This window comes from Petromyzon marinus, unplaced genomic scaffold (genome assembly GCF_048934315.1).
Source record: "Petromyzon marinus isolate PM22_M1 ecotype Great Lakes invasive population unplaced genomic scaffold, UKy_Petmar_22M1.pri1.0 PM_Scaffold_47, whole genome shotgun sequence".
NCBI lineage: Eukaryota > Metazoa > Chordata > Hyperoartia > Petromyzontiformes > Petromyzontidae > Petromyzon > Petromyzon marinus.
The window spans coordinates 504483-576079 of NW_027423468.1; the positions used below are offsets into that span (position 1 = coordinate 504483).

At 51.4% G+C, this 71597-nt stretch overlaps 2 protein-coding genes across 3 annotated transcripts; both read right to left on the minus strand.

Moving 5' to 3' along the window:
• Positions 1-32396: 32396 nt before the first annotated feature.
• On the minus strand, positions 32397-41417 carry LOC142923380 (uncharacterized). Of its 2 annotated transcripts, none has more exons than XM_076064464.1 (3): positions 38032-41417; positions 34755-34957; positions 32397-33992 (listed from the first exon to the last, which is right to left on the minus strand). In XM_076064464.1, exons 1-3 carry the CDS (start codon positions 38098-38100, stop codon positions 33272-33274), a joined length of 993 nt encoding a protein of 330 aa, XP_075920579.1. In that variant the 5' UTR covers positions 38101-41417; the 3' UTR covers positions 32397-33271. The 2 variants fall into 2 exon arrangements, with proteins under 2 accessions (XP_075920579.1, XP_075920580.1); XM_076064465.1 differs by having other exon boundaries at positions 34755-35457.
• Positions 41418-43293: 1876 nt separating this feature from the next.
• Positions 43294-57264, minus strand: LOC142923375 (uncharacterized). The gene is made up of 4 exons (XM_076064462.1): positions 57070-57264; positions 53641-54713; positions 50017-50112; positions 43294-48730 (listed from the first exon to the last, which is right to left on the minus strand). The coding sequence occupies exons 1-4, from the start codon at positions 57262-57264 to the stop codon at positions 48238-48240; spliced, it is 1857 nt and encodes a 618-aa protein (XP_075920577.1). The 3' UTR covers positions 43294-48237.
• Between the last annotated feature and the right edge of the window lie 14333 nt (positions 57265-71597).

The following is a 71597-nucleotide window of genomic DNA, read 5'->3' on the forward strand; positions in this document are numbered from 1 at the left end:
GGTCCACCTCCTCCACCACCAGTTCCACCTCAACCTCCTCCACCTCCCACCTCCTCGCAGGAACCCAGACCCAACAGGTGCTATGGGTTGCCACGCTACGTGCAGGAGGAGGAGCTCATCACTTGAATGTGACGAGCAGTGAGCTCACCACTTGAATGTGACGAGCAGTGAGCTTATCACTTGAATGTGAGATGCAGTGCGCTCATCACTTGAGTGTGACATGCAGTGAGCTCATCACTTGAATGTGACATGCAGGGAGCTCATCACATGAATGAATGGGACATGCAGTGAGCTCATCACTTGAATGTGACACGCAGTGAGCTTAACACTTGAATGTAACATGTAGTGCACTGACCACTTGAATGTGACATGCAGTGCGCTCATCATTTGAATGTGACATGCATTGAGTTCGCCACTTGAATGTGACATGCAGTGAGCTCACCACTTGAACGTGACGTGCAGTGAGCTCAACACTTGAATGTGACATGTAGTGCACTGACCACTTGAACGTCATGCAGTGCGCTCATCACTTGAATGTGACATGCAGTGAACTCACCACTTCAACGTGACATGCAGTGCGCTCGTTACGTGAATAAGACATGCAGTGAGCTCGCCACTTGAATGTGACATGCAGTGAGCTCATCACTTGGACGTGACATGCAGTGTACTCATCACTTGAAAGTGACATGAATTGAGCTCATCACTTGACATGCCATTTTCTACATCACACGACTATACTGACTATATATGATGGGGTATAGTCGTGTGATGTAGAAAAAAGTTTAGTTGGAGGCATATTTGTGACGTAAAATTGTAATGTATAATGACTTTTTTGTTAGTAGTAGGGTAGTTGCAGTTGCTTAGCGTCAATATACTAAATTCCTCTGCTGATATGTAACCTCAGATTATTGGAGAGTATATTGAGTATATTGATTATATTGATGTAGTTTATATTTTAGTTTTTTTATCAGTTTATTACATGGTAGTCATTATTTAGTGTAGTGTATACCCAGTTACTTAATGTTAACAGTTCAGATTATTGGAGAGTATATTGAGTACATTTATTATATTGATGTAGTTTATATTTATTTTTTTCACATCGGTTTATTGCATGGTAGTAGGGTATGTGTAGTTCTTTAGAAACTCCCTTTTTTATTTTCCACATAATGCACTAGCTTGATACGCGGTGGTTTGGGCTGTTGCAGTTCTTTATTATTAAAATTTTATCTCCCTTTATTATTGCCAATCCTACATGATACACTAACATAATATGACTTTGAGACCCCCCACCTGCCTACACATTCCACAAGGAGTGACTAATCCCATATCTGCATTTGTCATAAACATGCTAAATTCCTCTATTATGTAAACTTCTTTATCAAGACGCTCTCCTCCTCCCACCCAATTTAAAATAGGCTGCCAAGCTTAGCAGTGTTCGTTAGGACGCTGTCTTTCCGACAGCTCTGTTTCTTCACCTGCGGACGGCTGCTTGCGTTGTGGCCTAAACGTGAGAATTTTATTATATTATGTTAGATTTTTATTATTTTATTATTTCCCTTCTACGTGACTTTACTGAAAGAACCAATAATATGGTGCATACCTACTTTTGGTGGGACCTGCTTTCCCTAGAGCAGTGCATACTGACTGTGGTAATACATGCTATCACTACAGCATTGCATGCTGACTGGTGGTATCCTGCTATGACTACAGCATTGCATACTAACTGTGGTGGTATCCTGCTACGACTACAGCATTGCATGCTGACTGTGGTGGTATCCTGCTATGACTACAGCATTGCATGTTGAGTGGTGGTATCCTGCTATGACTACAGCATTGTATGCTGACTGTGGTGGTATCCAGCTATGACTACAGCATTGCATACTGACTGCGGTGGTATCCTGCTATGACTTCAGCATTGCATACTGACTGCGGTGGTATCCTGCTATGACTACAGCATTGCATGCTGCGGTTGTATCCTGCTATTACTACAGCATTGTATGCTGACTGTGGTTGTATCCTGCTATGACTATAGCAGTGCATGCTCACTGTGGTGGTATCCTGCTATGACTACAGCATTGCATGCTGACTGTGGTGGTATCCTGCTATGACTACAGCATTGCATGCTGACTGTGGTGGTATCCTGCTATGACTACAGCATTTCATACTGACTGCAGTGGTATCCTGCTTTGACTTCAGCATTGCATACTGACTGCGGTGGTATCCTGCTATGACTACAGCATTGCATGCTGACTCTGTTTGTATCCTGCTATGACTACAGCATTACATGCTGACTGTGGTGGTATCCTGCTATGACTACAGCATTGCATGCTGACTGTGGTGGTATCCTTCTATGACTACAGCATTGCATGCTGACTGTGGTGGTATCCTGCTATGACTACAGCATTGCATACTGACTGCAGTGGTATCCTGCTATGACTTCAGCATTGCATACTGACTGCGGTGGTATCCTGCTATGACTACAGCATTGCATGCTGACTGTGGTTGTATCCTGCTATGACTACAGCATTGCATGCTGACTGTGGTGGTATCCTGCTATGACTACAGCATTGCATGCTGACTGTGGTGGTATCCTGCTATGACTACAGCATTGTATGCTGACTGTGGTGGTATCCTGCTATGACTACAGAATTGCATACTGACTGCAGTGGTATCCTGCTATGACTTCAGCATTGCATACTGACTGCAGTGGTATCCTGCTATGACTACAGCATTGCATGCTGACTGTGGTTTTATCCTGCTATGACTACAGCATTGCATGCTGACTGTGGTTGTATCCTGCTATGACTATAGCAGTGCATGCTCACTGTGGTGTTATCCTGCTATGACTACAGCATTGCATGCTGACTGTGATCGTATCCTGCTATGACTACAGCATTGCATACTGACTGCGGTGGTATCCTGCTATGACTACAGCATTGCATGCTGACTGTGGTTGTATCCTGCTATGACTACAGCATTGCATGCTGACTGTGGTGGTATCCTGCTATGACTATAGCAGTGCATGCTGACTATGGTGGTATCCTGCTATGACTACAGCATTGCATACTGACTGTGGTGGTATTCTGCTATGACTACAGCATTGCATACTGACTGTGGTGGTTTCCGGCTATGACTACAGCATTGCATGCTGACTGGCGGTATCCTGCTATGACTACAGCATTGTGATGCTGACTGTGGTGGTATCCTGCTATGACTACAGCATTGCTTGCTGACTGTGGTGGTATCCTGCTATGACTACAGCATTGCATGCTGACTGTGGTTGTTTCCTGCTATGACTCAAGCATTGCATGCTGACTGGGTGGTGTCCTCCTATGACTACAGCATTGTATGCTGACTGTGGTGGTATCCTGCTATGACTACAGCATTACATGCTGACTGTGGTGGTATCCTGCTATGACTACAGCATTGCATGCTGACTGTGGTGGTATCCTGCTATGACTACAGCATTGCATACTGACTGCGGTGGTCTCGTGCTATGACTTCAGCATTGCATACTGACTGCGGTGGTCTCGTGCTATGACTTCAGCATTGCATACTGACTGCGGTGGTATCCTGCTATGAATACAGCATTGCATGCTGACTGCAGTTGTATCCTGCTATGACTTCAGCATTGCATGCTGACTGTGGTTGTATCCTGCTATGACTATAGCAGTGCTTGCTGACTATGGTGATATCCTGCTATGACTACAGCATTGCATACTGACTGTGGTGGTATCCTGCTATGATTACAGCATTGCATCCTCACTGTGGTGGTATCCTGCTATGACTACAGCATTGCATGCTGACTGATGGTGTCCTGCTATGACTACAGCATTGCATACTGACTGCGGTGGTCTCCTGCTATGACTTCAGCATTGCATGCTGACTGGTGGTTTCCTGCTATGACTACAGTATTGCATGCTGACGATGGTGGTATCCTGCTATGATTACAGCAGTGCATACTGACTGTGGTACCTGCTATGATTACAGCAGTGGAAACTGCTGTTGTGGTACCTGCTATGATTACAGCAGTGCATATTGTCGTGGTACCTGCTTTGATTACAGCAGTGCATACTGACTGTGGTGGGACCTGCTATGATGACAGCATTGCATGCTGACTGTGGTGGTATCCGGCTATGACTACAGCATTGCATGCTGACTGTGGTTGTATCCTGCTATGACTACAGCATTGCATGCTGACTGTGGTCGTATCGTGCTATGACTACAGCATTGCTTGCTGACTGGTGGTATCCTGCTATGACTACAGCATTGCATGCTGACTGTGGTGGTATCCTGCTATGACTACAGCATTGCATGCTGACTGTGGTTGTATCCTGCTATGACTATAGCAGTGCATGCTCACTGTGGTGGTATCCTGCTATGACTACAGCATTGCATGCTGACTGTGGTGATATCCTGCTATGACTACAGCATTGCATGCTGACTGTGGTGGTATCCTGCTATGACTACAGCATTTCATACTAACTGCAGTGGTATCCTGCTTTGACTTCAGCATTGCATACTGACTGCGGTGGTATCCTGCTATGACTACAGCATTGCATGCTGACTGTGGTGGTATGCTTCTATGACTACAGCATTGCATGCTGACTGTGGTGGTATCCTGCTATGACTACAGCATTGCATACTGACTGCAGTGGTATCCTGCTATGACTTCAGCATTGCATACTGACTGCGGTGGTATCCTGCTATGACTACAGCATTGCATGCTGACTCTGGTTATATCCTGCTATGACTACAGCATTGAATGCTGACTGTGGTGGTATCCTGCTATGACTACAGCATTGCATGCTGACTGTGGTGGTATCCTGCTATGACTACTGCATTGTATGCTGACTGTGGTGGTATCCTGCTATGACTACAGCATTGCATACTGACTGCAGTGGTATCCTGCTATGACTTCAGCATTGCATACTGACTGCAGTGGTATCCTGCTATGACTACAGCATTGCATGCTGACTGTGGTTTTATCCTGCTATGACTACAGCATTGCATGCTGACTGTGGTTGTATCCTGCTATGACTATAGCAGTGCATGCTCACTGTGGTGTTATCCTGCTATGACTACAGCATTGCATGCTGACTGTGGTGGTATCCTGCTATGACTACAGCATTGCATACTGACTGCGGTGGTATCCTGCTATGACTACAGCATTGCATGCTGACTGTGGTTGTATCCTGCTATGACTACAGCATTGCATGCTGACTATGGTGGTATCCTGCTATGACTATAGCAGTGCATGCTGACTATGGTGGTATCCTGCTATGACTACAGCATTGCATACTGACTGTGGTGGTATTCTGCTATGACTACAGCATTGCATACTGACTGTGGTGGTGTCCGGCTATGACTACAGCATTGCATGCTGACTGGCGGTATCCTGCTATGACTACAGCATTGTGATGCTGACTGTGGTGGTATCCTGCTATGACTACAGCATTGCATGCTGACTGTGGTGGTATCCTGCTATGACTACAGCATTGCATGCTGACTGTGGTCGTTTCCTGCTATGACTCAAGCATTGCATGCTGACTGGGGTGGTATCCTCCTATGACTACAGCATTGTATGCTGACTGTGGTGGTATCCTGCTATGACTACAGCATTACATGCTGACTGTGGTGGTATCCTGCTATGACTACAGCATTGCATGCTGACTGTGGTGGTATCCTGCTATGACTACAGCATTCCATACTGACTGCGGTGGTCTCGTGCTATGACTTCAGCATTACATACTGACTGCGGTGGTCTCGTGCTATGACTTCAGCATTGCATACTGACTGCGGTGGTATCCTGCTATGACTACAGCATTGCATGCTGACTGCAGTTGTATCCTGCTATGACTTCAGCATTGCATGCTGACTGTGGTTGTATCCTGCTATGACTATAGCAGTGCATGCTGACTATGGTGATATCCTGCTATGACTACAGCATTGCATACTGACTGTGGTGGTATCCTGCTATGATTACAGCATTGCATCCTCACTGTGGTGGTATCCTGCTATGACTACAGCATTGCATGCTGACTGATGGTGTCCTGCTATGACTACAGCATTGCATACTGACTGCGGTGGTCTCCTGCTATGACTTCAGCATTGCATGCTGACTGGTGGTTTCCTGCTATGACTACAGTATTGCATGCTGACGATGGTGGTATCTTGCTATGATTACAGCAGTGCATACTGACTGGTGGTACCTGCTATGATTACAGCAGTGGAAACTGCTGTTGTGGTACCTGCTATGATTACAGCAGTGCATATTGTCGTGGTACCTGCTATGATTACAGCAGTGCATACTGACTGTGGTGGGACCTGCTATGATGACAGCATTGCATACTGCCTGTGGTGGTATCCGGCTATGACTACAGCATTGCATGCTGACTGGTTGTATCCTGCTATGACTACAGCATTGCATGCTGACTGTGGTGGTATCGTGCTATGACTACAGCATTGCTTGCTGACTGGTGGTATCCTGCTATGACTACAGCATTGCATGCTGACTGTGGTGGTATCCTGCTATGACTACAGCATTGCATGCTGACTGTGGTGGTATCCTGATATGACTACAGCATTGCATGCTGACTGTGGTGGTATCCTGCTATGACTACAGCATTGCATACTGACTGCAGTGGTATCCTGCTATGACTACAGCATTGCATACTGACTGCAGTGGTATCCTGCTATGACTTCAGCATTGCATACTGACTGCGGTGGTATCCAGCTATGACTACAGCATTGCATGCTGACTGTGGTTGTATCCTGCTATGACTACAGCATTGCATGCTGACTGTGGTTGTATCCTGCTATGACTTTAGCAGTGCATGCTGACTATGGTGGTATCCTGCTATGACTACAGCATTGCATACTGACTGTGGTGGTATTCTGCTATGACTACAGCATTGCATACTGACTGTGGTGGTATCCGGCTATGACTACAGCATTGCATGCTCTGCTATGACTACAGCATTGTGATGCTGACTGTGGTGGTAGGGGTATAGTGCTGGCTGCTGGCAGCAAACGGTAACTGCGGTGCACGGCAGTACTCGCGTCAGCAGGCCACAGTATATATATCAGAGGAGAACATCTATGGGGAAAGGTCATAGAGTGGGCCTATCGGGAAGTCCTGGGAACCCACTAGTAGGTTCCAGAAGTGGGGCTTGGTCAGGGCGGAGTGGAGCATAAGAGTGGGCCCTGAGCGGGAGCTCAGGGCTGTTGCTGGAAGTGGAATCCCCGTCATGGTTGTTCAAGACCATTGTCATCGCTATCTCGTCGTCATTACCATGTCCTCGTTGTCGTCTCCGTCTTCACCATCCTGGGGTGCGGACATTATTTCCCCCTCTATCAGCCCATGGGGTGCTTCCATTTTATGGGAGTCTGCGATTTTGCATTGATTTCCGCAAGCAGAACACATTTTCTGTGGCGGACGCGTATCCACTCCTTTGGATGGATGAATCCTTGGATGCCTTGTTGTGTACACGGTTCTTTTTAACCCTCGATTTGTTGTCCGGATTTTGGCACTTGCCCTTGGATGAAGAATCCAGGCCTAAAACCATGTTCCAAACACCCCAAGGATTGTTCCAAGTTAATTGCCTCCCTATGGGGCTGCATTCGGCTTCTGCCACATTCCAGCAGCTTATGGAAATGGTCTTGGCAGGTCTTCAATGGGACTTGTGCCTCATTTCCCTGGACGATGGCATTGTATTCGGGGGCACAATTCAGGAGCATATTCTTGGTTCTTTTGGTAAAATCACGTAGATAGAAAAATATAAATAAGAAAATTTTAATACAAATTTTAAAAAAATAATAAAAATAATGGTGAATTAAATATTATGAAAGCAAAAAAACACAATAAAAATAAAAAATAAAAATTGTAAAATAAAATTATAAATAAATTAAAAATAACAAATACAAAAAACCTAAGACGTTTCGATCGCAATACAAGTGGTCTTCATCAGGCGGAGAGAAAAGAGACGGCAAGCCTCCAAATGTATAATGGTTCCAAAGTGAGTGGGCGGGGGACGAGAGCTGCGCAAGCAACACGCTAATGCAGGAGCTTGTGCAGCGCAAACAGCATGGGCGGGGCAGCCAGTCAGCCAGCGGTAATGTAGGAGCAGACAATGGGGGCGAGGAAGGGGGCAGAGATAGGGGGAGAGGAGGGTGGAGGGGGGGGGTCAGAAATAGGGGGGGAGAGGGGGGTAGAGATGGGGGGGGCATTTCATCTCGCTCCACACATCCACACTACTGACGGTAAATGTTGACAAGAAAACACAAGTCATGACCCAAAGTGGTTGATGACATCTTTCCAATGATTGCTGGGTTTAAAACCGTCGTCTCGGTTGAAATTGTGACTGTGTCTGTATATATGGATGGCTTCGTGAACGAATCTTTGTTGATAGTCAGTCGGCTTGGAAAGTACCATTGTCTTAGAGAAATCAATTTCATGTGAGCCAGCTGCATTAAAGTAATGATCAGCCACGACAGAAGTATTGGTCCTGTCGTGTTTGAGATCTGCCTTATGTTCAAGAACACGGTCAGAGACATGTTGCTTAGTTTCACCAATGTAACTGCTGCCACAAATACAGCTTAGTTTGTAGACGCCGGGATATTGCATGTCAGGAATTTTGTCCTTCACAGATGGGATCAGGTCACAAATGTTATGCACTGTGTTAAATCGAACCTGGATCTTGTGTTTGTTCATTATTTTGGAAATATTTTTGGTTACCCCTGCTATGTATGGCAAGGTGATGGTTTTGATTGGATCCTCAGATGGCTCCTTCATGGTTGGGGTGATGGCTTTGTGGATAGTGTAGTCAGAATATCCATTCGCCTTGAGAGCTTGATGTACGTGCTTGAGTTTACTGGTCAGGTGTTCATGGTCGGAGATACATTGAGCTCTATGGTGTAGCGTTTTGATGAGGGCATTTTTCTGGGATGGATGGTGGTGGGAATCAGGTTTAATTTCGTGTAGACAGAGTGGCTCATTGAGCCATCTGGTCTCATGCCATCCTTTTCTATCTCCATAGTGAATTTGTTTGCTGGGTGTATGGAATTGATGTGATTGAGGAATTATTTCAGAGCTGGTCGGCCATGTGGCCAGATAACAAACGTGTCATCCACGTACGTCTTCCACAAAGACGGGCGTAGAGTGGATGCCTGGATGGCGTCCGTCTAAAATTTTTCCATTAAAATGTTGGCCACAACCGGAGATGAGGGAGAACCCATTGGGGTGCCTTCAGTTTGTTTGTAGAATGGTACATTCCAAGTGAAAACTGTATTGGTGAGGCAGTGTCTCACCAGGGCTGTTACATCAGCATTCAGTCCTTGTTGGACCAAATTTTCAATTATTGCAATGGTATTGGGCACAGGAACTTTGGTGAACAAAGAAACTACATTGAAACTAACGAGCAAATCACCTGGGGACAGTGAATCCAGGTGAGCTGAGTTAAGAATAGAAGAGGTGGTCTTGCCAGTGAATGGCTGCAAGGTCTCCGACAGATATCGGGCCAGTTTGTAGGTGCGTGAGTCAATGGTGGAGACGATGAGACGAAGGGGTATACCTTCTTCATGGATTTTTAGTAAGCCATATTTTAATTTGTAATTAACATTTTATTTTACAATTTTAACTTTTTATTTTTATTGGTTTTTTTGCTTTTATTATTATTATTTTTTAATTTGATTTCTTTTTGTTTCTATATACGTGATTTTACCGAAAGAACCAAGAATATGAATTCCTGCAGTCACGAACGTTTTAAGTCAAAGTTTCAGGAGCATTTATAAGCATCTGCGGTTCGTGTTTGTCTCAGAGTCCGTAAAACTTTGCTAATGCTGAAGCGTGACTTCTATTGGCCCGGTATGATGGATCATGTATACTACATGGTGAAATGTTGTACTGACTGCACACGCCACAAGCCACTATTACAACTATCACGGTGTCTCAAATTAACGAGCTAGTCAAATTAGATATTCTCGGGCCATTCCCACTACTCAGAGGGGAAAAAATTTCTCCTGGTCGGGGTGGAATATCTTTCCCGGTGGCCGTTGGCATGACCTCTGCCAGACCAGTCGGCCACATCCATTGCGGACAAATTTCTGCACGTCTACGTAATGGATAAGGGAGCTCCTGAACAACTTATTAAATATCAGGGGTGGAATTTTTCTTCTAAATTGTTATGGGAGGTGTGTGACTCGCTGGGTACAAGAAAAATTAGAACTTCGCTCTACCATCCTCAGACGGATGGGATGGTGGAACGCTTGCACAGGACTCTTATGTCCATGTTGTGCCAAAGAGTTAATGAGGTGCAGTTGGACTGGAATTTGCATATCCCCGGTGTCCTGGCTGCATATAGATTGGCACCTCATGCTTTAACAGGATTCTCCCCGTTTAATATCATGTACAGGAGGGAGAGTGATCCCCCCATGGAAGCACAGTTGGGCATGGACTTGGGTAAAAAGAGGGCCGTCATGCCCATGCCCATGCAGGTCATGCTTAGGCGTTTGAAGGAGGCGCAGGAGGTGTCTCAGGAAAATTCGGCCAAACGGCAGCATGCAAATGAGAAGCTCGTGGGGCAACGGGAGTCCGGGGCCCCATGACCAACTGGGGACAAGGCGTCGATGCATTGTCCCCAGGTGTCCCTGGGTATGTCCCCTAAATTATACTGGCCATTGCAGGTCCCTGTTGAGGTGATCAAGGTCAAGAGGCCGCAGTTTGTATATATACAGGTCGGTCGCCGTCGCTATTTTGTGCACCCGTCACGGTTAAAACCCTATGTTCCACCCTATTAGATAGTTAATCTCCATCTCAAGAGCGGCGGGCGTCTGATGTGTCCGACGAATCGGGGCGACTGAGCCCAGAAGCTGAAGTCCAGAGATCCCCCGGCAGCGCTTCCGTGTGAAGGACCGTGCATGGAAGCCCAGTTGCCATCTTCTTCTCCCAGGGAGGAGCCGCACCCTTTAGGCCATTTGTGATGTTCCGGTGGTTCCCAGCGCGCAAGTTCCTGCTCGTGGTGGGGGACTGGCGTCGAGGACTCGCTCCAAGAGTGCTTCGTTTGCACTGAACAGCTCCCTTCCCATCATGACAATTGTGTTCCGACGTCGTCCGGCTGGTGGCCACCACCGCAAGCCAGACTGCAGCTTCCGCTTGATCTGGGATCCACCCCAATGCTCGTGACTGCGGCGTGCCTGCGGACGTCATGGATTGTTGCACTTCTCTCACGGTTCTGGTGAAATAATTACGGGGTCTTGTTGCTGATGTCCGCTAACCCCTGTTAAAGTAATTGTGTTAGCTGAGACAGCTGTTTTTTTTCATGGGGGAGGGGTGATGTAGGGGTATAGCTCTGGCTGCTGGTGGCCACCCGCGTGCGCGGGCGAAACAACCACTGGTTCCCGCGTAGGCGCGGCGGTGGAAGGCGACCCATCCGCCTGCAGCCCCTGCGCTGCGGATCCTCTGGCTGGTGCAGCCAGCCCAATTTGGATGACCAGCTGTGCAGCAGAGGAGAACAGTTGTCAGAGGCACCCGGTGAGTTCGCGTGATCCCTCGTCGGCCGCTGCCTCAGGACACATGGCCGGGTTCCCGGATTCCGGGGCTGTTAAGGGGATAACGTTTCTGTTATCATCGTCCTCTGAGGACACTACAGGTGGGTTCTTCCACGTCGCTGCTTTCAATATCAATATTTTTTTTCTTTCCGTTTCTAGCACCAAATGTAGTGACTCAACTCGGAGACAGTAAGACTTTGAGGCACTTATTTTATTTCAAAAGGACCTTCAGGATAACACACACCTGACGTGGGTGAACACTATTATTATTAAGTCTGTCTATTGTCAGCAACCACTACTCAGTTAGAACTTTTGGTAGGCTGTCTGACTAGCAGCGCCCCATGATGGTGAAGATGGAGACGACGACGAGGAGATGGTGATGACGACGAGATGTACTTGAGAAGCACGATGGGGATCCCACTTCCAGCAACAGCCCCGAGGTCCACCACAGGGGCCCCTCTTATACTCTCAGCGTGGTCTTGCTCCGACCCGGGTATGCCCCCTATCTGGAACCAACTAGCGAGTTCCCGGGGCTTCCCGATGGGCCCATTCTGTGACCTTTCCCCGAGATGTCTCCCTCTCGTGTATATCATGGCTTGCTGACTTGAGTACTGCCATACACCGCAGTTACCCTTTTTTGCCAGCATCCAGCGCTATGCCACTACACTTGTATAGCCTCTCTTCTCTCCCATTCCTATTGCATGCATGTGTGTTGAACTTCTTTCGCACCCTACATAGCCAACCTTGTTAATCGGAGTTGCGGGGAAAGGACAACAACACAAGCAGTCGTCCTAAGGCAGAAAAAATATAATCCAGCAGTGAAACTGTTGAACCAGCGAGAGAGCAGTTACAACAAGGTTATATATGTGGCGATGGGCAAGCAGACACCCGCTTGCTTGCCCATCGCCACATATATAACCTTGTTGTAACTGCTCTCTCGCTGGTTCAGCAGTTCCACTGCTGGATTATATTTTTTCCTCCTGAGGACGACCGCTTGTGTTGCGATCGAAAAGTCGTGATTCATTTTATTTTATACCTACGTGACTTTACCAAAAGAACCAAAGAGTATGGATTCCTGCAGTCACGAAAACTTCAAATCAAGATTTAAGGACAACAAATTAAACACGAAAAACTCTTCGAAAGAAACGAGTTGTAATTAAGCTGATGTAAAAGTGCAAAGCTCCAGTGGTTTCCTCATATCGGAAGGAAGAGCATTCCAGACGGCCGCAGAAGCGCATTTGAAAGCGCATGATGCGGTGACAGTTTTTGTTCGATGGCTAGCCAAAAGCCGCTGGGAAGATGACCGGAGTTCGTATAATGGTGTATGGTCATATTTTTTGGGTCCTTCGGTAAAGTCACATAGAACAATTTTTTTTTTTACAAAAAACTACGACGTTTCGATTGCAACACAAGCAATTGTCATTAGGAGGAAAAATGGAGGGGGAAAGCTGCTGAGGCAGGCTGTTTTAAAGGTTTGAAATGGGTGTAGCCAAAGGGTCATAAACGAAGTGGGCGAGGCTAGTGATGTTAATGTGAGAAATTTGCATGTTAATGTAAGATCGAAGGAGGACTTGTACGACGAGGGCGTGGAGGTGGCTATTGTAATGTGAGAGATTAGCATGTTAATGTAGGCGTCATCAGGATGAAATAAGAGGAGGGAAGGCTGCTGAGGCAGACTGTTTTAAAGGGTTGAAATGGATGTAGCCCAAGGGTCATAAAGAAGTGGGCGGGGCTTGTGATGTTAAAGTGAGAAATTTGCATGTTATTGTAAGATCGGAGGGCGACTTCCACGCCAAGGGTGCAGAGGTGGCTATTGTAATGTGAGAGATTAGCATGTCAATGTAAGATCGCAGAGCCGCCGCCACGACGAGGACGCGAGCGACGGTGTCTGTGTTAGTGTGAGACATTTAACCTGTTAAAGTAAAATCAGAGAGTCGAAAATAACAACTTACATCGGAAGGTAGGATGGAAACATCACGGCCAGTTATGACATAAACTGGTTAATAACGTCCTTCCAATGATTAGTCAGTCTGTACCCATCTTCTCGGTTGAAATTGTGTCTGTGTCTATATATAGTGGTACCTCGGTATACGACCGCTTTGGAATACGTCGAAATTGGTATACATCGTGTTTTTACGAGAAAAAAATGTCTTGGGATACGACGTCTTGCTTGGGATACGACGCGCTTGCTAGAACTTGTATGGGTCGGGATGAGTCACCGCGTACAGTACCCGCGTATGCCCCGTTCACGACTGAAACAAAGCGAGAGGGGCGGCATGGCGTGGGGGAGAGGGGAGAGAGGCGGGGGACGTGGGGGAGAGGAGCAGGGGGAGAGGGGCGGGCGTTGGGGAGAGGGGCGTGGGGGGCTGCCCCCATGGAGGGTGAAGCCCCGGGTCGAGGCGCGCGCGCGCGTGCGTGGTTGAGGCATGCCACGTGACCAGCGCAGCTGGCAGCAAGGCGGTCACGTTGCTTCTGTATGCATTTTAGTAATTAGTGTCTAAATTATTTTATACAACCTCATTAATGTATGATATGCTAAATAAAATATCATTTGTTATACTCTGGAACAGATGATTTCCTTTCCCTTCATTTATTATGGGAAAAAATTGTTTGGTATACGTCATTTTCGGTATAAGTCCTACCTTCTGGAACGAATTAACGACGTATACCGAGGTACCACTTTACCTGGATGGCTTCATGAACGAATCGTTCACAATCTGGGTGATCTAGCAGCAGAGGGTTTTAAGGAAAACCGCTTGGTTGGTTCGATTAAAGATGTCGAATCAGTGATGATATATTTTTTTTTTAACGAGGCGGTTGGTGGGATCTCTATTGATTTTTGTATAGCTACCATCATTAAGTAGGTCCTGAATTTTGTTCTTGTATGTGGTTTTGTCCATGATGTCTGTGGGATTGCCCTTGTCAGCTGAGAGAATGACGATGTGCTCTATCTTTTTGAATTGAGAAAGCTCAAAGTGCTCATCCTTACCGATGTTTCTAGTAGGTGACTTAGCGTTTTTAAGGATTGCAGCGATTTCCGATCTTGCCACGTCTGCAGTAATATGTCCCAAACCCTTAAGGTCTCCTTAGACCTGGGCAATGATATCATCAACTGGGATGTGTTTAGGGGTGACTGCAAAATTCAACCCTTTGGCTAGAACCGATTTTAGGCTGTCGGAAATTGGACTGTTACTCTGATTGATAACAATCGTGTCAACCTCTAACTTTGTTGTAGCTGATGTTTTCACGGAAAAATTTGTGACAGATGCCATCCAGGCATGCACTTTATGTCCGTCCTTGTGAAAGAGGTACGCAGATGACACGTTCGTCATCTGGCCATGTGACCGACCAGCTCTGAACCAGTTCCTCAACCAATTCCATACACCCAGCCATCAAATTCACCATGGAGGTGGAAAAGGATGGCAAGTTACCATTCTTGGATGTTTTAATCGAAAAGAGACCAGATGGCTCAATGGGACACTGTCTACAGGAAAGCCACCCATATGGATGCCTACCTAAAACCTGACTCCCACCACCATCCATCCCAGAAGAATTCCCTCATCAAAACTCTACACCATAGAGCTCGATCTATTTCCGACCATCATCTCCTAGCCAGTGAACTGGAACACGTACACCAAGCTCTCAAAATGAATGGATATTCAGACTACACAATCCTTAAAGCTATCACCCTAACCGCTGAGAAAGAACCATCTGAGGACCCAATCAATACCGTCACCTTGCCATACATAGCAGGGGTCACCAAAAATATTTCCAAAATCATTCATAATCTGCGAAGGATGTGATCTCTGACATGCAATACCCCGGCGTCTACAAACTAAGCTGTGTCTGTGGCAGTAGTTACATTGGGGAAACTAAGCGACATGTCTCGGACCGTGTTCAGGAACATAAGGCAGATCTGAAACATGGTAGGACCAATACCTCGGCTGTGGCTGATCACTGTTTAAATGCGATGAGCTCGCACGAAATTGATTTATCCAAAACGAAAGTACTTTGCAAACCCACCGGCTATCACCAAAGATTCGTTCATGAAGCCATCCAGATATATAGACACCGACACAATTTCAACTGAGAAAATGGGTACAAACTGAGCAATCATTGGAAGGACGTTATTAACCAGTTCAAGTCATAACTGGCTGTGATGTTTCCATCCTACCTTCCGATGTTAGTTGTTATTTTCGACTTTCTGATTTTACATTAATAGGTTAAATGTCTCACACTACCACAGCCACCATCGCTCACGTCCTCGACATCGCGGCGGCTTTGCAATCTTACATTAACATGCTAATCTCCCACATTACAATAGCCACCTCTGTGCCCTCGGCGTGGAAGTCGCCCTCCCATCTTACATTAACATGCAAATTTCTCACTTTAACATCACTAGCCCCGCCCACTTTGTTTGTGACCCTTGGGCTACACCCATTTCAAACCTATAAAAAGTCTGCCTCAGCAGCTTTCCCCCTCCTTTTTCCTCCTGATGACGATTGCTTATGTTGCGATCGAAACGTCATAGTTTTTTGTTTTATAATTTTGTTCTGCGTGACTTTACCAAAAGATACTCTTTGGTTCTTTCGGTAAAGTAACGTAGGTATAAAAATAGAAAATAAAAAAATATATCACGACGTTTCGATTGCAACACAATCGGTCATTCTCAGACAGAAAAAAAAATCCAGCAATGGAACTGAAGAACCAGCGGGCCATACCTACGTGACTTTTACCGAAATAACCAAAAAGTATGGATTCCTGCAGTCACGAAAGCTTTAAGCCATGGTTTATGCTCCTTAATAAATGAAGACACCAAAACGTCTAGACCGCTTACGACATATGGTGCCTCATCAGCAGCATCGGGCTCCCTTGAATCAGTGTTGGTGAACTGCCGATATTACACGGACTCTCGTCTTGAAATGGGGGATGAGTTGAGAAAATCTAGAAATCCCCGTGGAGGACAAATAGAGCGGACTTTGAACGTTGGAATGTAAGCTCGTGGATTATTGCATTGCGCGGGTGCATGGGGGTATTGCGGGGACAGTGGCTTCCACACAGAACTTCGATGTGGGGTCTATCTCCGTTAGATTATTGGGCAAGTTGTAACACAGGGGCGCGTTGAATATGGAAGACTACATACTCTAATCTCTGCTAACAGATTATATCCTCATGTTTGCGTCAGGATAAACAATTCATACATTACAGCCTACGGTGCTACACATTTCAGGTAGCGGTAGTGCTATGGTTAACGTGCTGTGATACAAACCCGGCAATCCAGGTTCGATTCCCGTTCACGGTCAACACCTGCGATGGTTATCTGAACCGGTCCCGGGCCTCCCCTTGGTCGACTTAGCCTTAAATGAGTACCTAGTGCGGTTTGTAGTAAGCTTCGCCACTGAGGAGACAAAGGTGGCTGGGAATGGTGCTGTTAAGGCTTCAGCGGGGATCTTTGTCTTTGTTTGCTACACAGCATAGGTCGGCCTCTGTAGAGGAGGCAGAGGAGCAGGCTCTTGAAGGACGCTACTGGGCAGTGCCAGGGTAGGTGCACTGTGAGTCTATTGGGCAGTTGGAGGCCGTCACCCTCCAACAACAGCAGAGGTTGGAGGAGCATCGCTCAGAACTAGCATCATCTGGCGGCAGCAAGCATTGTGTATAAATTCACCTGTTTTGGTCTTAAGGAAAATCGTGCAAAATATAGAAAAGGTAAGAAAGTCACAAAACATAAATACATAACCAAACAAATTATGAAGTCCAAATTTGCAACACTGAATGCATTCTTGGGGCAAGGCAGCAAAACAAAAAACAATAGTCCCAGATTTCGATTTAAAGCTTTCGTGACTGCAATGATTCATCTTCTTTGGTTCTTTCGGTAAAGTCACGTAGAATGAGAATAAAATAATAAATTGATAAAATAAAATGATGCAATAATATTCTCATCAGAAGGCCGATTGTGTTGTGGCCGAAACGTCGTGAGAATATTATTGTGTTATTTTATTTTATCAATTTATTATTTAATTCTCATTCTACGTGACTTTACCGAAAGAACCAAAAAAGAATAGTCCCAGACTTCACCAAAACAACAACAACACACTGCACATGAACATTGAACTATCGATGCATGAGGGGCAAGGATCAAGGATACAAATCACATCTGCAATTTCTTTTGTGTCCAGCAACTCCGATTATAACGTTTGGCTCCGTACTATGCAAAATTAGTTAAATGTACAACAGTTATAGTCTGCAACGTCAAAGGCTTGGTCACTATTCATATTTTTGTTTGAGGAAGAGTTAAATGGAAATTTGATGGACGTCTTATGTTTCTTGGGTTAATGAATTACCTAAGTGCAACGCAGATTTGCCAATACGGGTTTTATGAATGACCAGGGCCCACTTTAGATGTCTTCTTGCATCAAGGCGATGTGAGACTTGATTGTAAGATGTTTAAGTCGAGGGAACACCTAGCCTGGCATGCAATCGGTGTGTTTGGTAGCTGCACGACTATCTGATGAGCGCTCGGGTTGGAAAACGCGTGGCGCATCGTGCCAATGCGCGACGTTTCGCCTGCCCAGTTCCTCAGGAAGCTCGTTCGCTCCAGGCACGTGGGGCGCAACATTCATGCGGTACAACAAATAAAAGATCCCCCGCGTAGGCTTAACAGACCGTTGGGGCAAGTGCTGTTACGGAGCACCGCCTATGAAGGCCAGCACGGCACGTGGGGTTGGGTGGCCAGCACCACCCCCGGCCGCCTTTGTCTCTCCCGAGTGGCGATGTTTACACATCGCACCAGGTACTCATTTGAGGCTGAGTCGACCTAGAAGAGGCCCAGGACCGGTTCACATAATCGAACTCGGGTCGCCAGGATCTTAGCGCAAAATACACTATTTTCAAATGAATATGCGTTTTTGTCCATGTTAATTTATGGCCATATGTATGCCTATATATTGATAAATATTAATAATGTTGTTCATTTACAGAGATGCAGAGTTAAATTGAGACTATATGGATGAATAAAACAAGATACAGAGAAGTCAGCAAAGTGACATTCTATCAGCAATGCCATCCATTCAGAGCATCGGCTCGATAACCGATGTGCCACCGCTCCCCACACGCGGTACAACGCACACCTGTGAACATTGATCGGAGAATTCGTAGCCTCTTTGTAGATGCCATTCCGGATAAAGCCCTCTCTCCATGAGTGTTACTGTGTTCTTTACTTTACCATGGTTCGGTAAAGGGGTCGGTGCCTCAGGGACCGGCCGTTCAAGTACTCACCACTGACGTTAGCGTTGCGCTCTCTTGCCCGTCACTAAGCGAGCATTGGATCCAGCAGCGGATTGACGAGATTGCCGGTGCGCCTCTCATTGCTGCCTCGGGTGTAACTGCTGCTGCATTCCCCATCCCAGTAAAAAGTCATTATCTTTGTTCAATCTATAACTATAGACTTAAAAGTTACAATGTAAATTCTAAATTTAAAGCTTTCGTGACTGCGAGGATCCATACTCTTTGGTTCTATTGGGTAAAGTCACGTAGGTGAAAATAAAATAACAAAAAATCACGACGTTTCGGCCACGACACAAGCGGCCTTCATCAGGTGAAGGGACGAGACTGTCTGGAGGACAGCGCTGGAGTGGAAGAAGCCACGCTTAGATCACGACCTTTAAGCTGTGTGAGAAGAAAAAGACCACGCGCCTTGACAAAGGAATTAGCATATAATTTAGCATTGAAATGGCTCATTGAAATAGCTAAGTTAAAGTATACACATCCGCAGAGGTACCCCTTGACAAAGGAATTAGCGTTGGAGTGGAAGAAGCCACGCTTAGATCACGACCTTTAAGCTGTGTGAGAAGAAAAAGGCCAAGTGCCTTGACAAAGGAATTGGCATATAATTTAGCATTGAAATGGCTCATTGAAATAGCTAAGTTAAAGTATACACATCCGCAGAGGTACCCCTTGACAAAGGAATTAGCATCGAATTTAGCATTGAAATGGCTGAGTGATTAGCTTGTAACTGGTCACAGAAATAGCTACGTTAAAGTTAGAGCATATACGTTCACCGAGGCACCTAGTACTCATCAAACAGGAGAATTTAGCGAAACACAACCACGCTCAGACATCGGACCTGTGTGCGAGCAAACAAGGTGTTCTGACAAAGAAATTAGCATAAAAATTAGCATTTGATTGTCGGATTTTAGGAAAGAGGTGGTGTATGTGCCGGTGGACTCGCAGTTGGAGGGGGGAGTTTACCTATTGATGGTGTGAAAAGGGTGAATTTATAAGAGCTGCGAAAGTTTGGGGTACCACTACTTGAAAAATATACTGTACCATTGAAATTAGTTTAATGTTTAGTTCGATTTAGAACATCTTTCCAATGGTTGCTTAATTTGAAACCATCCTCTCGGTTGAAATTGTGTCTGTGTTTGTAGATCTGAATTGCTTCATGAACAAATCTCTGATAAAAGCCCGTGGGTTTGCAAAGAACCTTGGTATCGGAGAAAATTATATCGTGATCCCCCACAGCGTTGTAACATTGATCAGCCACGGCAGGAGAATTCGTTTTGCCGTGTTTCAAATCTGATTTGTGCTCGCGAATTTGGTCAGAGACATGTCGCTTTGTCTCACCGATGTAGCAATCACCGCAGGTACAACTCAATTTGTAAACCCCGGGGTACTGTAAATCAGGAATGACATCCTTCACGGATGGGATCAGATCACGAATTTTGTGTACTGTATTGAACCGGACCTGGATCTTGTGTTTGTTTAGAATTTTGGAAATCTTTTTAGTAACGCCTGCTATATATGGAAGTGTGATGGTTTTGACCGGAATATCAAGTGGTTGTTTCTGTATGGAGGGAGAGACAGCTTGGCGGATGGTACGGTCAGAGTAACCATTCCTTTTGAGGGCCAGGTGTACATGTTTTAATTCACTGGTCAGGTGGTGTTGGTCCGAAATGCAATGAGCCCTATGGTATAAAGTTTTGATGAGAGAATTCTTTTGGGCTGGGTGGTGGTGGGAATCAGGTTTCAAGTAGGAATCTGTGTGGGTGGGTTTCCTGTAAACAGAATGCCCCAATGAGCCATCAGGTCTACTCTCAAACAGAACATCTAAGAATGGTAGCTTGCCATCTTTCTTCACTTCCATGGTGAATTTGATGGCGGGATGTCTGGAATTGTTGTGGTGTAGGAAAAGGTTCAGAGCTTGGAGGCCATGTGGCCAAATGACGAAAGTGTCATCCACATATCTCTTCCACAGGGAAGGTCTGAGGGTGGAAGTCTGGATAGCGTCTGATTCAAATTTCTCCATGAAAATATTGGCTATCACTGGTGATAAGGGGGATCCCATGGGGGTACCCTCATTTTGTTTGTAGAAGGAGCCCTTCCAAATAAAGTAGGTATTGTTGAGGCAGTGCCTAACCAGTGCAGGTGTGTCGGGGTCTAGTCCATGTTGGACCAAATTTTCAATTATTTCAATATATTTTCATGGAGAAATTTGAATCAGACGCTATCCAGACTTCCACCCTCAGACCTTCCCTGTGAAAGAGATATGTGGATGACACTTTCGTCATTTGGCCACATGGCCTCCCAGCTCTGAATCTTTTCCTACACCACATCAGTTCCAGACATCCTGCCATCAAATTCACCATGGAAGTGGAGAAAGATGGCAAGCTACCATTCTTAGATGTTCTGTTTGAGAGGAGATCTGATGGCTCATTGGGGCATTATGTCTACAGGAAACCCACCCACACAGATTCATACTTGAAACCTGATTCCCACCACCACCCAGCCCAAAATAATTCTCTCATCAAAACTTTATACCATAGGGCTCATTGCATTTCGGACCAACACCACCTGACCAGTGAATTAAAACATATACACCTGGCCCTCAAAAAGAATGGTTACTCTGACCGTACCATCCGCCAAGCTGTTTCTCCCTCCATACAGAAACAACCACTTGATACTCCGGTGAAAACCATCACACTTCCATATATAGCAGGCGTTACTAAAAATATTTCCAAAATTCTAAACAAACACAAGATCCAGGTCCGGTTCAATACAGTACACAACATTCGTGATCTGATCCCATCCGTGAAGGATGTCATTCCTGATTTACAGTACACCGGGGTTTACAAATTGAGTTGTACCTGCGGTGATTGCTACATCGGTGAGACAAAGCGACATGTCTCTCACCGAATTCGCGAGCACAAATCATATTTGAAACACGGCAAAAGAATTATTCTGCCGTGGCTGATCACTGTTACAACGCTGTGGGGGATCACCATATAATTTTCTCCGATACCAAGGTTCTTTGCAAACCCACGGGCTTTTATCAGAGATTTGTTCATGAAGCAATTCAGATCTACAAACACAGACACAATTTCAACCGAGAGGATGGTTTCAAAGTAAGCAACCATTGGAAAGATGTTCTAAATCGAACTAAACATTAAACTAATTTCAATGGTACAGTATATTTTTCAAGTAGTGGTACCCCAAACTTTCGCAGCTCTTATAAATTCCCCCTTTTCACACCATCAATAGGTAAACTCCCCCCTCCCCCCTTCCCCCCGCGCCAAACTGCGAGTCCACCGGCACATACACCACCTCTTTCCTAAAATCCGACAATCAAATGCTAATTTTTATGCTAATTTCTTTGTCAGAACACCTTGTTTGCTCGCACACAGGTCCGATGTCTGAGCGTGGTTGTGTTTCGCTAAATTCTCCTGTTTGATGAGTACTAGGTGCCTCGGTGAACGTATATGCTCTAAATTTAACATAGCTATTTCTGCGAGCAGTTACAAGCTAATAACTCAGCTATTTCAATGCTAAATTCGATGCTAATTCCTTTGTCAAAGGGTACCTCTGCGGATGTGTTTACTTTAACTTAGCTATTTCAATGAGCCATTTCAATGCTAAATTATATGCCAATTCCTTTGTCAAGGCACTTGTCCTTTTTCTTCTCACACAGCTTAAAGGTCGTGATCTAAGCGTGGCTTCTTCCACTCCAGTGCTAATTCCTTTGTCAAGGGGTACCTCTGCGGATGTGTATACTTTAACTTAGCTATTTCAATGAGCCATTTCAATGCTAAATTATATGCTAATTCCTTTGTCAAGGCGCGTGGTCTTTTTCTTCTTACAATGTAAAGTTAAATTTTAATGTGCAACGTCTGGCACTTTTCTTGCTGTTGTTTAAACCGAGCTTGGAAATTTATATACTTTTGAAATATGAACTTGTATACTTTATCTATGTTATATATTCATTCTTGGTGCATTGCTTACCTTTCCTCTACTTTGCACTCCTATTCGTGTTTTTGCATTGTTGTAACTTTTTGACTGGCCCCTTTGGGACACCTTTGAAAAAGAGCTTGAGAGCTCATCGGATTTCTCCAGGATAAATAAAGATTCTGATTCTGAACTAATTTCACCACAAAATGTATTTATATGAAAAAAATACCGTCGAGGCCGTGAAATCGCCGTGCCTCCTCGTAATGCGAGAAACTGAGATTTACCTGAGGGGGGCCACGGTGACAAGATGTTAACTCCCTCGATTGGTATACAGAAGACCGTGGGTTTGATCCCGACTATGACGCCTGCTGTATATTTGGAGTTTGCATGTCTTTCTCCCTGTGGTCGAGTGGATTTTTCTCCGGGTCCTCCAATTTTTCCCTCCACATTTAGAATCAATATGCGTTTAGAGTATATGGCTGCTATAAATTCGCACGTGATAAGTTACTTCGTTGTGCTATAATTTGTGGTCAGCTCATTTATAAAAAGAGCTGTACAGCTTAATGGGACTTACCAGGTAAAATAAAAAAATAGTGAGTCAGTTAGATTAGTCCCGACAATCTGATTCTCGTCTACTCTTGCATATGGCAGCAATCGGCTCGGGAGCTCAGGAACTGGATGCCAATGTCAAGGTTTGCTAGCCACGAGAGGACTGCAGGAGAGAATTTGTGTAGTGTTATTCCTCCTCCATTGAAGGAGTGCAGACAACAGTGGTTTTAATAACAGTCAGCACAAAGCATTACACTACTAATAATACTCATCTACAATGAGCTCGTAATCCACAGGAATTAGCAGTTAATCCACTTTAAATAACCTCGTAATCAATATTTACTTATATCCAGGAAAGCCACATTGAGTGGAAAGACTCATTTTAAGGAGGGGCTTGCTGATGCTACATTGAGTTTTTATTTTAAGTTGTTCATAGCCAATAAATGATCAGCAGTGTTTATTATTATACGCAAGTGGGAGCAAACCCAAGAACCTGGTGAAAACCCACGTGTTGCACGAGGCAACGTTCAATCCCGGTTCAGATTGAAACAGATGGCGATTAGTCCACTTCATGTATCGCCCTCTCCTGACTAGCCAGGGTAAGGCACTTCCTCGAAGCCCACGGGAAGGGAGTTTCACGACATCATCTGTGGGTGATCCACCAACCCTCCCTGCTGCCTCTATAGTGCTGGATTACCGGGGACGTGCGAAGCCGCCACCACCCGGTTCTCTCTCATATGTACGATGTTACATATGGACACAGTCATCGTGGTAATGTTTATTGCAGGGCAGACCGGTATCCATCAACATCACGAACCCACTGCGTGAGGCTATTTTAGCAAGAAGACCGTCCCTCTGCAGAGCAAGGGTCGTGCTCATCAAGATGCTCCCCGTGACTCTTCGCCTGCTGAGGAGTTCCCACTCTGTGACTGTGCGCCCGATAGCAGCATCGCCGCCGGGACTCCTTTGGGGTGAAGTATCTAGCAATGTAAAAGGAAATGGTGTTTCCCTGCCTCAAGGCCATCTCTGTGAAACATAATAAACACAGAGTGGGAATTGTGACTCGGCTCAGGTGAAACATTCACAGATGGCATCTTTATTCAGAGCAGGTGAAATACAACGATCATAGGCGATGCTAACAAGGGCAGCCCTTTAAAAAGATAGGTTTTAACAGCAAGACTTAAAAATATTGGGAAATATACAACATAATTAGGTGTTTGTTGATCTTCTTTGGCACCGTACGTAGCCAACCGTCCTAATCGGAGGTGCGGGGGAAGGACAACAAACTACCGAAAGAACCAAGAATATAATATATGCATTGTCTTTGAAACTGGTTGGTCCACACCAGAGACAGCTTTCTTTGGAGCCTAGTCTCAAACAGTGTTAATGCAGACAAGATTCCTTGTAAAAGGTTTCACTTTGGTGTTTTAACATCTTAACACCTATATTCTTTTTGATTTAAGCTTTCGTGACTGCAGGGATTCATATTCTTGGTTCTTTCGGTAAAGTCACGTAGAAGGGAAACAATCAAATAATAAAAATATAAAACAATAAAATTGTCAAGACGTTTCGACTGTAACACAAGCAATTATCATCATGATGATTGTTTTATATTTTTATTCTTTTTTTGTTTCCCTTCTACGTGACTTTACCGAAAGAACCAAGAATATTAATGCCTGCAGTCACGAAAGCTTTAAATCAAAATCTTAACACTTGTTTTGTTGCTAGATAAAGGGGAAAACCTATTCTCATATTTTGGTACTGGCAAAGGAAAAAAAGCAGTTCTAAAGAAATTCGCTAATTTATGATTTAAAAGTGCATAGCTTCAGTGGCTTCATAATTTCGGAAGGAAAAACGTTTCAGACGGTGGCAGAAGCGCATGGGGAGGGATATTTAAACATGCGTTTAGATTATTAAGATAATTTGGCTGCTATAAATTTGGCTGCTTTTCATTTCCACATGATAAGCCAACTTCGTGAAGCTATCATTTGTGGCCAGGTTGCTTCTGAAAAAAGAAGCTAATACTTCAATGGGCTTTACCTGGTAAATTAAATATTGTTTATTTTCCTTTCAATTTTTTTGTAGTGATTTGTTTACCTTTCCTATACTTTGCACTCCTATCGTGTTTTGTATTGTTGTTGATGTAACGCTTTGACCTACCCCTAATGGACATCTGTGAAAAAGAGCTTCATAGCTCATCGGATTCCTCCTGCAATATACATAAATATTCGGATTTTGATGTGACAGGCACTCGTGCAGAAATTGGTGAACGGCAGTGAATTGATGAGAAGTTAAAGGCAGATTGTGAGAGCATAACGCGAGAGACACACAATATGGCGGGAGACAGAGAGAGAGACACACGCAAGACAACGTTCTCCCATACAAGCTTCAACAGACTGTTGAAGGTTGTATGGGTGAAGGCTGGCACGAGCAACACCACATCCGGCCGCCTTTGTCTCACCAGTGCTGATGTTTTACACACCGCACCTGATACTCGTTTTAGTCCGAGTCGACATAGGGGAGGCCCAGTACGGGTTCAGATATTCGTCACCCGATATTGGAGGTGAGCGGAAATCGAACTCGTGTTCACTGTTCCGCGGCTCCAAATGCATACAGACATGCGCACGCACATACCCACAGTAGAATGTGAACTCAATTCGTCTCACGTGAACGTGAATGGATAAGGGGATGTTGACTTATAAACAACCTGGCTCGGTGAGAAGCCTTATCGAGGTGATTAGAGGAACGTGATTTGATTATCCCTGCAACTGCAAAGCTCACAAAGTGTATCGATTGGGATGAAGTCCGCGCACCTGCCTTGACATTCATCCCGCGATAGCGTTCAGCCACAGCAAGGGGCAATCCTTAATTGCCTCATCGTTGTTTAATTCCGCAATCGCGGTCGGGGGTATGTGGGGAGCGTGTTGGACTTTGACCATTCCTAACCACGTTGGTGAAGGACAACGGTGAGTATAGGTGAGAGGGCGAGTTGCACAGTCACCCAGGGCCCCCGTGGTCCATGTCCCTTCTCAAAGGTTTCTCGAAGGTTCTGCCACCACTTCCTCCTGATCCAAAAACAGTGTTCTTCACTCATTTTCAGAGGGAGGCTACTTCAGCCGATATGACATCAGTCTGAGAGCCGCCTCACCTGCAAGGGGTGTTTTCATATCCATGTGCTGTCAGGGGTCACACTGAAGGCCACCTGGGGCCGCCATTGGCCCGTGGGCCTTGAAATGAAGAACACTGCTCTAACCGATCCCAATCGTCCTACTGTGACCGCCTTAGCGGGGCGGCTGCCCCATAGTAATTGGCACGTTTTGTTTAGGTGACAAACCTTGCTGATTATCTGTGTCGGGTGATGGTGGGTTAACGACACATTTATATTTACGCGAAATAATCCAAAAAAACCTTTACTATGCGGTACACAGTTGCTTCGCAGCTAAACATGCCCCACGGTTCAGTGCGACTCGTATGGATAAATAAGAAAGCAACAAAAACAAATTAATCGGTTCCATATTTCCCCATCATCCCGTTCTCCCCGCGAATCCCTCAGCCCTGCGGAGCGCTGACGGCCTGGCAAGTGGGATGACGAATCGCCTGTGAATTACCGCACACGCGGCAGGCTGTGGATTCGTCTCGCAGGTCACGAAGCTCAGCCACGCAAGCAAACGACAGCTGTCCGTGTTCAGACTCGTCTCTTAGTCCTCCTGCGCTCGGAGCACGAACAGTAATCTGCACGAGGTTCGTGGGTTAGATCCCGACTCCATCGAGCGGAGCGCCGGGCGGATGTAATGCGGCAAGTTGACAGTAGGGGGCACAGGTGGTACATCTGCCAGTCATCTAATTCAGTCAGCCCATGGCCCCTGGGTCTGTCCCGTGACCTTCAGTATATTTTGAGTTTATGTCTCACTCTCTCGCCCCGTGGTCGCGTGCATTTTTTTTCGGGTCCTCTGGTTTTTCCCTCCTCATTCAGAATCAACAATGTGCGTGTAGTGTCTGCCTGCAATACAATGTCCACACAATAAGCCACTTTGTGGAGCTATCATTTGTGGCCAAGTCTATTCTGAAAATAGTTAATAAGTCAGTGGGCCTTACCTGGCAAATTAAATAGCTTTTTTTAGTTTTTCATTTATTGATACATTTATCTTGAGTGATTTGCTTACTCCTATCGTTTAAGTTTCTGACCCATCCCTACTGGACATCTCTGAAAAATATCTTCATAGCTTATCATATTTCTCCAGGATAACTAAAGATTCTGATTCTGATAATAAAACGCAAAGACTGAGGTTATATATACATACACGCACATCTAGGAAACAAGCATCTTGGCAAAACAATTACGTTGATAGGAGCACATTTAAAAGTTAGAGCGATTTTAAATGAGCCGTGGTCAGTATTCTCTATTCGTTATTTCCACCTTTTCGGTGTCGCTATCTATGCCAATTAATAATGATTATAATTATTACTATTATTAGACGTCTGCTGGACTTCCGTTTAAGCCGTTTAATTTCATTTGTTCGACAAATAATCCCGCATAGCCAGTTATGTTATCCAGCTAGTTTCTGTAGCAACGGCCTACATCAGCCACTAACAGTGGAGTAATTGTGGTTGGAGTGGAGAGGCGCCCAGCCAGCAGCCAGCCAGGAATCTGGAGGTACGGATCATCATTAATCGTGCTTTTGGAATGATTCACCTTCATACAAGGTGTCATCACTTCGCCACTGCAGATGTTAGCCGTGTCTTGCTATCTAACTCGGCTCGGCGGGTTGTTATTTTAATGTGCCAGGCGCGGCACCACCACTCCAACATCCTTCTCCATTCTACCGCGGTCTACCGATTCTGAGACGCACATTTGGCTTGTGCATTTTAAAGCAAAAGTTATAATCCAGGAGACGTCCACATGTAAGAGCACGACCCGCAGCTTCGTGTAGTGTGAGCGAGGAGGCTCGTTAAGGATGCTACTGTGCAGTGCCAGGCTACGTGCACCTAGAAGACGCTATTGGGAAGTTTGATGCAATCGTCCTCCAACAACAGCGGAGGGCAGAGGAGCGACGCTCACAACAATGAGCGGATAACCGGGTCGAAAAAAATACAGGAAGTTGGCACAATAGGGGGCACAGGTGGTGCATCTGCCAGTCATCTCAGTCAACCCATGGCACCTGGGTCTGTCCTGTGACCTACTGTTAGAGGGTCTTCGACAATTCACGTGGCCTCAAAGTGCACATCGCCTGGCACAAGTGTCATGGTAACGTCACCACCACTTAGTGGCGAATGGCGGCTTTTTGTTATTGTGAAGAGCAGCGCTCGGCGCTACGAACTTGGTGACCCGAGTTCGATTCCTGCTCACGGCCTCCCCTAACTTCAACTCAGCCTCACATTATTACCCGGTACGGTGTAATGTGTTAACATGGCCACTGGGGAGATAAAGGCGTCCGGGCGTGGTTCTGGCCACCCAACCCTCGTGTGCTGTGTCAGCCTTCATTGGTGCTCGCTTACAGCACTTTCCCCAACAGTCTGTTCAGGCTATACGGGCGATCTTTGTCTTGTGTGAGGCCAAATATGTATGTTTTGGGATTCGTCTTATAATTTGGAGACGCATGCAATACGTTGAAAGGCGTTCGTCAAGGCTGGACCTATAACGACCTGGACCTCAGTGCAATAAAGGTCACAGAGACCGTGGCGCAGTGCACAAACCACTGCAAAGACAAAGACTCATGTATAGCCTCTATCAGGCTGTTGGGACAAGTGCTGTTAGCAAGAAGTACCGATGAAACCCGGTACGGCACGCAAGGGAGTGGTTGGCCAGCACCACACCCGGCCACCTTTGTCTCTCCAGTGCTGCTGCTTTATACACACATACACCGTACCATCCTACTCATTGGAAGCTGAACTCTGTTCCACCGTGCATTAACAACAGCCGCCATCCGCCATTAAGTGGTGGTGACGTCACCACGGCGCTTGTCACAGGCTAAGTGCACTTTGAGTCGACTTGCAGTGTGGGAGGCTTGCTACTGGTAGGAGTCCCAGGACAGGCCCAGGTGCTATGGGTTGACTGCTGTGCCAGCTGGGTGCAGGAGGAGTTCACGGGACAGACCCAGGAGCGGTGGGTTGACTGAGAGCACTGGCAGAGGCAACGCCTGTGCTCCCCACTGTGTGCGTATTAATTCAAATAATGTACCGTACTTTCCTTCCTCTCCACGTTTATATAATGTTCATCTACCTCCACCAACCCGGTTTGGTCAGCGTGGTGAAGTATGGTCAATTAACCTCCTCTACAACACACTCGTTAACAACAATGCATTGAAAGGACATGTATATAATTGTCGACGTTTCGAGCAATGCCCCTACTTCATAGCAGGTAAACAGATATAGTGGGTACCGAGGGTTTGAGACCAGCGCTGGCTGACACCATGGGGGCCTCGTGACAATCACACAGCACAGTACAGCATTAGAACACGTAATTTGTCAATTGCATGAACGTGAAATTTCGTAAAATCGAACTTTGTAAATAGAGAGATACTTGAACATGAAGCAGGCCACCTCCATAACCTCCTTCCATTCCTCTCTGAAGGCCTCACCTCTTTTTAATAGCCCATCCTCTTCCCTCCCCACCGTTCCATTTTGTTCCGTTCCTTCCCTATATCTCTTGCATGAAGCCACATGTCCTCTGTTCGGGACACTCATTCCTCGGCCCTTGCACTGCCCTTGCCATATAAATCACTTTGTTTTTGTTACAGCTTTTAAATGTTGGAAAGCGTGCCTTGACCAAAGGTGCTCTATAAATATAGAAAAGGATAGGATCCCAGCTATGACCACATCCAGCACCTACATCACAAAAATGTACTATCCCCATGTTAACAATAATTAGTAACTATATATGACCACAAACTTATTGAGCAGAAGTTATTTCTGGGCAGTATTCGGGTTACGAACCTAGTTCGTTCCTGAGACCTGTTCGAAATTCGAACGGTTCTTAAGTCGGCAGTTCAGTTTGCAATTACGAGTTCGCATTTTAAATCAATATTTTTCTTTTTTTAAATATATTTCATGGAAGCGGGCGTTCGTAAGTCGGACGCTCGCAAGTCGAGGACTGTCTGTTTACTTTGGGTTAGATGGTTTGAGTATAAAGGCAATATTCAGATATACTCTCCACCATCCGTCAGAGCAAATCAAATCAAGTGGTCACGTGGCAACCAATACCAATTAATTAGTTTTTTTACAATCCGTCTTTGAATCGTTGGTGACCGGGCTGAGGCCATCAGCTAACTATACCGGGAGAGCCCTGCCAGTCACAGGCAGGGTACCACGGTGACTAGGAGATGTTAACTACCTCGCCTGCTATGCCTGTTGTATGCGTTGCCTGTTTGGAGATTGCATGCCTCTTTCTCTTCGTGGTCGCTGGGATTGTTCTCCATATTTGGAATCAAAGTGCGTTTAGAGTATTTGACTGCTGCTACAAATGTACACGTGATTAATGATCCACTTCGTTGAGCTATTATTTGTGGCCAGGTCGCTTATTTAAAAAAAGCTGTATATCTTAGTGGACTTTACCTGGTAAAATAAAAATAAAAGTTTAGTTTCAGTAGCCGGGGTTGAACCCAGCTTCTCAATGGTACCAGTCCAGCGCTGATCTTTGAACAACCTGGCTACCTCTCTAATTGTCGACACGACGACTATGCGATGTGGCATTATTTCAAGCGCTTGGTGCATACGCATTTATTTATTTGGATGTGGCAATGCTAAAGTGAGTGGTGCAGTATTGATTAGCGTGCTAAACTGTGAACCCAGCGATATGTAGATTTGGAGGTTGGTTTACTCCAGATAAGAATGCAAATTACACCAACGACCGAGTTCTAACGGCTGGAAGTCGTGTGGGGCGCTGTTGCGCAATCTGTAGGTGGCAGGCTGTCTCAATCGCCCGGAGGGGTGATTCATTGCAGGGCTGCGCCACTATCTCTATGCAAGCAGTCGAGAATACATGACTGATAACGGCTTGCAAAAGTTCAGTAAACTATATTTGTGCAAAGTAAAAAACAATAGGCAATAAAGTGCATATAATCAGTACGTGCCGTGTTACCACATTGTATGTTAATTCACTTAAATAGCATCGTGCAAATATGTTCTCCTACAAATGAACTCTATTCTCATTGCCATGAACTAAAACGTAATCTTGTCAAGTTTAACAAAAGCTATAAATCGCGACGTTATAAACTAAAAATAACCTTTGGGATTTATTGTCAAGCAGAGGAGTGTAACCTACATTCATCTGGGGGGGATGGGGGAGGAGTGCATGTTTAGCCGCTCACCACCAACGCCTTCGTGCTGTTCCACGTTTCAGACACCATGGGACCAGCCCGACAACGCATCCACCAGAAAGACACAGAGCTTAACTTGTGCGTAACCACTATACGCGCCCAGCGAAGCGTGGACCTAAAAGGTTTGGATCGATCGTTAAGCGTTTGGTAAGTGACCTGTTGACCAAGACACTACCGTCCTCAGAAGGTGCAAGGGAATTCACAGTTTTATTTACCAGTTAAACTCAACTGTGCTCTTAGCTCTGGTTCATAGGCGAGCTTGTCACACGTAATGATAGCTGATGATCGCAGTAGCTGATATCACCACACGTGAGAATTTATAACAGCAGTCTAATCATCTGAACCAAGGAACCCGGATAAAAACCCAAGCTCCGACCACCACAGCGAGAGCACACGCCGACTCCAAAAGTATAACAGAGGCACCGCCAGGGTCCAGCATTGAACCCATGACCTCCTGTGTACCGATCGAGGGAGATAACATCTTCTCAGCGGCAAATAGCAGCGAAACATTGCCTTAGCATTAAAATTATGGATTCACATCTCCAATACAATATTTTGGGGAAACTATCTGAACGTGGTGCTCTGGATGGATGACTGCTTCTTCTCTGTCTTGTTTTATTTATCCACACAGTCTCAATGTAACTCTACATCTCTGTAAACAAACCACATTATACATATCAATCTAGCGTCCACGCAACGATCCCCTCCCCCTAGCCCACACACCCCCTCTTCCCCCCCCCTTGCCCCGCCCCCCTTTCTTACCTAGAAACCTCTTACCATGGCATCTCTCTCCAACTTCAGTAGAAAAAACTTCTTGCTGTTGGGTTTCCCATCTGATGATGATTGCTTGTGTTGCAATAGAAACGTCATGATTTATTTTATTTTATACCTACGTGACTTTACCGAAAGAACCAAAGAGTATTATAAATATCTATAAATATGTTGGCATATATATCTGACCATCAGTGAACATGAAATAAAACTCGTGTTCATAGCCCTGCACAAGTATCTGAGCCTTAGGACGCTAGTTCGACTCCCACTCATGGCCACCAACAATAGTGGTGATTATCTAAACCGGTTCTGGGCCTCCCCTAGGTCGACTCAGCCTCAAATGATAAAATGGTGCGGTAATGCAGTTTGACTTGGTGCTGGCCACCCACCTTGTGTGCTGTGCCTGCCGTTATTAGGTGCTCACTAACAGCTCCATAAGTCTATTAAAGCGATATGGGGAATCTTTTCTGTGTTTGGTAGAGAAACCTTTCTAAAAACAAGATTTCCCATGTGGGTCGCTCGACCTCTAAATTAATCAGGCGTAAAAATGTGATTTGATCAACTTCTATGGTTAACGGGACAGTCTATGTGTGGGTGATGTTTACATCCCTGATAGCATGGTTGGCTAAGTGCAGTGCAAAATAAATTGAACATACAAACAACAACAGGACGTTTCCTTCATCTGACCACTGCTACATAGAAGCGACTTCTCTGTCCGTGGCCAGGAGCAGCTTCAAAGCCCCTACATTTACTTTAGCCGATGATATCACAAGTGATGTCCACCGTTGTTGTTCAGCAGCCCTTTTGACTGCATTCCATTGTAATGAGAGGCTGCCCTGCTGCAATTAACACGTCACCACACTTGCGATCTAGAGGTCGATCCTTAGGCCTGGCATTTGGAGCGACGCTGCAAGCTTCTTAAATCTCGCTGCCTCTGTCCACCCAGCTGCGTAAATGGATACAGCACAGTTGGTCGATCGGCAGGTCGCATGCGGTGGTGGGGTAAAGCGTGGGTAACTCCCACCTCTTCCAACAAGGGAAGCATCTTGCAGGGCTGCACCTTTACTGACCGCACCGTCATTGATAAACCACGACGTGCATGGGTCCACGTATGACATGCGAGTAGGGGGTCCACGTGCAGCGTGCGAGGATGCGAGGAAGGGATTCACGTGCAGCGTGCGAGTAGGGGGTCCACGAGCAGCGTGCGAGGAGGGGGTCCACGAGCAGCGTGCGAGTAGGGGGTCCACGAGCAGCGTGCGAGGAGGGGGTCCACGAGCAGCGTGCGAGGAGGGGGTCCACGAGCAGCGTGCATGGAGGGGGGCCACTTGCGGCTTGTGAGGAGGGGGTCCAGGTGCGCCGTGAGTGGAAGGGGGCCATGTGCTGTGTGCGGGGAGGGGACCCGCGTGCGGCGTGTGAGGAGGGGGTCCAGGGATCTGTAAGACAATCTCTCTGAGACGGTGCTGCTGAGCGTCATCGTCGTCTCCATCGTTGACGAATGCTTTGTTGTCTCGAACAACAGCACCCCTCTTTGACTGCTGGCCCGACGACGACGACTCCACGTAGGAGAGCACGTGCAGCAGCGTGAACAACCTGAACGGGGGCAGAGGGGGGGGGGGGGGGCACGGAGGGGAAGGGGGAGGGGCACGGGGCGCCACGGTGGCAAAATGTCAGGAGGTAACGGGACAGACCTAGGAGCCAATGGTTGACTGACTGAGATGACTGACAATGCACCAGCTGTGACCCCTACTGTGCCAAATTGTTGTGTTTAGCTGCCCGGTGCTCTGCTTATGGATGCGAGCATCGCTCCTCTGCCCTCCATTATTGCTGATGGGCGACTGCCTCCAACTGCCAAGTAGCATCTCCTCAGGAGTGGCCGATCTTGAGACCGCTGGTACCAGTTATTGGCAAGTCCACTCATCTCTATATATCCTCTTGTACCATATCATTCCTTTTTTTCCCTAGCCCATGCCGTGCCATTTTAGTCTGATCTATCCTGCCAAATAATAGCTGCTTTGCCATGCAGTGGCTGGGCATGGGGGCTACATGACCCAGCCAACACAGCCACGCTTGTGAGAGGAGTTCACCAATGGGAATGTGTCTAGATCTTTTAAGAATCTGTGAGCTCCTGACACAATCCAGTCTGGTTAAACCCAGGATGCATTGTAGGCAGGGTGACCTGAATGTTTCTAACTGGTGCAGATGTTACTTTAGACACCTATGAAGGCCGGTACGGCACAAGGGGGGAGGTCCAGGACCATTTCAGATAATCGTTACTGTTGTTGGTCACTGAGTCGGCATGCCCACACACCCTCTATGGCCACGCATGGGTCGACCCCCTCCCCTCCTCCTCACCTGTGGTACAGCATGGCCAGGAACTGGACAATGAGCATGCTGGAGAAGGTGATGAGGAACATGAAGGCGAGGGGCAGCACGTCGATGACCGTCCCCTCGTTCTTCGTGCTCGGGATCTGGATGTAGAGGTCGGCTCCCACGAACTGCAGTGCCAGGGTCGCCACCAGCCACAGTGCATTGATCATGAAGTAGACGAAAGTGCCCTGCACGTTGGGACAGACAGACCAGGCCTGATTTACATTGCATTGGCCGAGTGGGGGGGGATGACCCCGGGCTGTTTATGGATCCCCTCTTTGTGCATTTATTTTTCTCCCCCACTGTCCACTCTCGACGCCAAATGGTCACTTCTGTTGTTATTGTTTTATTGTTCATGTATTTTACAGGATTAGCGGATTATTGGAACAATTAACAATTAATTCGTAGGAATAATAAGGCATAGGTAATTCAATGCCGTTTAAATCTTCTTCTACCACATGCCAAGTACGGTAAGTACTCGCTTAACGCCTGCTGTTTGCACAACGCGTTGTCGCTGGAACGCAATTTTTCTGTTATCGAAGCATCTCCGGTACTCGCGATGATGCGTTGCCAGTACCTTGTTTCTTATCTCGAAGAGTTCCTGCTTCACGCGTTTCCTGTGATCGTTATCTTCCTCCAGAGGCTTGAGGTAGTCACTGATCATGCTCTTCCAAAACTCGTCTTCCTCCTATACATTCCCATCCACGGGACAGAAGGTTCACTTTGTGCAATTGTCCAAATAACAACAACTTACTCCGATGAATAATATTAATATTGTAATAGTAACAGGTTTTACCCTATTCTTAGTTTTTTCGGTAAAGTCACGTTGAAGAGAAACAACAAAATAACAAAATATATATAAAACAATAAAAAATTCTCACGACGTTTCGACCATAACTCAAACGGTCATCATCAGGTGATGATGACCGTTTGAGTGTTAAATGCTCACCCCGAGCCCTCAATACTCTGATAGTGCGCTGTTTTTGAGTTGTACGCCTTTTGGCGTCTTCTGGTCCAACACCAGTGGAGACTAGGCTCTAAGAAAAGCCGTCTCGGGTGTGGACCAATCAAATTCAAGGACAGTGCATATTATTATCTGAGTTGTCTTTTTTGTTTGCCTTTTGACTGCTTGTGTTGTGGTTATTGCAAACATGATGCCTTGAATAAAGGTTTCAGTTTTTGTGCCAGTTAAAAGGGTAAAACCTATTACTAGATCTTGTTACTGGCAAAGGAGGTCTCGTAATGAAAATATTAATATTCTTGGTTCTTTCGGTAAAGTCACGTAGAAGGGAAACAATAAAATAATAAAAATTTAAACAATAAAATTCTTACGACATTTCGACTGCAACACAAGCAATCATCAGCTGTGAAAACCACAGCAAGAAAATTTGAAAAAAGTGGCGGTTTTATTAACGTTAGCACCACGTAGAGCGATTTTACAGTTTGTTCAGATGGACGAGTCCATCTATGTTCAGAAAAGATGAGGGGGGAGACGAAAATAATGGATGCGGTCTGAAAGCCACCGTAAGCGTGAACAATCAATTAAGACCCGAAATGGTTTATCAAATCCTTCCAATGATTGCTAAGCCAGAATCCATCTTCTCGGTTGAAATTGTCTCTGTGTTTGTATATGTGGATAGCCTCATGAACGAATCTCTCATGGTAGCCAGATGGCTTGCAAAGAACCTCTGTCTTGGAGAAGTCAATGTCATGTGAGCCTACTGAATTATAACAGTGATCTGCCACGGCCGAGGTATTGGTCCTACCGTGTTTTAGGTCTGCTTTGTGTTCACGAATGTCGTTTGGTTTCTCTAATGTAACTACTACCACAGATAATTTTGTTGTTTTATATTTTTATTATTTTATTGTTTCCCTTCTACGTGACTTTACCGAAAGAACCAAGAATATGAATCCCTGCAGTCACGAAGGCTTTAAATCAAAATTAATATTAATGGTAATTTGTAATGCCCGATCACTGCACAGTTATTTGCTGGCTTTCGACGAGAGACATAGCGAGGGATTCAGAGACACGAGGAGGAATCACATATAGATGCGAAGGCAGCAGCAATGCATACCATGAGACGGTGCTACCAACAATTGCCCAAGCTCTGCAGTCCTCTGCATATAAATGTGCTCTCGGCCAATTAATGATTGTTCACGTGGCAGAAAACCGGAGCAACCGGAGAAAATGCACGCGTGTGAGGGGGCAACATTATATCCTATACAGACGGAACAGGTGGATTCTACATTTGCTGTACCACCCGCTCCTGGCAAGCCAGGGTGCGGCTCCTTTCTGACGCCCACTGGAACGGAAATTCACGCCATCTTCTCAGTGTGTGATCCACCAACCACGTGTAGCACCAGCGTAGCCACCACCACCTCCAAGAATCATGACATCACTTCCTGTCCACTGTCCAGAATTGTTATCCAAATTGCACTGTCCTTGCACGAGATAAAAACTGCGAGTGGAACTCTCCCAGAACAATGCAGTGAAGCCCTACACGATAACTAGTGCTAAGGTACCTTTTTTTCAAAGTCTCAAAGCCACACAGATAAACGCGCCACTTGTTTGATCGTCACAGAAAACGACACTCAGTCAACTGACGGCAATATTTGGACATCTGGCCAATGCGTTGAACAATTAAGCGAGACAGGCAGCTGGGGGAGGGGAATGATGACTTCTAAATTAATTGAGTTGCTTAGTACAAGATCCCCAACATTAATGTAAAATCTTAAACGTAAACATCTCGATATTATTTTGATAGATTTATTTATTTCAGTAGGAAGGCCCAATTAGCTGCCAGGCAGTTTCCCGATATATTTTCTTCATTAAAGTTGGTTGTTATCTTCTGGGCACTTATACACGAACTAGGACAAAGATCAAAGATCCCCCGTGTAGTCTTAACAGACTGCTGGGGCACGTGCTGTTAGCGACCACCTCTGAAGGCCAGCACGGCACATGAGGAGGTGGGTGGCCAGCACCACGTCCGGCCACCTTTGTCTCTTCAATTTGGGATATTTATACACTACACCAGGTACTCATTTGAGGCTGAGTCGACCTAGGAGAGCCATAGGACCGGTTCAGATAATCGTCACTGGTGTTGGTGACTGAGCGGGAATCGAACTCAGGTGGCTCGTTTCTAAGCGCAGTGTGTTAACCACTGCGCCACCACTCCCCACAACGTATATGTAGCACACGTACAAAGACCGACACAGACATAAAAACACACAGACATAAAGACACACAGACACAAGGACGCACCTGATCGAGGCTGCACCTCTGCGTGATGGCGTAACCCTGAGGCAGGACGTTCTCAAACATGACCTGCATCTTCTGGTGGCGCTGCCACACGAGGTCATGGCGCCCTGCAAGGGACAAAGGAGGATAGCGATGTGCGGTGCACTCCCACAGAGGCTCGGGAAAAAAGTTTACCGTGACTCAGCGAAGAGAGCTGCGCAGACGGTAGTGATTATTCTCATCGTTAGGCTGGTTTAGCCTGCAACAAAGCCTGGCTGAGTCACAAGGCTCTGTGTTCATGAGGGTCTTACCAAGTTACCGTAGTAGAGGGGTGATGTTGCTGCTGAGTGCGGTCCAAATTAAGTGATTTGCAGTTATCTTTTTCAGAAGTGTAAAATTTTGGCCAATATCAATGACACATCGGAGGAAACTGGAGAAAAAGATGCCCATGCAGAACAGGGGGAGATCATTCCTCAATCTCCTACGCTTCTTCTGCAGCAGCAGCAACATGCCCTCATTACAGAGTGCTTGCCACAAATGAATCACAATAGCTTGCTAATCTCGTCTAGGAGCATTAACCATCACCCACACTTCGTTCATCCATTCATCGAACAAAGACGGTCACCGCATCGCGTGATTTCAGATGCGCGGTCTTGTTTAATTGACAAGTAATGACTTCGCATTTAATTTTATATTTAAAGCTTTAGTGACTGCAAAGATTCATCTTCTTGGTTCTTTCGGTAAAGTCACGTAGAATGGAAATAAAATATTACAAATAAAACATGATAAAATAAATTGTCACGACGTTTCGGCCACAACTCAAGTAGCCTTCTTCAGGTGAAGGAACAGAACTGTCGGGACGACAGCGCTTCAGTGAACGCTGCTAAGATTCGCAGCGTCTTTTAAGCTAGGTGGGAGAAGTAAAGCGCCTTGACAAAGGAGTTTACATATCAAACAGGAGAATTTAGCATTGAAATAGCGGTGTTAAAGTGTTGGATCAGCAGGGTGTTAAAGTCAGAAATTAGCTTGTAACTGGGAGATTAGCATGATGTTAATGTGAGGGATTAGCATGTGACTGGTCACGGAAATAGCTATGTTAAAGTCGAAGTTTATAAAGCAACAGAGGCATTTAGTATATGGACGCTAAAGGACTGCAACTACCCAACTATCATACAATAAACCGATGTGAAAAAACTAAGTATAAACTACATCAATGTTATCAATAAACTCTATATACTCTCCAATCAGCTGAGCTACTAACAATACGTCGTTATACATTACAATGCCATATGGCGAAAAAATGTGTGGCGTTTTTTTTCTTTTCAACGTTACTACCACGGAAAGCGACGAGCTTTGTTCAGACGGACGAGTCCATCTATGCTTGGAACGGAGGAGGGAGAGAAACATCCACGATGCGCTGCTCTGTCCTGTGTTGCGTTACAACTATTTTATAAACTAGACTACTATACATTGCAATGTTATACCTTCCAATCTAAACTACATTGTATAATATCGTATACACAGCCCAATGTAAGCTCTAACATTATGCATTATATTGATATGTCTCCAACTAAACTTCTTTCTACATTACACGACTATACACCGTAATATACACTGGCATAGACAAACCCACCCTTGATTTATACAATGCGTTACTATACACTACCCTATACTTTAGACTGTGAAATATTAGATTTGTAATATTACACTGTATTATTCTACCAATCCTACTGTATACCACACTGCTGTATATTCACTACACAATTACGATACTATATATTGCCTTATAATTTACGTTAAACATTACGATGTTATACTATTTATTATTATACAACATACTATAAACCATACCTTTGACCGTTGTGTGAACGGTATTTAGAGGCAGTGCCAGCGAAGTCACCAAAGTTCCTGTACCTGACACCATTGAAGACTTGGTTCATCAAGGACTGCATACTGATGTACCCCCCCCTGGTGAGACACTGTTTAACCAACACATACTTCACCTGGAATGGAACTTTCTACAAACAAACTGAGGGCACCCCAATGGGCACCCCCCTATCTCAGGTTGTAGCCAACGTTTTCATGGAGAAATTTGAAACTGACGCCATCCAGACTGCCAATCTACGCCCGACCTTATGGAAGAGGTACGTGGATGACACTTTTGTCATCTGGCCACATGGCCGGCCTGCTCTAGACCAATTCCTCGACCACATCAATTCCATACACCCAGCCATCAGATTTACCATGGAAGTCGATAAAGATGGCAAGCTACCCTTTTTGGATGTCCTAATTAGAAGGAGACCTGATGGTTCAATGAGCCACTGTGTCTACAGGAAAGTTACGCATATGGATGTTTACTTAAAACCAGATTCCCACCACCATCCGTCCCAGAAGAACTCCCTCATCAAGGCTCTATACCATAGAGCCCAATGCATTTCCGACCAGGAACACATTGCCAGTGAACTCTAGCACGTACACCAAGCTCTCAAGGCTAATGGTTACTCCGACTACACAATCCGCAAAGCCATCACTCCAGCCATGAAGAAGGATCCTCTTGAGGAGCCATTCAAAACCATCACCTTACCCTACATTGCGGGGGTCACAAAAAAGATCTCCAAAATCCTGAATAAACACAAGATCCAGGTCCGATTCAACACAGTACATAAAATCCGTGATCTGGTTCCATCTGTAAAAGATGTGGTTCCAGACATACAGTACCCGGGCGTCTACAAAATAAGTTGCCTCTGTGGTAGCAGCTACATTGGAGAAACCAAACGACATATCTCGGACCGCATCCGTGAACATAAAGCAGACTTGAAACACGGTAGGACGAACACCTCAGCCGTGGCAGATCACTGTTATAATTTAGTGGGCTCACATGACACGGAGGTTCTCTGCAAGCCATCCGGTTACCATGAGACATTCGTTCATGAGGCCATCCACATATACATATACAAACACAGAGACAGTTTCAAACGAGAAGATGGATTCTGGCTTAGTAACCATTGGAAAGACGTTATAAACCATTTCGGTTCTTAATTGATTGTATTTTACGGTGACTTTCAGACTGCAGTCCATTCCCTGGCATTGCCTCTAAATACCGTTCACACAACGGTCAAAGGTATAGCATGTTGTATAATAAATAGTATAACATTGTAATGTTTAACATAATTCATAAGGCAATATATGGTATCGTAATTGTATAGTGAATATACAGCAGTGTGGTATACAGTAGGGTTGGTAGAATAATACATAGTGTAATATTACAAGTCTATTTTACAGTCTAAAGTATAGGGTAGTGTATAGTAACGAATTGTATAATTTAATGGTGGGTTTGTCTATGGCAGTGTATATTACGGTGTATAGTCGTGTAATGTAGAAAAAAGTTAGTTGGAGACATATCAATATAATGCATAATGTTAGAGCTTACATTGGGCTGTAAACGATATTATACAATGTAGTTTAGATTGGAAGGTATAACATTGCAATGTATTGTAGTCTAGTTTATAACATAGTTGTAGCGCAACACAGAACAGAGCAGCGCATCGTGGCTGTTTCTCCCCCCTCCTTCGTTACGAGCAAAGATGGACTCGCACATCTGAACAAAGCTCGTCGCTTTCCGTGGTGCTAACGTTGAAAAGAAAAAACCGCCACCCATTTTTTCGCCATATGGCATTGTAATGTATAACGACTTATTGTTAGTAGCTCAGCTGTTTGGAGAGTATATAGAGTTTATTGATAACACTGATGTAGTTTATATTTTAGTTTTTTATTAGTTTACTATATGGTATTCATTATATAGTGTAGTGTATACCCAGTTACTTTATGTTAATAGCTCAACTTATTGAAGAATATATTGAGTACATTTATCATATTGATGTAGTTTATACTTAGTTTTTTCACATCGGTTTATTGTATGACAGTTGGATAGTTGCAGTCCTTTAGCGTCCATATACTAAATGGCTCTGTTGATATGTAAACTTTGATTTTAACATAGCTATTTCCGTGACCAGTCACATGCTAATCCCTCACATTAACATCATGCTAATCTCCCAGTTACAAGCTAATTTCTGACTTTAACACCCTGCTGATCCAACACTTTAACACCGCTATTTCAATGCTAAATTATCCTGTTTGATATGTAAACTCCTTTGTCAAGGCGCTTTACTTCTCCCACCTAGCTTAAAAGACGCTGCGAATCTTAGCAGCGTTCATTGAAGCACTGTCGTCCCGAGAGTTCTGTTCCTTCACCTGAAGAAGCCTACTTGTGTTGTGGCCGAAACGTCGTGAGAATTTTATTTTATTTTTATTATTTTATTTCCATTCTATGTGACTTTAACGAAAGAACCAAGAAGACTTTGCCTTTGTTTGATGAAAATATTACCTCTGGTATGGAGGGCGAGGTCTGTGTCTGATTGCTCTGGAGGTCGACTTTTGCTCTCTACTTATTCTGGATGCTCTGTCTGAGTGCTCGCGATGTCTTCTAGTCTCGTCTCTGCTCCTTCTGAATGCTCCATCTGAGTGTTTGCGATGTCCTCTTCTCTCAACTCGATCTCTGCTCCTTCAGGATGCTCTGTCCCAGTGCTCGCGATGCCCTGTCGTTTCTCCTAGCTCTCTACTCCTACTGGATGATCTGTCTGAGTGCTCGCGATGTCCTCTGGTCTCGTCTCTGCTCCTTCTGGATGCTCCATCTGAGTGTTTGCGATGTTCTCTCCTCTCGACTCGATCTCTGCTCCTTCAGGATGCTCCGTCGGAGTGCTCGCGATGCCCTGTCGTCTCGCCTCACTCTCTACTCCTTCTAGATGATCTGTCTGAGTGATCACGATGTCCTCTGGTCTCGTCTCTGCTCCTTCTGGATGCTCCATATGAGTGTTCGCGATGTCCTCTCCTCTCACCTCGATCTGTGCTCCTTCGGGGTGCTCCATCTGAGTGCTCGTAGTGTCCTGTTGACTGGCCTCAATTGGACGCAGCTTCATCTCTCTGTCGAGTTCCACCGCGCACGACTCCACTCGGCTGGGATGGATGATGATAAACTGTTAAACTAAACCATTATTTTTATTTTACCATGTAAGGCCCACTGAGATATAAAGCTTTTTTGTAGAATCGACCTGAATATCACAAATTATAACTCAATGAGCGGCTTATCACGTGGAAATTACAGCAGCCAAATACTCTAATCACATGATGATTCTAAATGAGGAGAGAAAAAAATCAGGGGACCCGGAGAAAAATCCACACCAACATGGGGAGAGAAAGGAATAGACGCAGACTCCATATAGGCAACAGGCATCGTCAGGTTTGGGATCGAAGCCACTATCTCCTGCATACCAGGGGAGGTAGTTAACATCTAGCCACCACGGCGCCTAAGATACAAGCACAACTAGAATCACAATTGATAAGTTGAGAAAAGACTCAGTATTGACTTGAGTAAAATGTTACATTGTAAATCCTCCTCCACCCGACACAGCCAATCAATAATCAGAATCTGTATTTCTACTGCAGGAGGAGGCCAATGAGCTATGAACCTCTTTTCACAGATGTCCAGTAGGTGTAGGGGATTAGAAAGTTAGAACATAAAACGATAGCAGTGCTAAGTATAGGAAAGATAAGAAAATAAATAAAGTATATGAGTGCAACTTGCATGAGTACATCAGTTACTGCCAATTTTTCAATACTAAATGCATAACTTGGGGCAAGGCAGCAAAACAACAGTCCCAAACCACACCAAGATAACACAGTCCCTCAATAATATGGGACATAAACATTGAACTATTGATACACGAGAGGTAAGGATCAAAGTTAAAAGCATGGCTACAGGCTCTCAGTGAGGTGGTGGCACCTTGAACTGTCATCCTCCTGACTCAGCGCCGAGTATTTATTCGGAAGGACGCTGATCCTCCACTGGAAGCAGTCCCACTCGAGTGGCAGTATACAGCATTTCGTTCCATTCAAACGATGCTTGCGTTCCTTCTTCTGCTGGGACAGGAGGATCGGCATTGTGCTGAAGGCAGGGTCCTTCAATGATATCAAACCAGCGGGAAGCGCACACAAGCTGGAAGGCAGTTTCAGCTGCTCAGTGAACTGGCGCCAATAACTGTCCAAGCTCTGCGGTCCTCCATGTATGAATACTTTATTGGCGAACAGGAAACCAGAACAGCATGGAATAGACCCACAAATGCGAGGGGGAAACATTGCGTTCTATTCAGATGGAACAGATAGAGTCCATAATTGTCATACTGCATTCTCCTGGAAAGTCAGTGAACGACTCCTCCTCGATACCCACCGTGTTGGATTAATGGACACGAGTGGCACAGCCACCACCACCGTTCTTGTCAAGAAACATAAACGATAATTTTGCAAACTCCGGTCATCCTCATCAGTGGATTTTGGCTAACCATTGAACAAAGACAGTGACCACATCGCGTGCTTTTGGGTGCGCTTGTGCGTCCATCTGGAACCCTCTTCCTTCCAATATGAGAAAGCAATTGGAGCTATGCACTTTTAAATCATTGCATTGAAAACTAATTTCTTAAAAACTGCTCTTTGTGTTTAGAAACGTTCCTTCCTTCGCACCTCCAATTAGCACAGTTGGCTACACATGGTGTGAAAGAAATTCAACATACATACATCTGGACCTGTCCTTCGCCTTCCCTAGATTGGCTCAGCCTCAAAAATAGCCAAATGTGATGTAGTAAACATGACAACAATGGAGACAAAGGCGGCCGGGCATGGTGCTGGTCACCTACCCCCTTATGTGCCATTCCGGACTTCACAGGTGCTACTCGCTAACAGCACTTGCCCCAACGGTCGGTTAAAAGCTACATGGGGGATCGCTGCCTTCGTCTTGGCGGGGGTTGGGGGCATGTGTTACACTTTTTTTGCAATGTACCTAGCCAATCATGCTAATCGGAGGTGTGGGACGGAGCAACAGAGGAGAATGGAGCGACACTCCAAATAACGTTCGACACAAAAACAACAACGACAATAACGATAACACACAAAGTAACTCACCTCCTTGGGGGAGGGCTCAGAAGGCGCCTTGGTCTCACGTGTGCCCCATGATACGTTGTACATGTTGACCAATGAGTAGATGAGCAGCAGCAGGTATCCCGTGGGAATGCAGATGAGGTACAAGAATCCGTGCACGATGCAGAAGAACTCGCGCGATGAGATGGATGCCCGCGAGAGTGATGAAGAAGATGCCGCTGATTGTGAGGATACCGTTCTTGACAATGTCGCCGACCATAGCGAGCAGCGTGCCCGTCATGAGGAGCATGTAGATCACGGTGAGCACCATGGCCACCTTAAAAAAAATACCAGGTATAAAGCTCTTTTCAGAAGCCACCTGGCCACAAATGATAGATCAACGAAGTGGCTCATCACGTGGTAATGTATATCAGCAGCCAGATTAAATGTGGAGGGAAGATAGAGAGAACACGTGGACTCCAAATACATAACAGGCGTTAAGGTCGGGATAGGGATCAAACCCACGACCTCCTGTATACCATGCGAGGGAGTTAACATCTCGCCATTGCAGGAGGAGACCTTAGCCATCGGCGTCACCATCGTCCTTTTGTCCAACCACCACCAATTCTTGGGAGTTACTTTGCATTTATTCCGCACTTTTCCACAAAGTCCTCAAGACCCTGCACTTTGCAAACAACAACAAAATAATGATAGCTCATTGTTCTTCTGGGTTCTTTCGGTAAAGTCACGTAGAATGGAGATGAAATAATAAAAATAATAATAACAATAAAATTCTCACGACGTTTCGGCCACAACACAAGTAGCCTTCCTCAGGTGAAGAAACAGGACTGTCTGGAACACAGCGCTTGAGTGAACCCTGCCAAGCATGGCAGCGTCTTTTAAGCTGTGTGGGAGGAACAGAGCACCTTGACAAAGCAGTTTACATATAAATTAGCATGTAACTGGGGGATTAGCATGATGTTGGTGTGAGGGATTAGCACCACGGAGAGCGACGAGCTTTGTTAAGACGGACGAGTCCATCTATGTTCAGAACAGAGGAGGGGGGAGAGGAGTTTACATATCAACAGTAAATTAGCATGTAACTGGGGGATTAGCATGATGTTAGTATGAGGGATTAACACCACGGAGAGCGACGAGCTTTGTTCAGACGGACGAGTCCATCTGTGTTGGGAACGGAGGAGGGCGAGGAAGAGGAGGAAACAGCCACGGTGCGCTGCTCTATCCTGTGTCGCGTTATAACTATGCTATAAACTAGCAGTTCACATGGTGATGGGGTCGCACTAATTCACCGTGGAGAAATCTGCGTGAAAGTCCTGAGCGACTCATTAACAATCACATAATTCAAGCTGCTGCTTGTGAAAATAACGAACAGCATGTGGGGGCTTACGATCGCTGTCGTCTATCGACCGTCGACTTCACAGCTGTCAGAATTATTTTCCTAGCTTTCTGGTCTGCGAGACTGTGAGACATTTGGCTCTCGCTTTATCATCTGTGATGACCAGAACTGTCCCGGACCGACTGGTTTTTATGGTAAAATCAACAGTGATCTCGCCGAAACGTTCGACAGTCAGTTTAACTCAGCACGTCAGCGGTGCAACATGCCGCTCAGGAAGTATACTGGATCACATCTTCACATACGGCGACGTCGTAACTTTAAACGACGTTCTTATCGAAGATAAGAACGTCAGATCAGTCTTGTGACGTGCAAAATGGCATTACAAATTATTTGCCCACCCATCACAACGATATCATACAGGAACTGAAAACGACTAACCCACGATGCTTTCAGTCAGAAGATCCGGTCATCATTGGCAAGTCTGAATAATGCATCAACGGTCTATTCATTTGCAGCTCAATTAGAACATGGCATCATCGCTATCTTTGAACGTGTGTCCATCCAAACAAGCACACAGAGAACGGGAAAGCACGAAGTGACTTACTGTCACTGGAGGCGATACTGTGAAGAAGACGCGGAGGAGGAGGCTGGGGTGTCTTTGAAAGAAAACTAGTTTTCAGATTGTCCGACTGCTTACAGAGCCGCCTACAGATTTGAAAACTAGCTCATTATTGAGTCTCGCAGACCGTTCTATGGTCTGTGCATCAATGAGTCAGTTCGCGACCCCGTGCTCTGTGGCACATTGTGAAGGGTCTGTTGCACTCCAACCCCATCAACCAGTCAGCCGGTTCTGTGCACAGTACTTGCAACGTTCTTCGCCAATAAAGTGATGATTAAGACGGCAGTTTCTAACTTGCAAGCAACGCATTCTCCTGGTCTGTCATGTGAGTTTGATCAACCTGATAACCAATGCAAAACTTGAGACCCTGGCACCATCGTCAGTAGCAGAGGTGTCAATGTTCATTGCCCAGCTGCCAAATAAGACATCGCCGCTCGACTCCGTCCAGATATAAATTCTCAAATTATGCTTGGACGTACTTGCGCCACTGATTGTCCACCTGGCAAATATTTCATTCAGCGAGGGCTGTTTGCCAGACCATTGCAAAATGGCGCAGGTAACACCGCTTCTGAAAAAGTTGGCTTGAGCCATAGTGACCATCCAGACTATCACCCGATCTCAAACCTGAGTACAATTTCAGAGGTCATTGAGTGCCTGTGTCTGAAGCGGTTAATTCCCTACGTCACTGGGATGGGCAAATTCAACCCATTCTAGTCGGTGTACCGACAATTCCACAGTCTTGAGATCCCCCCGTATAGCCTTCAACAGAGTGTTGGAGCAAGGGCTGTTAGCCAGTAGCACCCATGAAGGACGGCCCGGCACACAAGGGGGTGGGTGACCAGCACCACACCCGCCTGCTTTTATCTCCCCAGTGCTGCACCGTTTGTGTAAATTATGTTAAGCGCCTAGTCCGCTCTACAGCAAGGTTGGCTACGTATGGTGCAAAAAATAGTTCAACAGATGAGGTTTCTGCTCAATTCAACACGCGCGTGAACGTCCATCTATCACACCGCCCACCATAGTGTCTCTGTTTGCCGGCCAATTGTCAGTTTGTGCACCTTCGGATTTGCACTCAACAACGGTGATGGTGACGCAAGGAAGGCATTGCTAGCCCTGCGATCCGCACTCACGACGTTCATCTGCGTGACCATCACCAATCATCGTCATCGTTCACCATGATCTATTCACTTCTGAACGAAGGCATCGGCGCAACCTGTTGCCATCCTTCCCGTGGTCTCTCGCACCACGAGCTGAGCTTAACCACCCCGTGTCGTCCCGTGCTTTGTTATTACAAGGCCCGTGCCTCTATCCATCCATCCCTCCCTCCCTCCACCCACCCACCCAGCTCATCGCTACCACAGAATAACATCCGGTGCACTGACCGGCACACTTCAGCGATGACGTCCGTGAGGCTGGTCACGAACTGGTTGACCACCATGCGATCTCCCTTCCTCTCGAAGGCGTCGTCGAAGTAGATGTGAGCCGAGAAGTCGTACGGTTCCCGCTTCACCGTCTTCCCCTCCTCCTCCTCATGATTATTCTCCTTCTCCCACTTCTTTTCCTCCTTTTCCTCCTTCTGCTTCTTTTCCTCATTCTCTTTCGTCTTCTTCTCTTCTTTATTTTTCTTCTTCTCCTCCTCCTTCTTCCCATCCTGCCCCTCCTTCCCCTCTTCTTCCTCCTTCTTATTCTCCTTCTTCTCCATCTCCTCCTTTTTCTCATTCTTCTTCTTCCCTCCGCCGCGGGAACCGACGTTGAGATCCTTTGGCTCACTCCTGTCCAGCCTGGCAGCGGCAAGGGGGAAGGGTCGTTATTGTTATCCCGCCACACGCTCCCCATCGAGTCAAGGTCATGGTACAGCATCACTCTCCTCTGCAATCGAGCGCTCTCCCAAGGTCTCCCGCCGAAACGTTTCCTACACCTTTCTCATCCCACTGATCACAGCAAACTTCCACCGCATCCTACTGAGTTCAACTCACAACGACCTCTACCCATCGCCGGCACCGGCTTCTGGATGAGTGCGTTTCTCTGTAGCTGTACCAGTCAGCAGCCGTCTGGAGCTCTCTCTGTATCTCCCACTGGTGCACACGCAGCAGCAACCAAGAAGCAGACTCTAACCCATCCAGACTCTAACCCATCCAGGCTCTCATCTGTCCAGGATCTCACCTGGTTGAGGCTCTCACCTGCCCAGGCTCTCACTTGTCGACGCTCTCAATATTAGCATGCATCATAATATTTTTTGTTGCGGGAGCCCAGACGTGTTAACTCAAGAGAAGTTTACAGCTTGCACAATTCACAAACATCGTACAATGGTTACATACAAAGAACGGTCCGCGTTAAACACGATCAGCTGATTAGTTGCGACGTTCGAAGGAGGGCAAATGTTCTTGAGGTTAGGAAGGCGCTGCTCCATGTGAAGATGTCATATTTACGAGCATCCAAAGAAAATTGAAAATACACCGCCCACAAATACTGCACTGCGTGTAAGCGGTTAAATGTCCAAGGTCGAAATATGACGGTCGTATATGCGACATGGTAATATGGCATTGCTGTAGATTGTCCAAATAAGAGCCACAGTAATGTGGTTCTATTTTGTTTAACATTTTTTCACCGGCATATGCATTGCTGCATATATCACGATATATTTTTTTCAGGACACTTTAAACGTGCAGTTTTGATTAATATCCTCAAATCTCGTTGAGCTGAAGGGAGGGACGCGGTAGCGTGGTAGCCTGACTGGTGTGGTGCCCTGCAGAAATGAATGTACGTATGTGTGGTGGACTTATTTCACACCATACATACCCAACCAAGATAATCGAATGTGCAGGAGAAGGACAACAATCTAAACACAAAAATAAATTCTGAAGAAATTAGTTGTCAATATTATTTAAAAGTGCATAGCTCCAGTTGTTTCCTAATATCGGAAGGAAGAGTGTTCCAGACGGCCGCAGAAGGGCATTTGAAAGTGCGCAGTGCCGTGACCACACCCCATCTGCATGTTCGCGAGGGACCCCCACTGGCCCTTGGGATCCGGCCGCTTGATGGAATTGGGCGATAGGGAATATACCACCTCAGGATGGACGAGATGATCTTTGTCATCTCCTCCTTGGTCTCGTGCCACATGGTTGCGCACAAGTAGATCTTCACCCTCTCTTGCTTGTGGTTGCTAGAGGATACAACGAGAAGATGAAATCATGTTCAGATTGAGAGAAGGAATCGCAGAGCGTGGGTTCTCTGTTTTATGCATTGGGCATATTGTGGGATGGACATATTTCAGTCTGTAGAACAGAAGGGCAAACGTCACAAATCGTAATCATTATGAAATAAAACAGAAAGAATAAAATCTTGCTTTGATTATATGACCATACTTAACCTCTGATACGCAAAACACGAAACATAGACAAAGGCATCGACCAGACTAACACAAACTAAAAACAAAGATTGCCCATAGAGCCTTGAGAGACTGTTGGAGCAAGGGCTGTTAGCGACTAGCACCGATGAAGCCAGTAAAAGGACTTGAGGGATCTTCTTTGGTTCTTTCGGTAAAGTCACGTAGTATGAGAATAAAATAATTAATTGATAAAATAAAATAACACAATAATATTCTCACGACGTTTCGGCCACAACACAAGCGGCCTTCATCAGGTGAAGGGACGAGACTGTCTGATAGGACAGCGCTGGAGTGAAAGAGCCACGTTCAGATCACGACCTTTAAGCTGTGGGAGAGGAAACAAAGCGCCTTGACAAAGGAATTAGCATATAATTTAGCATTGAAATGGCTGAGTGATTAGCTTGTGACTGGTCACAGAAATAGCTATGTTAAAAGTTAAAGTATACACATCCGCAGAGGCACCCCTTGATAAAGGAATTAGCATAGAATTTAGTATTGAAATAGCTAAGTTAAAGCACACACATCCGCAGAGGCACCCCTTGACAAAGGAATTAGCATAGAATTTAGCATTGAAATAGCTGAGTGATTAGCTTTTAACTGGTCACAGAAATAGCTACGTTAAAGTCAGAGCATACACATTCACCGAGGCACTTAGTACAAATCAAACAGGAGAATTTAGCATTGAAATAACAGAGTGATTAGCTAGAGACTGGTCACAGAAATGACTATGTTGAAGTCCAGGCCTACACATCTGAGCTATTCACAGTACTATATAGTGAACCAATAAAAAACTAAAATATAAATTACCTTATTGTTATCAATAAACTCTATATTCTCCAATCAGCTAAGCTACCAACAATAAGTCGTTATATATCACAATGCTATATGGCGAAAAAATGGGTGGATTATTACCCTCAACTTTAGCACCACGGATAGCTACGGGCCCCGTTCAGACGGACGAGTTCATCCATGGTCGGAACAGAGGAGGGGGAGAGAGACAGCTGCGAGGCGCTATTATACTCCATGTTGTAAACCATACCATTAACCGTGGTGTGAGAGGTATTAAGAGTAAATGCTGGCGAAAGAGCTGCGGTCTGAAGGTCATCGTAAAATACAATTAATTAAGAACAGAAATGGTTTAAAACATCTTTCCAATGGTTACTAAGCCAGAATCCATCTTCTCGGTTGAAATTGTCTCTGTGCTTGTATATGTGAATGGCCTCATGAACGAATCTCTCATGGTAGTCGGTTGGTTTGCAAAGAACCTCCGTCTTGGAGAAGTCAATGTCATGTGAGCCCACTGAATTATAACAGTGATCTGCCATGGCAGAGGAGTTCGTCCTACCGTGTTTCAAGTCTGCTTTATGTTCGCGGATGCGGTCCGAGATATGTCGTTTGGTTTCTCCAATGTAGCTACTACCACAGAGGCACTTTAGTTTGTAAACGCCCGGGTACTGCATGTCTGGAACAGCATCTTTACAGATGGAACTAAATCACGGATTTTATGTACTGTGTTGAATCGGACCTGGATCTTGTGTTTATTCAGGATTTTGGAGATCTTTTTAGTGACCCCTGCAATGTAGGGTAAGGTGATGGTTTTGAGTGGCTCCACAAGAGGATCCTTCTTCATGACTGGAGTGATGGCTTTGCGGATTGTGTAGTCGGAGTAACCATTATCCCTGAGAGCCTGGTGTACGTGCTTGAGTTCACTGGTAATGTGTTCCTGGTCGGAAATGCATTGGGCTCTATGGTATAGAGTCTTGATGAGGGCGTTCTTCTGGGATGGATGGTGGTGGGAATCCGGTTTCAAGTAAGCATCTGTATGGGTAGCTTTCCTGTAGACAGAGTGGCTCATTGAACCATCATGTCTCCTTTTAATTAAGACATCCAAAAAGGGTAGTTTGCCATCTTTTTCGACCTCCATGGTAAATCTGATGGCTGGGTGTATGGAATTGATGTGGTCGCGGAATTGGTCTAGAGCAGGCTGGCCATGTGGCCAGATGACAAAGGTGTCATCAACGTACCTCTTCCATAAGGTCGGGCGTAGAGTGGAAGTCTGGATGGCGTCAGTTTCAAATTTTTCCATGAATACGTTGGCTACGACCGGAGATAGGGGGGAGCCCATTGGGGTGCCCTCAGTTTGTTTGTAGAAAGTTCCATTCCAGGTGAAGTATGTGTTGGTTAAGCAATGTCTCACCAGGGGGGGTACATCAGTATGCAGTCCTTGATGAACCAGGTCTTCAATGATAGCGATGGTGTCAGGTACCAGGACTTTGGTGAACAAGGACACCACATCAAAACTGACAAGCAGGTCGTCTGGGGACAGGGAAATGCCTTTGATTGTCGATACCAGGTGAGTAGAATTTATTATTTTATTTATTATTTTATTCTCATTCTACGTGACTTTACCGAAAGAACTAAAGAAGATGAATCATTGCAGTCACGAAAGCTTTAAATCGAAATTTAGGACTTGAGGGAGTTCATGGCCAGTCACACAGACACACACCTAGTCACACAGACACACACCTTGTCACACAGACACCTAATCACACTTACACCTCGTCACATAAATACAGCAAACAAAAAAAGTTTCCCTGTGTAGCCTGAACAAACTGTTGGCGCACGTGCTGATAGCGAGCACCTATGAAGGCCGACACTGCACACAAGCGGGTGGGTGGCTAACACCACGCCCGGCCGCCTTTGTCTCCCCAGTGGTGATATTTACACACCACACCAGTTACTAATTTGAGCAAGGGGAGGCCATGACCTATTCACACACACCTACTCACAGAGACACCTAGTCACACACACACACCTACTCACAGAGACACCTAGTCACACACACACACCTAGTCACAGAGACACCTAGTCACACACACACCTACTCACAGAGACACCTAGTCACACACACACCTACTCACAGAGACACCTAGTCACACACACACACACCTACTCACAGAGACACCTAGTCACACACACACACACCTACTCACAGAGACACCTAGTCACACACACACACACCTACTCACAGAGACACCTAGTCACACACACACACACCTACTCACAGAGACACCTAGTCACACTCACAGAGACACCTAGTCACACACACACACACCTACTCACAGAGACACCTAGTCACACACACACACCTACTCACAGAGACACCTATTCACACACACACACCTACTCACAGAGACACCTAGTCACACACACCTAGCACCTAGTCACAAATTACTCATAGTCACACACGCTCATAGTCACACACGCAAGTCCAATACACCGCACCAACACCAACAGACGGACCTCCTCTCCTCCAGCACCACCACCTCCTCCTGCTGCTGCTGCCGCCGGTTGAGCAGCAGCCCCGCGACGAGACACGCAGGCTGTGGGGTGCGGCGCACGAAGAGCTCGCGTGTGCGCTCCATGCGCCTCGCGTCATCTGGGCGCAACGCGGGCGCCGCCGCCAGCAGCAGCGCCGCCAACCACAGAGCCCCGGCGCCGAACGTGGCCACGGCGTCCACCGCGGAGTCCTCGCCGGCGCCTACGAACGAGCAGACGGCGGCGGCCGTGCGGTCGTAGAAGAGTGAGGCGGTTGCGGGCGTCGTCCGCTCGGAGCCGTTCCACCGTCGGACCGACTCGCAGTCGTAGCGAGAGTCGCCCGAGGCGTCGAGCGCGAGGTGGAGGGCGAAGACGACCGCCAGGGCGGCGGGCGTGGCGAGGCAGAGCGGCGCGGCGAAGCAGCTCCCCTGCTGGCGGATCTTGCAGGCGGCGTTCGCGAGCCACTTGCAGAGGATGGAGGCGCCCACCTGCACGCCCAGCAGAGCCAGGGCGAGTGCAATGCTCTCGCGGTGTTCCGCGAAGCCGGCGATGGCGCTGAAGCTCCTCCACTCGCCCTCGACGCCCGCATCCAGCAGCACGACCGCCACGATGATGAGCGTGCGCACGAGCGAGCCGTAGAACTCGGCGAGGTTCCGCGATTCGCCGATGGCGTCGCGAAATTCCCGGAGCCAACCGGCGGGCAGGAAGTTCTCCCACCACGACAGGGACACGAGCAGCAGGCTCAGCAACAGCAGCGCCAGGTGCGCGAACCTTCTTGCCTCCGTGGAGCCATCGTCGTGCGCCACCAACGCCGCCTTGGCGACCGACAGTGCTAAGGCGACGAGACAGCAGCAGAGGGAGGCCAGACTCAGGAGCTTGGACGTCCGGGGCGGCTTCCTGCGTCCCGTCCACCTGCCGGCGAACTGCAGCGCGCTCGGCACCAGGGTGACACCGTTGAGGAGGAGGATGCTGCTGAGAAGGTTCGCCGACTCCGCCGGGAGGACGACGATGGCCATGAGCGCCGCTCCGAGGCCGATGAAGCCTTCCAGCAGGCAGTTCTGGGTGACGGCCAAACAAACTCAAGGACATTGAGACTTAAAGAGATTGAGGATTGTTGGAATGGTGAAACACACGCCAAACAAACGCCGGGGCTATCGTGGTTTGTTTTTTAAAGGCCTAATTGTCGTCTTTGTACAAAACAGGTGACAACTGCGCTGGCCAACGTTGGTGAGGCTTGGGAAAAAATCAACCCCCACTGATGGACATGGCCCAACGTGGATTAAAGACAACAAGACCTCCTTAAAAGGAATGCATACATCAAGGCCCCGCAGAGTTTGTTATTAAGGTTGTTATTGTTTCTAGCTTTGAAGCTTTCGTGACTGCAAGGATCCATACTCTTCGGTTATATTTGGTAAAGTCACGTAGGTAAAAAATAAAAACAAAAATCACGACGTTTCGGCCACAACACAAGTGGCCTTCATCAGGTGAAGGGGACCGTACTGTCACGAGGACAGCGTTGGAGTGAAGACAGTCCAGCCCAGGTCGCGTCCTTTTAAGCTGTGTAGGAGGACACAAAACGCTTTGGCAAAGGAATTAGCATAAAATTACCGTAAAGTGCAATAGGACCGGCAAGGAGGGGGGGAGGGGAGTGTGAAGGGGAATGAAACCATCTTCTCGGTTAATATTGTTTCTGTGCTTGTAAATCTGAACTGCCTCGTGGATAAATCTCTGATGAAAACCCGTGGCTTTACAAAGGACATTGGTATCGGAGAAAATGATATCGTGATCACCCACAGCGTTGTAACAGTGCTCAGCTACGGCAGAAGAATTTGTTCTGCCGTGTTTCAAATCTAATGTGTGCTCGCGAATTCGGTCAGAGACACGTCGTTTCGTCTCCCCGATATAGCAATCACCACAAGTGCAGCTCAATTTGTAAACCCCGGGGTACTAAATCATACCAAACATTAAACTAATTTCAATGGTACTATATTTATCCAAGTAGTGATATACAGAACTTTCATTGCAGCTTATTTCACTTCAAACCACATTTGTAAACTCCCCTCCCCCTCCCCCGTGCTGGTCCTCTACGTTACGGTCATTCCCCTTCACACTCCCCTCCCCCTCTCCCCCCTCCTTGCCGGTCCTCTTGCAGTTTACGGTCATTTTATGCTAATTCCTTTGTCAAAGCGTTTTGTGTCCTCCCACACAGCTTTAAAGGACGCGACCTGGGCTGGACTGTCTTCACTCCAACGCTGTCCTCGTGACAGTACGGTCCCCTTCACCTGATGAAGGCCACTTGTGTTGTGGTCGAAACGTTGTGATTTTTGTTGTTTTATTTTTTACCTACGTGACTTTACCGAATAGATCCAAAGAGTATGCTGTTATTGTTGTTAATTGGCCTTGGGCACCACTGCCAACGCAGCTGCAGCATCCCCAACATACTCTTTCCACATTTTGTATGTCCAGCAATGGATTGTCAAATGACTCCGTGAATGATATTCATTGTTTCATTTTTATTAGTGACATAGACGCGATGTTGCTGCTGCGAGGTAATGGTCAGCACAGTCGACGTGCAATTCCTTAGGCCGCCGGGTCTATCTCCCAGTGCGGCAGCTGAAATAAACGGGCGAGTTTGTGACCTCTCCTCGCTCTGCCCACCCAGAACCAAGGGAGGGCGGGGGGGGGGGGTCTAGCAGAATCATTTACATTTATACTTGAGGAATGCGATGAGCTATACAACTCTTTTTCTTAGATGTCCATTCGAGGTGGGTCAGATCGTTACAACAACAAACAATACAAAAAACACGTAAGTGTAAAGTATGGGAAAGATAAGCAAATCACTTATAAACAGGATTTACAAAAAAAACTTTACTTTAGCAGGTAAAGTCCACTGAGCTATTAGCTTTTTTTTCAGAAGCCATAAACGATAGCTCAACGAAGTGGCTTATCACGTGGACATTTATAGTAGCCAAATACTCCACCCAGGGAGAATATGCACACTCCAAATATACAGGCGTCAGAGTCCGGATCGAAATCACGACCTGTATACTAGGATAGGAATATAACATCTCGCCATTGTGGTGACGCATTCGCTTCCTCTTCCCTCCCCTCGCCCCTCAACTCCGTCTCTTTCTTCTTTTTATAGCTCTTCCGTTACCCCTAAGTATGCCTCTATCACTCTCACTCATTCCTCAATCCTTGTAACACGCCCGTGTACACTAGATCATTCCATTCTGTAATTGTTATGCAAGCTACATCATAGAGTGCATGGGGAGAAGGCGCTCTATAGAAATATAACTTAGATTAGACATGGGCTTGCAGCGTGGACAAGTAGGGCAGCACGCGTTGACAGAGCAACTTCAAGACTGCACCTTTGCCTTGTCCTCTGTCCGTCTTTGTCTCTCTGAATCTTACCAGAGCGATCATCATCCGATTGGAGACATCGGAGTTCTTGAAGGCGAGCCGGAGGCCGCAGCGGATGGAGCTGAAGATGTTGGGGAGGACGAGAACGAAGGCGTGGACCCAGGAATAGAACTGGTTCTGGTCGAGCTCGCCGGCCTGCCTGGCGACCCTCTTCATCTCGGCCAAGTACACCAGGCTCAGTTGCATTCCACCACATTGCACACGCGAGACAGAAAAAAGCGTCACGATACTCTGCGCATCCTATCTACATAGGGAATCCTCGTTGAGCGTGCGGCATTCACTCTCCGCGTCTTCTGCTTTCACGCAATTTATATTTTATGGAAGGTTTTTCGTTAAACGCGCACTGCGCCTGCTATAACGCGAGTCTAGTATGTGACAGACTTCTAGCTATAATGTGAATCTTGCTTGTGGCACACTGCTCGCTATACATGTGCAGTTAACCCTCCTCAGATTTCTGGCAACTGCCTGATGATGCTGGCTGTAACTCCCAGCGAGGCGTCCATACCCAGTTGGTGAATGTGTGTGGATCACTCTCGAACAACAACAACAACCACACCAATGGTGCTCAATGTCAATCAATAAATCAATGCTCCTGCTGCTGCTGAAGCAGTAATACACATTGATTGGCTGCACGTTTGTTCAGTGACAACCTCATTAATTAAGTATGGCTTAAGTGAGATATATCTCGTCTATGTACACGGGTGTGCCTGTGTGTATCCGCAACATCTGAAAGGCATTGCTGTGTCAGCGGTTATGGTGAGGGCAGTGTAAAGTATTTCATGGCATGACAAAAAAATAAATATGCTTACAGAATACAATAAAACCCACAGACCGAGACGTCCCACAGGTTGTCGTCGATGAGACTAAGAATAATAGCAACTGAGATGCCGACTACATGAACACGATGTGAGGGTTGAGGTGACGAGATGTTATCTCGCTCGTCTGGTACACAGGAGTTCGTGGGTTCGATCCCGTCCCTGACGATGCCTATTTTATATTTAGGGTCTGCGTGGTCTCTCTCTCCCCGTGGTCGTGTGGATTTTTCGCTGGATCCCCCAATTTTCTCTCCACATTTAGAATCAACATCACGCGTTCAGAGTATTTAACTGCTATACATTTCCAAGTGATGATGATACATCACTAAGTTGAGCTATCATTTGTGGCCAGGTCGCTCATGACATTTTTATTCTATGCAACTCAGTGGGCTTTACCTAGTAAAATAAAAAAATGTTTTAGTTTTTTTCATATCGAGGGCATGTGTGTATGTATCTTGAGCTTCTTTCCCACTGTAAGTAGCCAACCGTGCTAATCGGAGGTGTGGGAAACGAATCGCGTGATCGTGCAGCAATGAGGTGAGGCTGGGGAGAGAGGTGAGGGAGTTCCTCCTCCTTTCTCCTCACCTTGCTGAGCACCGCCGTTCCGAACACGGCGAGAAAGAGCAGTGTCAGGAGGATAAACCTGAGAACCCGAAGACCCCGAGTTGAGGACTCCTCCTCATTGATGTCTGGGCGAATGTTGAACCTGTCCCAGGATCTACGGTGGAAACAGACGTTCGGTCGAGTCACAGTGAATGTTGTGTTGCGAAATTGCTCTCCGAAATCAGCTGCTGCTGTTGCTGAAGCTGCAGTAATGCATTAGATCTTTTGTTCACGTAACAACTTTTTTAATTGGTTGCGTTAGGTGGAGGAAGCTTTGCGACACAACATTTTACACATACGATCTGACCCGAAAATCGATTACGAAGCACGATAAGTGGTGGCAACAGTCTACACTTTGCTAGATTCAGTCGAATAACTTCAGAGCTTTAATCGACGATATTCGTTGCTAATAGGAAGAAGACGTTGACGAAGAAAATGGAGAGGAGGGCAAAAAAACAACCCTCTTATAATTGCGCAAAGGAGACTGGATCGGTGGACGCTGGGCATTGCACGAAGAGGCAAGGAGAGGAAGACCATGCGTGACCATTCTGGTCAGCGTGGACTGGGGAAGATGCCACTTTGTGACCAATGCTCACCCATGCCTGAGAGGAAATTGACATCTCCTGTCGCCGAGGCTGGAGCGATGGCAACCTCTGCGACATTGATCCCAGACGACGGTGACTCAAGCAGCTTGAGCGACGCATTCTGGGGCATTGCTTCGCTTTGCCAGAAACTGGTTGGCTATTAAAGCTAAACATAAGAGGGTCGGTTTTATTACGTAATTGTTTTTAAATATACATTTTAGTTTGTCGCCTACGATCGAATCACCCACCTGTTTGCTGGTGCTGCTGAGGTAACCAGGTTCACAGGGCAGTTGGCTGACCATGATTTGTCTCACGCACGCAGTAACTCCATTATATGTTTTGACGAAAACTTACCAGTGTCTTCAATGCCACCAATTGGGGGTGATACGGAATTCGCCAAAATGTTATTTGCGTGTTTGGCCATTGCCGTTTCATTTGAATCTCGCCCCTCATCCGAGGCTAATCGACGCCACCCTCTCAATTTACCCCCGGCCTCCCTCTCTCTCCCCCCGTCCCCCCTCTCTCTCCCCCCGGCCCCCCTCTCTCTGCCCCCGGCCCCCCTCTCTCTGCCCCCGGCCCCCCTCTCTCTGCCCCCGGCCCCCCTCTCTCTGCCCCCGGCCCCCCTCTCTCTGCCCCCGGCCCCCCTCTCTCTGCCCCCGGCCCCCCTCTCTCTGCCCCCGGCCCCCCTCTCTCTGCCCCCGGCCCCCCTCTCTCTGCCCCCGGCCCCCTCTCTCTGCCCCCGGACCCCCTCTCTCTGCCCCCGGCCCCCCTCTCTCTGCCCCCGGCCCCCCTCTCTCTGCCCCCGGCCCCCCTCTCTCTGCCCCCGGCCCCCCTCTCTCTGCCCCCGGCCCCCCTCTCTCTGCCCCCGGCCCCCCTCTCTCTGCCCCCGGCCCCCCTCTCTCTGCCCCCGGCCCCCCTCTCTCTGCCCCCGCCCCCCCTCTCTCTGCCCCCGGCCCCCCTCTCTCTGCCCCCGGCCCCCCTCTCTCTGCCCCCGGCCCCCCTCTCTCTGCCCCCGGCCCCCCTCTCTCTGCCCCCGGCCCCCCTCTCTCTGCCCCCGGCCCCCCTCTCTCTGCCCCCGGCCCCCCTCTCTCTGCCCCCGGCCCCCCTCTCTCTGCCCCCGGCCCCCCTCTCTCTGCCCCCGGCCCCCCTCTCTCTGCCCCCGGCCCCCCTCTCTCTGCCCCCGGCCCCCCTCTCTCTGCCCCCGGCCCCCCTCTCTCTGCCCCCGGCCCCCCTCTCTCTGCCCCCGGCCCCCCTCTCTCTGCCCCCGCCCCCCCTCTCTCTGCCCCCGGCCCCCCTCTCTCTGCCCCCGGCCCCCCTCTCTCTGCCCCCGGCCCCCCTCTCTCTGCCCCCGGCCCCCCTCTCTCTGCCCCCGGCCCCCCTCTCTCTGCCCCCGGCCCCCCTCTCTCTGCCCCCGGCCCCCCTCTCTCTGCCCCCGGCCCCCCTCTCTCTGCCCCCGGCCCCCCTCTCTCTCCCCCGGCCCCCTCTCTCTTCACACGACCCCCTCTCTCTCCACAAGGCCCCTTTATCTTTCCCCACGGCCCCCCTCTATCTCCGCACGGCCCCCCTCTCTCTCCCCACGGCTCCCCTCTCTCTCCCCACGGCCCCCCTCTCTTTCCCCCCGGCCCCCCTCTCTCTCCCCCCGGCCCCCCTCTTTCTCCCCACGGCCCCCCTCTCTCTCCCGCCGGCCCCCCTCTCTCTCCCCCCGGCTCCCCTCTCTCTCCCCACGGCCCCCCTCTCTCTCCCCACGGCCCCCCTCTCTCTCCCCACGGCCCCCCTCTCTCTCCCCCCGGCCCCTCTCTCTCTCCCCCCGGCCCCCCTCTCTCTCGCCCCAGCCCCCCTCTCTCTCACCCCGGCCCCCCTCTCTCTGCCCCCGGCCCCCCTCTCTCTTCCCCCGGCCCCCCTCTCTCTGCCCTCGGCCCCCCTCTCTCTGCCCCCGGCCCACCTCTCTCTCCCCCCGGCCCCCCTCTCTCTCCCGCCGGCCCCCCTCTCTCTCCCCCCGGCTCCCCTCTCTCTCGCCACGGCCCCCCTCTCTCTCTCCCCACAGCCCGCCTCTCTCTCCCCCCTGCCCCCCTCTCTCTCCCCCCTCTCTCTGCCCCCGGCCCCTCTCTCTCTCCCCCCGGCCCCCCTCTCTCTCCCCCCGGCCCCCCTCTCTCTCCCGCCGGCCCCCCTATCTCTCCCCCCGGCCCCCCTCTCTCTCCCCCCGGGCCCCCTCTCTCTCCCCCCGGCCCCCCTCTCTCTGCCCCCGGCCTCCCTCTCTCTCCCCCCGTCCCCCCTCTCTCTCCCCCCGGCCCCCCTCTCTCTGCCCCCGGCCCCCCTCTCTCTCCCCCCGGCCCCCCTCTCTTTCCCACGGCCCCCCTCTCTCTCCACACGGCCCGCTTCTCTCTCCCCACGGCCCCCCTCTCTCTCCCCACGGCCCCCCTCTCTCTCCCCACGGCCCCCCTCTCTTTCCCCCCGGCCCCCTTCTCTCTCCCCCCGGCCCCCTCTCTTTCTCCCCACGGCCCCCCTCTCTCTCCCGCCGGCCCCCCTCTCTCTCCCCCCGGCTCCCCTCTCTCTCCCCACGGCCCCCCTCTCTCTCCCAACGGCCCCCCTCTCTCTCCCCCCGGCCCCCCTCTCTCTCCCCCCGGCCCCCCTCTCTCTCCCCCCGGCCCCCCTCTCTCTCCCCCCGTCCCCCCTCTCTCTGCCCCCGGCCCCTCTCTCTCTGCCCCCGGCCCCCCTCTCTCTGCCCTCGGCCCCCCGCTCTCTGCCCCCGGCCCCCCTCTCTCTGCCCCCGGCCCCCCTCTCTCTCCCCCCGGCCACCCTCTCTCTCCCCACGGCCCCCCTCTCTCTCCCCACGGCCCCCCTCTCTCTCCCCACGGCCCCCCTCTCTCTCTCAACGGCCCCCTTCTCTCTCCCCACGGCCCCCTCTCCCTCCCACCGGCACCCCTCTCTCTCCCCCCGGCCACCCTCTCTCTCCCCCCGGCCCCCCTCTCTCTCCCCCCGGCCCCCCTCTCTCTGCCCCCGGCCCCCCTCTCTATCCCCCCGGCCCCCCTCTCTATCTCCACGGCCCCCTTCTCTCTCCCCACGGCCCCCTTCTCTCTCCCCACGGCCCCCCTCTCTCTCCCCACGGCCCCCCTCTCTCTCGCCCCAGCCCCCCTCTCTCTCCCCCCGGCCCACCTCTTTCTCCCCACGGCCCCCCTCTCTCTCCCGCCGGCCCCCCTCTCTCTTCCCCCGGCTCCCCTCTCTCTCCCCACGACCCCCCTCTCTCTCCCCACGGCCCCCTCTCTCTCCCCTCGGCCCCCCTCTCTCTCGCCCCAGCCCCCCTCTCTCTCACCCCGGCCCCCCTCTCTCTGCCCCCGGCCCCCCTCTCTCTTCCCCCGGCCCCCCTCTCTCTGCCCTCGGCCCCCCTCTCTCTGCCCCCGGCCCACCTCTCTCTCCCCCCGGCCCCCCTCTCTCTCCCGCCGGCCCCCCTCTCTCTCCCCCCGGCTCCCCTCTCTCTCGCCACGGCCCCCCTCTCTCTCTCCCCACAGCCCCCCTCTCTCTCCCCCCTGCCCCCCTCTCTCTCCCCCCTCTCTCTGCCCCCGGCCCCTCTCTCTCTCCCCCTGGCCCCCCTCTCTCTCCCCCCGGCCCCCCTCTCTCTCCCGCCGGCCCCCCTATCTCTCCCCCCGGCCCCCCTCTCTCTCCCCCCGGCCCCCCTCTCTCTCCCCCCGGCCCCCCTCTCTCTGCCCCCGGCCTCCCTCTCTCTCCCCCCGTCCCCCCTCTCTCTCCCCCCGGCCACCCTCTCTCTGCCCCCGGCCCCCCTCTCTCTCCCCCCGGCCCCCCTCTCTTTCCCACGGCCCCCCTCTCTCTCCACACGGCCCGCTTCTCTCTCCCCACGGCCCCCCTCTCTCTCCCCACGGCCCCCCTCTCTCTCCCCACGGTTCCCCTCTCTCTCCCCACGGCCCCCCTCTCTTTCCCCCCGGCCCCCTTCTCTCTCCCCCCGGCCCCCTCTCTTTCTCCCCACGGCCCCCCTCTCTCTCCCGCCGGCCCCCCTCTCTCTCCCCCCGGCTCCCCTCTCTCTCCCCACGGCCCCCCTCTCTCTCCCAACGGCCCCCCTCTCTCTCCCCCCGGCCCCCCTCTCTCTCCCCCCGGCCCCCCTCTCTCTCCCCCCGGCCCCCCTCTCTCTCCCCCCGTCCCCCCTCTCTCTGCCCCCGGCCCCTCTCTCTCTGCCCCCGGCCCCCCTCTCTCTGCCCTCGGCCCCCCGCTCTCTGCCCCCGGCCCCCCTCTCTCTGCCCCCGGCCCCCCTCTCTCTCCCCCCGGCCCCCCTCTCTCTCCCCACGGCCCCCCTCTCTCTCCCCACGGCCCCCCTCTCTCTCCCCACGGCCCCCCTCTCTCTCTCAACGGCCCCCTTCTCTCTCCCCACGGCCCCCTCTCCCTCCCACCGGCACCCCTCTCTCTCCCCCCGGCCACCCTCTCTCTCCCCCCGGCCCCCCTCTCTCTGCCCCCGGCCCCCCTCTCTATCCCCCCGGCCCCCCTCTCTATCTCCACGGCCCCCTTCTCTCTCCCCACGGCCCCCTTCTCTCTCCCCACGGCCCCCCTCTCTCTCCCACCGGCCCCCCTCTCTCTCCCCCCGGCCCCCCTCTCTCTGCCCCCGGCCCCCCTCTCTCTGCCCTCGGCCCCCCTCTCTCTGCCCCCGGCCCCCCTCTCTCTCCCCCCGGCCCCCCTCCACTCTCTCCCCCTGGCCCCCCTCTCTCTCCACCCGGCCCCCCTCTATCTCCACCCGGCCCCCCTCTCTCCCCCTGGCCCCTCTCTCTCTCCCCCCGGCCCCCCTCTCTCTCCCCCCGGCCCCCCTCTCTCTCCCCCCGGCCCCCCTCTCTCTCCCCCTGGCCACCTCGCTCTCCTCCCGGCCCCCCTCACTCTCCCCCCGGCCCCCCTCTCTCTCCCCCCGGCCCCCCTCTCTCTCCCGCCGGCCCCCCTCTCTCTCCCCCCGGCCCCCCTCTCTCTCCCCCCGGCCCCCCTCTCTCTCCCCCCGGCCCCCCTCTCTCTCCCCCCGGCCCCCCTCTCTCTCCCCCCGGCCCCGCTCTCTCTCCCCCCGGCCCACCCCTCTCTCTACGCCCGGCCCCCCTTTCTCTCCCCCCGGCCCCCCTCTCTCTCCCCCCGGCATCCCTCTCTCTCCCCCCGGCCCCCCTCTCTCTCCCCCCAGCCCCCCACTCTCTCCCCCCGGCCCCCCTCTCTCTCCACCCGGCCCCCCTCTATCTCCACCCGGCCCCCCTCTCTCTCCCCCCGGCCCCTCTCTCTCTCCCCCCGGCCCCCCTTTCTCTCCCCCCGGCCACCCTCTCTCTCCCCCTGGCCCCCCTCTCTCTCCCCCTGGCCCACCTCGCTCTCCTCCCGGCCCCCCTCACTCTCCCCCTGGCCCCCCTCTCTCTCCCCCCGGCCCGACTCTCTCTCCCCCTGGCCCCCATCTCTCTACCCACGGCCCCCCTCTCTCTACCCACGGCCCCCCTCTCTCTCCCCCCGGCCCCCTTCTCTCTCCCCCCGGCCCCCTCTCTCTCCCCCCAGCCCCCCCTCTCTCCCCCCGGCCCCCCTCTCTCTCCCCCCGGCCCCCCTCTCTCTCCCCCCGGCCCACCCCTCTCTCTACCCCCGGCCCCCCTCTCTCTCCCCCCGGCCCCCTCTCTCTCCCCCGGCCCCCCTCTCTCTCCCCCCGGCCCCCCTCTCTCTCCCCCCGGCAACCCTGTCTTTCCCCCCGGCCCCCCTCTCTCTCCCCCGGCCCCCCTCTCTCTCCCCCCGGCCCCCCTCTCTCTCCCCCCGGCCCCCCTCTCTCTCCCGCCGGCCCCCCTCTCTACAACCGGCCCCCCTCTCTCTCCCCCCGGCACCCCTCTCTCTCCCCCCGGCCCCCCTCTCTCTCCCCCCGGCCCCCCTCTATCTCCCCCCGGCCCCCTCTCTCTCCCCCCGGCCCCCCTCTCTCTACCCCCGGCCCCCCTTCTCTCTCCCCCCGGCCCCCCTCTCTCTCCCCCCGGCCCCCCTCTCTCTCCGCCCGGCCCCCCTCTCTCTCCCGACGGCCCCCCTCTCTCTCCCACCGGCCCCCTCTCTCTCCCCCCGGCCCCCCTCTCTCTCCCCCCGGCCCCCCTCTCTCTCCACACGGCCCCCCTCTCACTCAACACGGCCCCCCTCTCTCTCCCCACGGCCCCCCTCTCTCTCCCCACGGCCCCCCTCTATCTCCACCCGGCCCCCCTCTCTCCCCCCGGCCCCTCTCTCTCTCCCCCCGGCCCCCCTCTCTCTCCCCCCGGCCCCCCTCTCTCTCCCCCCGGCCCCCCTCTCTCTCCCCCTGGCCACCTCGCTCTCCTCCCGGCCCCCCTCACTCTCCCCCCGGCCCCCCTCTCTCTCCCCCCGGCCCCCCTCTCTCTCCCGCCGGCCCCCCTCTCTCTCCCCCCGGCCCCCCTCTCTCTCCCCCCGGCCCCCCTCTCTCTCCCCCCGGCCCCCCTCTCTCTCCCCCCGGCCCCCCTCTCTCTCCCCCCGGCCCCGCTCTCTCTCCCCCCGGCCCACCCCTCTCTCTACGCCCGGCCCCCCTTTCTCTCCCCCCGGCCCCCCTCTCTCTCCCCCCGGCATCCCTCTCTCTCCCCCCGGCCCCCCTCTCTCTCCCCCCAGCCCCCCACTCTCTCCCCCCGGCCCCCCTCTCTCTCCACCCGGCCCCCCTCTATCTCCACCCGGCCCCCCTCTCTCTCCCCCCGGCCCCTCTCTCTCTCCCCCGGCCCCCCTTTCTCTCCCCCCGGCCACCCTCTCTCTCCCCCTGGCCCCCCTCTCTCTCCCCCTGGCCCACCTCGCTCTCCTCCCGGCCCCCCTCACTCTCCCCCTGGCCCCCCCTCTCTCTCCCCCCGGCCCGACTCTCTCTCCCCCTGGCCCCCATCTCTCTACCCACGGCCCCCTCTCTCTACCCACGGCCCCCCTCTCTCTCCCCCCGGCCCCCTTCTCTCTCCCCCCGGCCCCCTCTCTCTCCCCCCAGCCCCCCCTCTCTCCCCCCGGCCCCCCTCTCTCTCCCCCCGGCCCCCCTCTCTCTCCCCCCGGCCCACCCCTCTCTCTACCCCCGGCCCCCCTCTCTCTCCCCCCGGCCCCCTCTCTCTCCCCCGGCCCCCCTCTCTCTCCCCCCGGCCCCCCTCTCTCTCCCCCCCGGCAACCCTGTCTTTCCCCCCGGCCCCCCTCTCTCTCCCCCGGCCCCCCTCTCTCTCCCCCCGGCCCCCCTCTCTCTCCCCCCGGCCCCCCTCTCTCTCCCGCCGGCCCCCCTCTCTACCACCGGCCCCCCTCTCTCTCCCCCCGGCACCCCTCTCTCTCCCCCCGGCCCCCCTCTCTCTCCCCCCGGCCCCCCTCTATCTCCCCCCGGCCCCCCTCTCTTTCCCCCCGGCCCCCCTCGATCTCCCCCCGGCCCCCCTCGCTCTCCCCCCGGCCACCCTCTCTCTCCCCCCGGCCCCCGTCTCTCTCCCCCCGGCCCCCCTCTCTCTCCCCCCGGCCCCCCTCTCTCTCCCCCCGGCCCCCCTCTCTCTCCCCCCGGCCCCCCTCTCTCTCCCCCGGCCCCCCTCTCTCTCCCCCCGGCCCCCCTCTCTCTCCCCCCGGCCCACCTCTCTCTCCCACCGGCCTCCCTCTCTCTCCCCCGGCCCCCCTCTCTCTCCCCCCGGCCCCCCTCTCTCTCCCGCCTGCCCCCCTCTCTCTCCCCCCGGCCCCCTCTCTCTCCCCCCGGCCCCCCTCTCTCTACCCCCGGCCCCCCTTCTCTCTCCCCCCGGCCCCCCTCTCTCTCCCCCCGGCCCCCCTCTCTCTCCGCCCGGCCCCCCTCTCTCTCCCGACGGCCCCCCTCTCTCTCCCACCGGCCCCCTCTCTCTCCCCCCGGCCCCCCTCTCTCTCCCCCCGGCCCCCCTCTCTCTCCACACGGCCCCCTCTCACTCAACACGGCCCCCCTCTCTCTCCCCACGGCCCCCCTCTCTCTCCCCACGGCCCCCCTCTCTCTCCCCACGGCCCCCCTCTCTCTCACCACGGCCGCCCTCTCTCTCCCCACGGCCCCCCTCTCTCTCCCCCCGGCCCCCCTCTCTCTCTCCCCTCCAGCCCCCTTTCTCTCCCCGCGGCCCCCCTCTCTCTCCCCCCGGCCCCCCTCTCTCTCCCCCCGGCCCCCCTCTTTCTCCCCCCGGCCCCCCTCTCTCTCCCCCCGGCCCCCCTCTCTTTCCCCCCGGCCCCCCTCGCTCTCCCCCCGGCCCCCCTCGCTCTCCCCCCGGCCCCCTCTCTCTCCCCCTGCCCCCGTCTCTCTCCCCCCGGCCCCCCTCTCTCTCCCCCCGACCCCCCTCTCTCTACCCACGGCCCCCCTCTCTCTCCGCCCGGCCCCCCTCTCTCTCCCCCCGGCCCCCCTCTCTCTCCCCCCGGCCCCGCTCTCTCCCCCCGGCCCCCCCCTCTCTCTACGCCCGGCCCCCCTCTCTCTCCCCCCGGCCCCCTCTCTCTCCCCGCGGCCCCCTTCTCTCTCCCCCCGGCCCCCCTCTCTCTCACCACGGCCGCCCTCTCTCTCCCCCCGGCCCCCCTCTCTCTCCCCCCGGCCCCCCTCTCTCTCCCAACGGCCTCCCTCTCTCTACCCCCGGCCCCCCTCTCTCTCCCCCCGGCCCCCCTCTCTCTCCCACCGGCCCCCCTCTCTCTCCCCCCGGCCCCCTCTCTCTCTCCCCGCGCCCCCCCTCTCTCTCCCCCCGGCTCCCCTCTCTCTCCCCCCGGCCCCCCTCTCTCTCCCCCCGGCCCCCCACTCTCTCCCCCTGGCCCCCTCTCTCTCCACCCGGCCCCCCTCTATCTCCACCCGGCCCCCTCTCTCTCCCCCGGCCCCTCTCTCTCTCCCCCCGGCCCCCCTCTCTCTCCCCCCGGCCCCCCTCTCTCTCCCCCTGGCCCCCCTCTCTCTCCCCCCGGCCCCCCTCTCTCTACGCCCGGCCCCACTCTCTCTCCTCCCGGCCCCCCTACTCTCTCCCCCCGGCCCCCCTCTCTCTCCCCTCGGCCCCCCTCTCTCTCCCCCTGGCCCCGCTCTCTCTCCCCCCGGCCCACCCCTCTCTCTACCCCCGGCCCCCCTCTCTCTCCCCCCGGCCCCCTCTCTCTCCCCCCGGCCCCCCTCTCTCTCCCCCCTGCCCCCCTCTCTCTCCCCCCGGCCCCTCTCTCTCTCCCCCCGGCCCCCCTCTCTCTCCCCCCGGCCCCCCTCTCTCTCCCCCCGGCCCCCCTCTCTCTCCCCCCGGCCCCCCTCTCTACCACCGGCCCCCCCTCTCTCTCCCCCCGGAACCCCTCTCTCTCCCCCCGGCCCCCCTCTCTCTCCCCCCGGCCCCCCCTCTCTCTCCCCCGGCCCCCCTCTCTTTCTCCCCGGCCCCCCTCGCTCTCCGCCCGGCCCCCCTCGCTCTCCCCCTGGCCCCCTCTCTCTCCCCCCGGCCCCCGTCTCTCTCCCCCCGGCCCACCTCTCTCTCCCCCCGGCCCCCCTCTCTCTCCCCCCGGCCCACCTCTCTCTCCCCCCGGCCCCCCTCTCTCTCCCCCCGGCCCCCCTCTCACTCCCCCCGGCCCCCCTCTCTCTCCCACCGGCCTCCCTCGCTCTCCCCCCGGCCCCCCTCTCTCTCCCACCGGCCCCCCTCTCTCTCCCGCCGGCCCCCCTCTCTCTCCCCCCGGCCCCCCTCTCTCTCCCCCCGGCCCCCCTCTCTCTACCCCCGGCCCCCCTCTCTCTCCCCCCGGCCCCCCTCTCTCTCCCCCGGCCCCCCTTACTCTCCCCCCGGCCCCCCTCTCTCTCCCCCCGGCCCCGCTCTCTCTCCCCTCGGCCCACCCCTCTCTCTACGCCCGGCCCCCCTCTCTCTCCCCGCGGCCCCCTCTCTCTCCCCGCGGCCCCCTTCTCTCTCCCCCCGGCCGCCCTCTCTCTCCCCCCGGCCCCCTCTCTCTCCCCCCGGCCCCCAACTCTCTCCCCCCGGCCCCCTCTCTCTCCCCCCGGCCCCCCAACTCTCTCCCCCCGGCCCCCCTCTCTCTACCACCGGCCGCCCTCTCTCTCCCCCCGGCCCCCCTCTCTCTCCCCCCGGCACCCCTCTCTCTCCCCCCGGCCCCCCTCTCTCTACCACCGGCCGCCCTCTCTCTCCCCCCGGCCCCCCTCTCTCTCCCCCCGGCCCCCCTCGCTCTCCCCCGGCCCCCCTCGCTCTCCCCCCGGCCCCCCTCTCTCTCCCCCGGCCCCCATCTCTCTCCCCCCGGCCCCCCTCTCTCTCCCCCCGGCCCCCTTTCTCTCCCCCGCCCCCCTCTCTCTCCCCCCGGCATCCCTCTCTCTCCCCCCGGCCCCCCTCTCTCTCCCCCCGGCCCCCCACTCTCTCCACCCGGCCCCCCTCTCTCTCCACCCGGCCCCCCTCTATCTCCACCCGGCCCCCCTCTCTCTCCCCCGGCCCCTCTCTCTCTCCCCCCGGCCCCCCTCTCTCTCCCACCCGGCCCCCCTCTCTCTCCCCACGGCCCCCCTCTCTCTCTCCCCACGGCCCCCCTCTCTCTCCCCACGGCCCCCTCTCTCTCCCCACGGCCCCCCCCTCTCTCACCACGGCCGCCCTCTCTCTCCCCCCGGCCCCCCTCTCTCTCCCCCCGGCCCCCCTCTCTCTCCCCCCGGCCCCCCTCTCTCTCTCCCCTCCAGCCCCCTCTCTCTGCCCGCGGCCCCCCTCTCTCTCCCCACGGCCCCCCAATCTGTCCCCACGGCCCCCCTCTCTCTCCCCACGGCCCCCCTTTCTCTCCCCACGGCCCCTCTCTCTCTACCCCCGGCCCCCCTCTATCTCCCCCTGGACCCCCCTCTCTCTCCCCCTGGCCCCCCTCTCTCTCCACACGGCCCCCCTCTCACTCCACACGGCCCCCCTCTCTCTCCCCACGGCCCACCTCTCTCTCCCCACGGCCCCCTCTCTCTCCCCAAGGCCCCCCTCTCTCTCCCCACGGCCCCCCTCTCTCTCCCCACGGCCCCCCCCTCTCTCACCACGGCCGCCCTCTCTCTCCCCCCGGCCCCCCTCTCTCTCCCCCCGGCCCCCCTCTCTCTCTCCCCTCCAGACCCCTCTCTCTGCCCGCGGCCCCCCTCTCTCTCCCCACGGCCCCCCAATCTGTCCCCACGGCCCCCCTCTCTCTCCCCACGGCCCCCCTTTCTCTCCCCACGGCCCCTCTCTCTCTACCCCCGGCCCCCCTCTATCTCCCCCTGGACCCCCTCTCTCTCCCCCCGGCCCCCGTCTCTCTCCACACGGCCCCCCTCTCACTCCACACGGCCCCCCTCTCTCTCCCCACGGCCCCCCTCTCTCTCCCCACGGCCCCCTCTCTCTCCCCAAGGCCCCCCTCTCTCTCCCCACGGCCCCCCTCTCTTTCCCCCCGGCCCCCCTCTCTCTACCACCGGCCCCGCTCTCTCTCCCCCCGGCCCCCCTCTCTCTCCCCACGGCCCCCCTTTCTCTCCCCACGGCCCCCCTCTCTCTCCCCACGGCCCCCCTCTCTCTCCCCACGGCCCCCCTCTCTCTCCCCACGGCCCCCCTCTCTGTCCCCACGGCCCCCCTCTCTCTCCCTCCGGCCCCCCTCTCTTTACCCCCGGCCCCCCTCTCTCTACCACCGGCCCCGCTCTCTCTCCCCCCGGCCCCCCTCTCTCTCCCCACGGCCCCCCTTTCTCTCCCCACGGTCCCCCCTTTCTCTCCCCACGGCCCCTCTCTCTCTCCCCACGGCCCCCCTCTCTCCCCACGGCCCCCCTCTCTGTCCCCACGGCCCTCCTCTCTCTCCCTCCGGCCCCCCTCTCTTTACCCCCGGCCCCCCTCTATCTCCCCCTGGACCCCCTCTCTCTCCCCCCGGCCCCCCTCTCTCTCCCCACGGCCCCCCTCTCTCTCCCCACGGCCCCCCTCTCTCTCCCCACGGCCCCCCTCTCTGTCCCCACGGCCCCCCTCTCTCTCCCTCCGGCCCCCCTCTCTTTACCCCCGGCCCCCCTCTATCTCCCCCCGGCCCCCCTCTCTCTCCACACGGCCCCCCTCTCTCTCCACACGGCCCCCCTCTCACTCCATACGACCCCCCTCTCTCTCCCCCCGGCCCCCCTCTCTCTACCCCCGGCCCCCCTCTCTCTCCCCCCGGCCCCCCTCTCTCTCCCCCCGGCCCCCCTCTCTCTCCCCCCGGCCGCCCTCTCTCTCACCCGGCCCCCCTCTCTCTCCCCCCGGCCCCCCTCTCTCTCCCCCCGGCCCCCCTCTCTTTCCCCCCGGCCCCCCTCTCTCTACCACCGGCCCCCCTCTCTCTCCCCCCGGCACCCCTCTCTCCCCCGGCCCCCCTCTCTCTCCCCCCGGCCCCCCTCTCTCTCCCCCCGGCCCCCCTCTCTTTCCCCCCGGCCCCCCTCGCTCTCCCCCCGGCCCCCCACGCTCTCCCCCCGGCCCCCCTCTCTCTCCCCCCGGCCCCCATCTCTCTCCCCCCGGCCCCCCTCTCTCTCCCCTGGCCCCCCTCTCTCTCCCCACGGCTCCCCTTTCTCTCACCCGGCCCCCTCTCTCTCCCCCCGGCATCCCTCTCTCTCCCCACGGCCCCCCTCTCTCTCCCCACGGCCCCCTCTCTCTCCCCC

Excerpts from the sequence above, each read along its gene's own strand:
- LOC142923380 (XM_076064464.1), bottom strand. The coding sequence starts at position 38,100 with ATGCAGGTCATGTTTGAGAACGTCCTGCCTCAGGGTTACGCCATCACG. Across the intron at positions 34,958-38,031 it reads AGAGGTGCAGCCTCGATCAG|GGCACTTTCGTCTACTTCAT; the intron begins GTGCGTCCTTGT and ends CCCAACGTGCAG. Across the intron at positions 33,993-34,754 it reads CTGGCCATGCTGTACCACAG|GTTGTTCACGCTGCTGCACG; the intron begins GTGAGGAGGAGG and ends GCCCCCGTTCAG.
- LOC142923375 (XM_076064462.1), bottom strand. The coding sequence starts at position 57,264 with ATGCAACTGAGCCTGGTGTACTTGGCCGAGATGAAGAGGGTCGCCAGG. Across the intron at positions 54,714-57,069 it reads ATCGGATGATGATCGCTCTG|AACTGCCTGCTGGAAGGCTT; the intron begins GTAAGATTCAGA and ends GCCGTCACCCAG. Across the intron at positions 48,731-50,016 it reads ATCATCTCGTCCATCCTGAG|GCTGGACAGGAGTGAGCCAA; the intron begins GTGGTATATTCC and ends TGCCGCTGCCAG.